The following is a 55,713-nucleotide window of genomic DNA, read 5'->3' on the forward strand; positions in this document are numbered from 1 at the left end:
ACTGATCTACAGTGTATTGTGTGACGTGTGATCTCTCTGCAAGCCGGACATATTCTTGAAAGTTTAGAGTTGAAACATTAACAAGGCCCCTGCTACGTGTGTCATTAAAACCGTGACAGAACGTTGAGGAAACAGAAACAAGTCCTAAGCACTTAAACCATAAACACAGTCCTCAGTATGTCTTTTGACAATCACCCTCCTTAATCAGCACTGCATCATATGAACTTTTTTTTCTTCTTTTTAGTGAATTAGTGACACTGTAACTCACTAATCACTAATGTTATGTACAGTGAGTGGATTGTGCGGTGAACTCAGGCTACTGTATGTAACCATCGCCAAACATGCATTAGAGGAGAGATCACCAACACAAAGCATTTCTTCAGTTAATTGCTCAGTCATATGCAGGAAAGGGCTCCCAATGAAGTCATTTTCCTTATGCCATGCCACTATGGCTATGGATATTTCATAACTTGGAATTGGGCTCCATAAGGTACAAACGGTATGGTGATCTGCAACAGCAGTAGCACCCCATGCAGTATGCATTTGCCATACGTGCTCTTACAGAGCAGCCCATAAGTATGAAAGATTTTACAGAAAAAGTAGTCATACTCATGATCATATCTATAAGACCATAGGGGATATTTGTTGTATAACTTCAGGCAATGGTAATGAATGATAAACTTGGTTGACTACACCATCTACACAAAACGTTACTGTACAACATTTGTTTCAGTCTGGAAAGCCATCACTGGTGAAGGTCAAACTTAGTGTATTCTATTCTAACTGTATTCTATTCTATTATACAATATTCTATTCTGTTATATCGGTTCTCCATTCTATTCTATTGTGTTCTAGAGTTCCCTTGATCAACTCTAGAGAAGCTAAACTAAGAAGTCCAATAAAGGTAGCTTGGATGTCTGAGTTATGGAATTAAACAGTAGGCCATGGCTACAGCCCATTACTGTTCTTCATTTAGATGTCATTCAATCAAGTTGAGCCAATTTGTTCATAGTAATAACGGACTACAACATGGTATAAAGAAACTTTGTACATCAATAATCTGCTTTGATTTGCATGGTTTCTTGCACAGGATTTACGAGCACAGATTATGTTTTATTTTGAACTGTAACGATAACGACGTTGATGCGTCAACCTAAACACAAAATTGAAAAATAGGATGATGGCGAAATTTAGGTTAAAGGATCGGTATTAAAACGTTTCTGGACGCTCTTTGTGCTATTTCGCAAGTCACCCCATTCCACTGTCGACAAGCAAACTGGGTTTTATTTTTAGTAACGTGGTATTCGTGTTATTTTATTCTAATCATCGCCTATCTCAGTCTCCAAACATCCACAGCGCATCCATAATCATTTGCTGATGGTTTTATGTCGATGACAAGGTTATGCGACAAATAATGGCTTACTCTATTACATATGTTGTTATTCAACCAGCTCAAACTTTCGATATTGGCATGATGTGTTTTACAGTCTAGCAGAGGCACCCACCGCAAGCACTCGCTCAGAGCCATGCTCATGCGCATTGACGGCTGCCTGGGCAATTTGTCAGTACTCGTGGGATAATTTGGGTAAGAAACAGACAAATTAAAACAAATGTACTTTAGCATAAAACAATTGACGGAGGAAATTATGTATTATAGTAATGAGTGATCTGGTATATAATACTTTCGCTAGAGGTTCATTGCGACGGAATTTGACCAAAACTTAGCAATAAGTACAAAACGACTGGACGTGTCATCAATAATATCAGCCAGGAAGAGGTTCAATGCGTAGAGCGTGAATATATTGCGTTCTAAAATTGTAACAAAAGTTGCGTCGAATATTACTGCAATGATAGAAAATATGTTGTGCTAGATTTCTTGTCTCCCAGAGACGTATATAATAATGGTATATTGTACTCTTTCAAGAATAATGTTTGCTTCAGTGTAATTCCCTGTTATGGCTGGGGAGAGGAAGACATTGCGCTTGACAAGCGAACTGGACTAAAATATTTATACCATAATTTCCTTCCAAAAAGCTTTCAAGGCAGTTAAAATAATATTTTTGTTGTAGAGCAACGAGTCTGCAGGCCTGCCGGTGAGAATTATATAGGACTATATTCCAGCTCCGCCATTTTGGGAAACTGGTTTTAAAACACATTAAATAGTATCAGAGCAAAGAAAAGTGTTAATATATGATACAATGCATGATTAGCGTCTTGCTAAGGGACATCACAAAATATCTGTAACACACCTAGTTGGAATACAAAGGAAATGCGAACTGGTTGCGCCCAACCGAATCATTTAATCCCACTCGTAATTAAAACTATTTGACTCAGAAAGCTCGAAATAAATATTAATAACGCTCATAACCGACAATGGACATCTGATGATAAAATCTAACACACAGGTTGAATAACATGTGCACAGTAAACACGCGGAATTTTCCTTTGTAATAATATTTGTTGATAATTCAAAAGTGTTCTCTGCATATGATGCAATTTTGACGCTTAGTAGAGAGAGGATCGATCTTTCAAATAGTTTGGGATGGAAATGCATTTTGCATGCATAAAATGTAAGTTACTTTCATATTGCAATTTCGTAAATGCCTGGCAACGATTTGCTGTTAATGTAGGCTACTGTCTTAATGCCTATACTTATTATTTTAGGCGCATACATAACACACAAATTATATACCCTACCGAAACGTCAGGAATTATATTTGAAAGACAGCAATATTGATAGATCATAGGCCTAATTGCATGAACGATCAATAATTCATCAATAAATCATCATCTACATTTTTTTGTTCAGTGATTTCATTGTTTGATAGGGTCTGAAAGTTTCAAACGCAGTCGTCTAAACCTAGTCAGCACTGACCTCTAGTGGTTGATGTATGTCACCGAGTTACAATGTCGTAGGCCTTCCGCTGTTACATTTCAACAATAATTGAAACATTGTTGCAAAGCGGCTTTGTGAAACATTATTGAGACACTGTTGCAAAGCCGCTCTGTGTGAAACGTTCATTTGTTTCTCTTCTTTTCATTTGACTTGCACTTTGCGCAGGACTACGGTTGCAATAACTTCACTAAGCTGATTTTTTAAAAGTCAGTTTATGTAGATTCAGTAGGCCTGTGCCATATTCATTCTGCACAGTGTTATTTATTGTCTGGTGTGGCTTCATCTTGTCTTTTTCAGATATCCCCATTTTTAACATGGATGAGTCTAAAAATGCTACAAATGCAGCTACAAATGCAGCAACCCCTGATTTTGATGTGTATGGTGCCATGGACTGGAAAGATGGTGTTGGAACCCTAACTGGGAGTGAGCTGAAGGTACACATTACCACAACAGCTGAAAAGGTTCAATGTTGCCATATATATATATATATATATATATATATATATAATCATTCTTTTTTAAACTTGTGTTATACCTATCAGAATAAGTAGAATGAAGTAGAATGATCTATTTGTGTAATGACAAAACCAATGATATATATATATAATTGTATAAATCATAAATTGTATAATTAGGATCAAGGACTTCGTCCTGACTAGGTCACATGGCGCTAATCACAGTATTCATCTGAATATACAGTATGTCCTCACTCCTCACATATAGAGTGTTTTCAGAAAGGATTCACACCCCTTGACTTTTTCCACATTTTGTTGTGTTACAGCCTGAATTCAAAATGGGATTAAATTGAGATGTTGTGTCACTAGCCTAGACACATTAACCCATAATGTCAAAGTGGAATTATGTTTTTAGAAAAGTTTATACATTTATTAAAAATTAAAAGCTGAAACGTCTTGAGTCAATATGTATTCAAGAGAGGGTTTCCAATGCCTTGCAAAGAAGGGCAACTATTGGTAGATGAGTAAATATATATATATTTTTAAACATACATTGAATATCCCTTTCAGCATTTCAGTTATTAATTACACTTTGGGTGGTGTATCAATACAACCAGTCACTACAAAGATACAGGTGTCCTTCCTAACTCAGGAACAAAATACAAATATTCCAAAACATACTTTCTGTTTGCAGTAAGGCACTGAAGTAAAACTGTATGAAATGTGGAAAGAAATGAACTTTATGTCCTGAATACAAAGCGTTATGTTTGGGGCAAATCCAACAGAACACATCACTGTGTACCACTCTTCACATGTTCAAGCATGTTTGTGGCTGCATCGTGTTATGGGTATGCTTGCCATAGGCAAGGATTAGGGAGTTTTTAAGATAAAAAAATAAACTGAATAGAGCTAAGCAGAAGCGCAATCCTAGAGGAAAACCTGGTTCAGTCTGCTTCCAACAGACATTGGGAGACAAATTCACATTTCAGCAGGACTGTAACCTAAAACACAAGGCCAAATATACTCTTGAGTTGCTTATCAGACAACATTGAATGTTCCTAAGTGGCCTACCTAAAGTTTTTACTTAAATCGGCTTAAAAAATCTGTGGCAAGACTTGAAAATGGCCTTCTAGCAATGATCAACAAACAACTTGACAGAGCTTGAAGAATTTAAAGAAGAAAAATGTACAAATATTGTATGATCCAGGTGTGCAAAGCTCTTGGAGACTTATCCGGAAAGACTCCCAGCTGTAATCACTGCCAAAGGTGATTCTAACATGTATTGACTCAGAGGTGTGAGTACCTATGTAAATGAGATATTTCTGTATTTCATTTTCAATACATTTGCAAACATTTCTAAAAACACATTTTCACTTTGTCATTCTGGGCTATTGTGCGTAGATGGGTGAGAGAAAAACATTGATTTAATCCATTTTGAAAGTTTGTGTTATGTTTATTAGTTTAAGGTGAATGAGTTTGGAGTCTTGGAGGCCCTAACGGAGGAGGGAGAAGATGAGAGTGTGAAGAAAGCTCATGCCACCATTACATGGGCAGTGCCGACTGCTCAGGAGGGTAAGGTGGCACGGTTCAATGTCCACAACTTTTAGATGCTCCCGGAGGGGAGATATTTGTGAGACGGTAGCATACACGTACGTGTACAATGTTTGTATCCCCATTGGGGTCTGAGATGCACCTGATCGGGTGGGATGTGCATATGTCTTCCCTTTCGTCTTTCAAATTAGCATATTTAACGGAAGGTTTTCACCAGCTTATCACATACCATGCATACAGTCTTTAAGAAGCTGCTGTAGAGTTGGCTTTGTTTTTACATTTCACAGCAAATCATTATATTGTCTATAACGGCTATTTCCAAACTAGATCATCATCCATCCTGTAACTTTGCTGTCTGAAATAGTATTTCATGTTCATACCTTTGATATACAAGACGTGTGCATTTTCAATAATTGTCATAATTGTGTCTAACCCTAGGCACGAGAGTCAGTCGAGTTGAGCTCAGCAAAACTAAGCACAAAATGGTGAATCGTGATCATTATAAGCAGTCAGCTATCAGCTATCTATTTGAGCATTTCTGATTATCTCCAAATAAGGCCTTCCATTTGAGTCTCAGTCTAGCTGGTGGCTATGTTGCTGTTGTTTATTAATGAAACAGGGAATGCACGGGAACCTTTTATGTTATCACATTGCCCTGTTGTTATTGACCCTGAGCTTCGAAATGATTCATTAGCCACACAGGATATGGGTGAGGATGACTTTGTGACTCTCTCTTTTCTTCGCCCTCTCTCCTTCCTTCCACAACCCTCTCAGACAGTGCTGCGGTAGCCGTGAAAGAGATAGAGGAGATGCAGGAGGGGCAGTGGGCCCAGAGAGGCCTGGTGTGCGTGCGCTGCCAAAGGAAGGGCTCCCCCGTGGACTTCATGTCTGATGGCCTCCACTGCAGTGAGCGCTGTCTGCAGCAGGACCAGCAGGAGTGAGTGGGCTGGGGAGTGGCCTGTGGAGTGGCCTGTGGAGCGGCCTGTGGAGCGGCCTGTGGAGCGGCCTGTGGAGCGGCCTGGGGAGCGGGCTGGGGAGCGGCCTGGGGAGCGGGCTGGGAAGCGGCCTGGGGAGCGGCCTGGGGAGCGGCCTGGGGAGCGGCCTGGGGAGCGGCCTGGGGAGTGGCCTGGGGAGTGGGGAGGACTAGTGTTTCATTAGTATCCAGGGCATCTAGTCTAGTCTGGTCTTAACTGCAGTTTCTGCATATGCTACTTTCCGGTAGTTGAGCTGGTGTTTATTGTGCTTATGAAGTTCTGTTCGTAATAACCTCCGCTTATGTACAGTCCACTGACATAATGGCCAGTACAGACTTTCACCCAGTCAATGAGAGACAAACATTGTGATATTATGCCAAATTATCATGGTTAAGTAAATGTTTAACGTCATTTTTTATTTTATTATTCATGTCTCGATGTGCTGATATAAGCAACTGTATATATTTAGTTTCCTACATTCATAACCACAACAACTATAAACATATTTCATATGCTTAACAAAATCGATAAGTCTACCTCCTAAACATTTCTTTGGCAAGCCATCCTATGCAAGGTGGAAGACAGACAGACAGACAGACAGACAGACAGACAGACAGACAGACAGACAGACAGACAGACAGACAGACAGACAGACAGACAGACAGACAGACAGACAGACAGACAGACAAGACAAGACAAGACAAGACAAGACAGGACAAGACAAGACAAGACAAGACAGGACAGGACAAGACAGGACAAGACAGGACAAGACAGGACAAGACAAGACAAGACAGGACAAGACAAGACAAGACAAGACAAGACAAGACAAGACAAGACAAGACAAGACAAGACAAGACAAGACAAGACAAGACAAGACAAGACAAGACAAGACAAGACAAGACAAGACAAGAAGAGCTGCGCCCCAAATATCCATTGTTTTAAATGGGAGAAACTGTGAACAGAACGTTGCACCTTAAAGTGGTATTCCTTCTGTGGATTTACTACTGCCATGGCAACAGAGAAGAGACAGACTGTACTATACATACTGTAATGAACAGTTAATCACATTTCATTTGGAAAAATTGGAGTTGGATTGTAATTTTTGTTAGATTTTGACCATATTTCTAGCTGCTGATGATGATAGGATTCTTCATAGGCAGCCCTTGAGTAAGTCAATGTAGGAGTAATGCGTTATGTATATGAAAGACAAGGTGTGGTCCCCCTTAAAATGTTAGACTTGAAAATCAATTTAGTTCTACAATCTAATAATATCCTAGTAACACAATCAGTTTGGTTTTCTGCCCCGCAGTGCATTTCTTTGTGTATTATTTTAGTCATTGCGCCTAGATTTCAGAAATTGCCATGAACAAAGACTATTTTGGCATTAATGTTTTATGCTGGCCAAGCTTGAGCTATTTTGCAGTTCAGCTATTACTGAAACTATAGTTTATTGGAAGGGTAATCCTTTTTTGCACAAACCTTTACTCTATATTTCCTTTCCACTGCAGTGAGCTGAAGCTAAAGAAGGAGGTTTCGAAGAGTAATGGGGAGGTGGTGGGGGTCAGCCGTAAGAGGTCTTTGCAGCAGTACAAGATGGACACCCCTGAGGTCCCGCCTGAGGACGATGATGAAGTCTATGTCAGTATTACTTTATTACGCCAAGGATTTAAAACTTTTTTTTTTTTTTTTTTTACAAATGTTGTCCTGAATTGTGTACCTACTGAATTACACCTAACTGTTGACAGCTTACTGATATTGCATCACATTTTGTAGATATATGCTTATTTGATTTTTATGGTATAGAACCTCAAGTCTGTAAATCTTTTGGCATCACTCCAAATGGCACAGGATTTTGAGGGGTGACGTGTTAGCCTTGCATGCCTTTCCTGCTGAGGTGTCATAACTCGTACTAAATGAATGCTTCACAGAACGTGCTGCGACCCGACTGGTGTAGATAACTCTTGGCTAATCTCTGATTTATCATTATTGTTTCAAAATGGAAACATTTCAATGTACAGTAAACACAAATTCCGAATGATTTCAATACTACCTCGTAAACACTGTCCTCATTGCCTGTGCCAAAATATCACATTGCTCTAGTCTATACTGTATGTGTGAGTACAGTGTGTTCGGAAAGTATTCAGACCCCTTGACTTTTTCCACATTTTGTTAGGTTATAGGCTTGTTCTAAAATTGATAAAATCGTTTATTTCCCTCATCAGTTACACACAATACCTCAGAATGACAAAGCAAAAACAGGTTTTTAGAAATGTTTGCAAGTGTATAAAAATGATAACTGAAATATCACATTTATATACAGTACCAGTCAAATTATGTAGTGACCAAAAAAGTGTTAAACAAATCAAAATATATGTTATATGTTAGATTCTTCAAAGTAGCCACCCTTTGCCTTTATGATAGCTTTGCACACTCTTGGCATTCTCTCAACCAGCTTCACCTGGAATGCTTTTCCAAAGGTCTTGAAGGAGTTCCCACATATGCTGAGAACTTGTTGGCTGCTTTTCCTTCACTCTGCAGTCCAACCTATCCCAAACCATCTCAATTGGGTTGAGGTCGGGTGATTGTAGAGGCCAGGTCATCTGATGCAGCACTACATCATTCTCCTTCTTGGTCAAATAGCCTGTATAAAGCCTGGAGGTGTGTTGGGTCATTGTCCTGTTGAAAAACAAATGATAGTCCCACTAAGCGCAAACCAGGTTGTATGGCGTATCGCTGCAGAATGCTGTGGTAGCCATGCTGGTTACGTGTGCCTTGAATTCTAAATAAATCACAGGCAGTGTTCCCAGCAAAGCACCCACACACCATCACACCTCCTTTTCCATGCTTCACAGTAGGAACTACACATACAGAGATCATCTGTTCACCTACTCAGCGTCTCACAAAGACACAGCAGTTTGGACTCATCAGACCAAAGGACAGATTTCCACCGGTCTAATGTCTATTGCTCATGTTTCTTGGCCCAAGCAAGTGTCTTCTTATTGGTGTCCTTTAGTAGTGGTTTCTTTGCAGCAATTCGACCATGAAGGCCTGATTCACGCAGTCTCCTCTGAACAGTTGATGTTGAGATGTGTCTGTTACTTGAACTTTGAAGAATGTATTTGGGTTTCAATTTCTGAGTCTGGTAACTCTAATGAACTTATCCTCTGCAGCAGAGGTAACTCTTGGTCTTCCTTTCCTGTGGCGGTCCTCATAAGAGCCAGTTCCATCATAGCGCTTGATGGTTGATTCCATATGTGTTATTTCCTAGTTTTGATGTCTTCACTATTATTCTACAATGTAGAAAATAGTAAAAAAGAAAGAAAAACCCTGGAATGAGTAGGTGTGTCCAAACTTTTGACTGGTACTGTTCTTAGAATTCTTAGTCTTAAAATGTTACTGCATATTCTAGTGTTCTAGTGTGTAAAGCCTCCTGTGTGCATCAAACAGGAGGAGAAAGACAGCCGGAAGACGACCCGTGGCGCGCCTCGAGGCAGGAGGAAACGGAGGGGGGACGCAGGCCTACTGAGACACAGTGAGTAGAAACATGCAGTGGGAGGGACACTTGTGAGGGGCCACTCAGGGCCCGGATACTCATTTTCAAAATCATCATATTGATATAATCACTGCCATTTGCACACACACACACACACACACACACACACACACACACACACACACACACACACACACACACACACACACACACACACACACACACACACACACACACACACACACACACACACACACACACACACACACACACACACTCTAACTGTATGTGTTTCAATTTAATGTTGTGTATTGCTTTTTACACAATCTAACCAATCATTGTCTCACTATGGAAAGCTGTTCCATACGGAGGGAAAAAGAAGTCTTGGTGTTGGGCCTCATATCTGGAGCAGGACAAAGCCATTGCTGCCCCCACTAAACTGTTCAAAGAGGTGAGCTGTCATACCATACCCCTCAGGCCTGTATAGAATGGGTTATAGAATCTTAAATACTTCAATCTAAACCCTTATCCTAGACCCTTTTCCTTCTCTGTTTCCTTCTAGTCATTCTGTTCCTTCATCTATTCCTCCTTTACAGCTTGTCATTCAGGGTTAAGATGATATTTCAGATCAAGTCCTACATTTTTTCCTACATGTTGAGAATAAATTAATTTCAACTCATTAATCACATGTATTAGTCTTTGCCTACAAAAACAGTGTTAAAGGTGCACTATGCAGAAATCGCTCCACCATTTCCTGGTTGCTAATATTCTAATAGTTTGCATAATTTCAGTTTGTGACAAAACAAGCAAGTATAGTGTAGAGAATCCTTTTACCATCTAAACTGCTGTGCAATATATTTTCCATAACCATAAATATTGTACTTTCCTCGGTTTGAAGCTGGTTTTCCAAACCCCAAAGTAAAAGATGCAGAAACTGAACCTTAGAACGTGAAGCATAGAAATTGCGCACATAGAACATATCTACCGCTTCTTACACTTGCTTTCAATGAGAATGGCAGATCTATAACTCTCATTTCTATGAGAATTTGGCCGGGTCGCCCAAAAAGTCCCATATTGCTGCTTTAAGTTCATTATTTTTCAAAAGCCCGGAAATATGTATTTTAAACTAATGATGTCCCATTTTCCATTCAGCACCAGGCCTTCCCCCAGAGTAAGAATGGATTCCGGGTGGGAATGAAGCTAGAGGGAGTGGATCCAGAGCACCCCTCCATGTACTGTGTGCTCACTGTAGCTGAGGTAACCTCTCACCTCGACTCATCATCGCTGCCCTCTCAGGGGAGTCGAAACTCATGTCATGGAAATCTTCAGCTTTGGGAAGATCTGAAGCAAAGTCTGCATTGTCGTTGTTCTTGTTCCAGTGTATAGCTGTGATAGTTGTGAGGACTTATGGGTAGCTATGCAATGGTATTAGCAAAATACAGTATTTATAAGACCATAAATGCGTTTTTGTACTTTGAATTATGTCCACTTCTCTATGTTGGCATCATGTGCGCGTCTAGTCAGTAGGTTATTACTTAATTCATTTCGTTTGAGTAGCAAACACAGGATAACCGTGTAATGTGTGAAAATGCTTAATGCTTCTTCCATGTTTAGGTTTCAGGACACAGAATACGGCTTCACTTTGACAAGTACTCCGACTACTATGACTTCTGGGTGAATTCCAACTCTGCAGACATTCACCCTGTGGGATGGTGTGAGAAAACAGGACACACGCTTCACCCCCCCAAAGGTAAGAGACATGCTACCTTTGACAGATATCCACCTGGAAAAGCTAATAACGTATACAGTATTGGTCATTTTGGATGGGACATTTTCAAACTGTTACTGTAGCACTCCCTCATCTTCTCATTAGTATTTCCTTACCACTGTATTGCTGGCCCGCTTTCTTTCCTATGTGAGACTGGTCATACAGGGATGGTTATAATTCATTTGTTTTGCTTCGTGCAAGCAGGTTACCTATGGCAACAGGAAAACAATACTCATGCATTTTTAGTAGCTATTTTCTGCATGATTACTAGCATACCTGAAATTGATCCAGGGATATTTGATAAAGTGTAAAATGATCCAAAATACACCCCCCCCCCTCTCTCTCTATGGATGGACAGGTTTAAAGGATGAGGAGTTCAGCTGGTTGTCGTATATCAAGCTGAGCAAAGCCCAGGCAGCTCCCAAGGCCCTGTTTGAGAATCAAAACACGGTAAGAGCAGCCTACAGATCTCATTTAGGCCGGGGACACACTCCGATGCATAAACTCGGATGAAATTGTATATGACATACGTCATTGTCAGTTTTTGTCCGTCAAAAGTTCAACTCAATTCAACTATTCTCGGACGAGTTTGGACAAGTTGCACCTATCAAAAGACAGACCGTTTGAGCGTTCTTTCCCCCCCCCCCCCGGACAATCCTCTCCGTTGGCGTTGTCATTCTATCAGCAACTGTTGACTTCCATTGGCTCCATCCGCAATTCTCTGACACAAACTCCGAGGGTGTCCAAGGCCTTATGGATCGCTTTCATATTGCTTTGATACCAGTGTTTTACCGCTTGGTGATACTGTTTAGTTTAGTTAGACTTCACGCCCAGTTTTACACCTCCTTCATTGAAGTACAATACTTGACATCAACCCGTTCAACATAGATATTGAGTAGTTTCATGAGCAGTTGAAAGGCTATAATATAACAAGATTCATGGCTGAGCCAAACGTGAGCTTTTTGTCTCTGAGTAACTGTCCTGTGTTTATTTTCCAGACTGTCACTCCTTTAGGATTCCGAATTGGGATGAAGCTGGAGGCCATTGACAAGAAGAACCCCTCCTTCATCTGTGTTGCCACAGTAACAGACATGGTGGACAGTCGATTCCTGGTGCACTTTGATGACTGGGACGAGAGCTACGACTTCTGGTAATGTCTAACTTTGTGATTTACATTTCCTAACATTTCCTTACGATATTCTCAGACTTCAAAATCAAAGCTGTGATTTGTGTTTACCGATGTCATATCTAAGTCACGTAGATTTATTTTTTCTTGTTGCAGAATTGGGCACTAGATGGTGCTAGATTTATTCCAACAGAATGTTTGTGTCTGGGAGGAGAAAATCATTGCCTCTTACCAGAGTGTTTGTTATTAATATTTTACACAAGCAAACAAGCTACATTACTTGTGTAATACATTTTAAGTACAGTATGAATCGGCTGTACCATGAATTATTCTTTTGACACCAGCACGCACATCACTTCCCTCAAAATTCTCTAGTCTTCTTTTCCCCCCTCAATTGCCATCCCTCCAACCCTTGTTGATTTTCGCCTTTGTTTGTCTTTTTCCGACTGAGAATTGCACGTGTCGTTACTGTCGTTTCGTGCCTGCTCTAAGCCCTCCCAGCTTGGGATTTGGACCGCCAGGAGGAAGTCCCAGTCTGCACGATACAAGAGCTTGTATTGGCTGAATTATGGATGATCGTCAAATAAATGTCAAGGAGGAGAGGAGTTAGAGAGAGAGAGAGAGAGAGAGAGAGAGAGAGAGAGAGAGAGAGAGAGAGAGAGAGAGAGAGAGAGAGAGAGAGAGAGAGAGAGAGAGAGAAGAGCCTGGAGCGGTTAAGGGACGAGCATATTCACCCAGGGAGATGACGCTCTCTCTCTCATGTGTTGTCGCTACAGCTCACGTCAGCCAGTCACAGGCCCTACAGCATCACACCTCTAGGCCAAAAGAGCAGGTTAACCACTCCACTGGGCTCTGCTTCACCCTAGCCTGGCCAGAGAGTTGGACACTGGGAGTCTATGTTGTCCCTCAGACAAGCTGGCTGTAACAACACTGACCACTGAGGTAGAAACAATGGCAATGCTCAAATGTAGATTACTACACAGCTGTGTCACACTGGCACAACACAAAAAGGGATTGGTTTCGATACGGTATGTTGAGTCCATGGTGAAATAGTAAACCGTTATGCAGTTATGCAAAGCCCCTTGCAATTTATCCTGCACTGCTGATGCAATGACAGCATCATAGGAGTATTACTGCCTACAATCTACTCGTCAGTGGTGTGCCGTCCATCATTCAGTGATATGTTGTCCTACCGATGGTTGACGTGGAGAGAGGGAGCAGTGGGAAGCTGTGAGGGAAGTATCCTTTCTCGCCCTGACACTTCCCGGTACGTCAAAGTGATTGTTGCATAACATGCCATCACGGTTAGCTGAACGGGTTAATCACGCAGTCATAAGGTGGCTGAAGCCACAGTGGCTCAGAGTCTGTCACAATGTCAGCTGACCTATTCTCCTATCCTTGTGCTTACTCCTAAACATTATCCCTATTCAATCCCCCGTAACAGTTTATGGGGAAGTTCATGTCATAACTGTTTATAGGGAAGAGGAGGAATATACATGTGTATATATACAAAGAAATGAGAAATCTGCTGAGCAGATGGCATTTTGTTACCACTGTCCTTCTGCTCCTCCTCCGTAGGTGTGATGCAACCAGTCCATACATCCACCCAGTGGGCTGGTGTCAAGACAACGACAGGATTCTCACCAAGCCTCCAGGTGAGATACTAACTCACTATGTATCCTGCAGATCCTGCCAGGATACCACACATGTGTAACGATGACTGAGCATACAGTTCTGAAAGTAAAGATCAACACATGGAACGTTTCCAAGCAGATCACCGCCCATGTAGCTCAGTTGGAAGGGCTGTGGGATGTGGGTTCAATTCCCATGGGGGACCAGTACGAATAAAAGTATGAAAATGTATGCACTCCCTACTGTAAGTCACTTGGGATAAGAGTGTCTGCTAAATGACTGAATTTTTTTGTTTGTTTTAATCTGATCTGTAAATGATGTTATTCCACTGTGGAGAAGACCGATGGTTTAGAATGACAGAAAGCACAAGGGACTTTACCCGCCCACACATGTACTACATGATACAGCATGTGTAGTCGTGCTCAATCTGGCTCAGTCTTTTTCATTACTCTTTCCTGTAGGTTACCCCAATGTCAAGAATTTCTCCTGGGCAAAGTATCTGGAGGAGACCCACTCGTCACCGGCTCCTGCCAGGGCTTTTAAAGGGGTACGGCTGTTTATCTCTCTATCTCTATATCCTCGGCACACAGGACGATGTGGCAGCCCCACGTCTACATTCCAACACAGTTTACTGGAGTAGCCTAGCTGGCCGTCTGCCGCAGAGTGTGACATATGATATGCTGCCTAAAGATGCACGCGAATGTGGGTCTGGCGTTCGTCTGCCGATCATCAGCGCGCTGTGTTTTAAGGACCACCCGCTGTAGAGGTCGGACTACCGGAATTATTCACGCGATTCTACATGTGAAATCAGAGCGCCCTCGGTTCGCAAATTATGTTCAGAAGTGCTAAGTACCCTTGGCCTGCAAGTGCTATTGGTGCCTCTGAGCCTTAACACCCCCCCCCCCCCCCCCCACTATCCCTCTACAGAAACCCCCCCACAGTTTCCAGCCACTCATGAAGTTGGAGACGGTGGACAAGAGGAACCCCATGCTTGTCAGAGTGGCCACCGTGGTGGACACTGATGACCACAGGGTCCAGGTGAGAACATCTCTTCAACTCTCTTATCTGTCTCTGTCTGACCACTGTGTCTACCAGTATCCATCTTCACTCCAGACTGGAGTCATTCAACATGATGCTGTGACTCAGCTGTAGCAACACTTGTGTCTATGTCAATAACTAAGAGGTCCCCCTTCCTCCCACCACTTGTTTTTAGGCTCAGATGTGTGTGTGTGTGTGTGTGTGTGTGTGTGTGTGTGTGTGTGTGTGTGTGTGTGTGTGTGTGTGTGTGTGTGTGTGTGTGTGTGTGTGTGTGTGTGTGTGTGTGTGTGTGTGTGTGTGTGTGTGTGTGTGTGTGTGTGTGTGTGTGTGTGTGGTTTAGTTGAGCTGTACATGACAGGAGGATTAGCCAATACGTCACTCATCTGCACTGTGAAGTGTGTAGCTATTAGACCCTAGATCTGAACTAGTATAATCCTTGACTATAATCTCTTGAGTTCTGGTTCACTACAGATTTCTCTGAAACATTTCAAAGAACAAAAAAAGGATGAAACTCCAGCTCTACGTGGAAAATTGGGAGATGAACTCTGTATGAAGGTGTCCTGTGGGAGAAATGTGCTGATTTACTGGGAATACATATACAAATTATTCAAGACCTCACCATTGTCCCTCTATTCCAGTTTACAGTACATCAAATTAACATCTCCTTGACTCTCTCCTTGAGACCATTTTCAGGAGAGCTCTGCTCTCCATGCTCTTTGAACTCTGAAGTGAACAGTAGGTCAGTGTTGGGAGTCGATGGACAGCTGGCTGCCTGAGGTGTATGTCAGTGCCTCTCCCTCTGTCCTACTTATGCCTATACTGTTCAGTCATCTCAGTCTAAACCCTTCTGCGCATGGAGCAAGAATATCCCTAGATAGCATAGCTCCAGTCTATACAGCTTTGGTTTCTCTACTGTCACTTGTCACTTTATATACAAGGCTTTCGATTTTGATCTTGACCTCCTACCTCGGAACCCTGTCTTCTCTCACTCATTCCAAGACTGTTTTCTGAAGCTCCATCCATACCCCCACCACCATCACTCTCACCACTCATACACGAACCAACACTACATGCGTCTCATGCTCTCATTGTCCTTCAAGCATCACATACATTCTCATGCAGTCTCCCCATCTTCAGTCCCTTTGTGCCAGCGCATGCTTCATATGTCATGTTGTCTTCAACTGAACTAATAACAATAGTTTTTTAGCAAGGCAGGGAAGCAGGCTGTGTACTAGGAGGGTCTGCCTTCCCACGACACCCTGGTGTGCTCCTGTCTCCTCTTGTTTGCCCCACACTGTGAAGCACACTATCATTGTCAGGAGTGTGGATAAGAACAGAGGATGAGCGATAGCTACCAACTATGCTGTGTGTCGGCCTCCCACTGATAGCCCGGGCTAGCCTCCTCCAGCTGCAAGGGCAGTGCCAGGGGCTTCAGTCAGAGACGGGGCTTGTCAGCTAGATTGACGCAATCAGTAGTTCAGCTTCTAATCTCCAAGATATGTCTTTATCATTCGACCATGATTTTGATTCAACCTCTTTTCCCCACATTTCTATATTTATCGTATGTGGTCGGACTCTACTGTGACTGTTTGTCCTTGGTGTGTGTTCCTCTAGATCCATTTTGATGGCTGGACGGATGAGTATGACTACTGGGTGGACACAGACAGTCCAGACATCCACCCTGCGGGCTGGTGTGCTAAGACAGGCCACCCCCTCCAGCCCCCGATCAGTGAGTGGTTTTATGACTCATCCTAATCTATTCATGTCCAGCTCCCTGCCTCAGTTCCATACCTACGGTTCCTAGCAGACACACTTAGAGCCAGGCCTCAATGGACACTGCTATTTCTTATCCCGTTCAATCGCAAATAGCTTGATATGCTTTTCCCTGAAAAGACAGTTCCGTCTCTGCGTCGATTTAATCGGATCTGCTGTTGTTATATTGAAGGAGTGGTGGGAAGAAGCCTTGTTGGTGGGGAAAAGAGCAAATTATTCAAAATGACTCTGATGGCTCATGAGTCCTGGCTCTCTGTGGTCAATATCCTGCATTTTACCCTGAGGATGCTGGGAGCTGAACAATGAACTTCTCTCTGCCTCCCTTTCCACTTACTACTAATTTCTCCCTGTGTAGTGGTGTCCATGGAAACGTGGAGTGAGGAGTTGTGATTAGAGTGCAGCTGATACTGCCGTCATGTTTCAGAGTACAGAGCTGCGTTCTCAGAGCGGGAGTTACTGCTCCACATGGCACCTCACTCGTGTCATATGGACACATCCAGGGACATATCTGCTTTCTCTCTACCTGTACTGACTGTCAGTAGTACCAGCTCCTTGGGATGTTGACACCAACTCCTTGTGACTGAGGCTATCCTAATATGGACACTGCACATTCGCATTACATTAATCAGCTAGATTAGATGAACATTATTTTAGGATGGTTCGACCTGAAGTCATGTAGTGAATAGGGTATCACTAGGTAGATCTGGATGTAATATCTCACTCCCCTCTCCTCTCCTCATCCCCAGGTCCACAGGAGCTGTTTGAGTCGTCTGAACAGGGCGGATGTCCCACCCCAGGGTGTAAAGGTGTGGGCCACATCAAAGGAGCCCGCTACTCTGGCCACCACAGGTACCCACACTCAGAGCAATCACTCTGTCTGGCTGGCCAGGCCATCAAAACTACCATCCAATAGAAATGTCCACTTGTAACCCCAACAGGCTTCATATCGCTACTTGCCGGTGAATGGTCACTTGTTGCTGGTCAAACTGGGCTTCAGGCTCATTGATCCACCAGTTACCAGTTATGTTTATTACTGTAGCATAGAGACTCATAATGCAAGAGACACCCAATGTATTCCTACTGAAAGTGAATGTTAGCCTACAGCAGCTGTGGTAGGTCCGGAGGTCAACAATATAGGTAGGTATTGTACATGATCCACACATACCCGAATGCCCCTGGGGTGAGGCTGTATAGAGGCTGTATAATTGGCTGTGTGGTGCTAGAGGCACAGCGGTGTAAGCACATGAGTGTCACTCTCTCCCATCAGTATTCATCACAATTCGTACCCTTTTCTCCTGAGAAACCGCGCCTCCACTCTCCATACACCCACCTCTGCCTCACCGGGCTTTCGTACAGCATGTACTCCTCCAGCTGGAGATCTACTAATGTGAGCAGAAACATATTTGCAGAAAAGGCAGAATGACTCTAGGTCTTTCTCCCGACGTCGCCGTGCTTTATTACGGAGTGACCGGAGGTCGTGCACACTGCGGTAGAGAGACTTTCTAATAGGGACACACTCCGTTGGTTCAGTGTCTGTAATGTAAGCTGATTAACTTGGAGCCCGAGTACAGAATGTAGTGTATTAAAATGTATCTATGGGATGAGAGGTGCTTTATCAGTGTTTGTTGGCAAACCTGGAATATTAAAGCGGTAGAGCGACAGCTAGCTACGCACAGACAGGATGTGAAAGAGCCCTCGTTATGCAAAGAAATGTGTGACAGCAGCCAAGAAAAATGAGAGGGGGATTAGCAGAGAGTGAGAGAAAGGGAGAAACGCGATCTCTCTTTCTCTCTCCCCTCGTCAGTCAGAGTGGTCGCAGTGTGACAGCGAGTCTTACCTAACCATTTCAGTGCAAATATGTTGTTTATATAGATCCATCCCCTTTTTAGTTGAGGTAAAGTATGTTTCCCCCTAAGATAATGAGAAATAGCATATTACACAGGTGGATGATGACAAGGCTGTTGTGAATGAAGTAGTCTCAGTCTACAGACTGCTATTGTCTGTAGCTTGAGTTAGAGCACGTTCAATGTTTCCAAATTGAGATTCATCACCCTGGAATGAATCACTTCAACCCCAGAAACTCTGGGGTTGGCTGTAGTGACTATTGAGTAGTACTACGAACGGTGTAAACTGTTTTATGCCAACATCAATGTTTCCCCGATTAGACAGGAAAGAGCGTTTGTGACACACACTCGGAGCGTGAGCGAGCTGCCTTACAAAATATATACGTATCTCTCTGCTGCTTGGCTTATATTAGCTTTTGATTCTGTCCCCAAGATCACTGATGTGTGAATGAATATCCTGTCTTGTTATTAACACCTTATTAAGTTGTAATTAAGGTCCATTATGAAGTTATTACACCAAGTATTTTTTCCTTAAATCAGTCATTTGTAATAATGTATATGCTCTGATTTGCAGTGCGGTGGGATGCCCATACTCTGACATCAACATCAACAAGGACTCAGTGCTTCCAGACCGTCTGAGCGGTGAGATGCCAGGGTCAGGAGGACTGGGGCGACCCCGACGGGCAGAACCCAACCCACATATCAACCCAGCTCCAGCTCCCACTGCAGAGTAAGGACCAATCAGTAACCAAAACACTGCTTTAACTAAAATATATTCTCAGGACAGTCTGAGACAGATATTGTAGGGGGGAATGTATGATTCCAGCGTAGGCGTATTAGAATGTAGAGTTTGGCCGAGACTATCATCGTGTAGCTTCGAATTTCCAAATTCCTTCGAGCATTTTAACACCCCCCCAAAAAAAGTGCGAACAGCTCTCATCTATTTCTGTCTGAAGTGACTCTCATGCTTAACCGTTCCACGCCAAACATGGCTCTCTTATTATTGTACTTAAAAATATATAAAAAAACATTTCTCTGCCAATTTCTTAGCAAGCACTTAAGCGCCAACCCAAATCAGCTGGACAAGCCTGGCAGGGGCGAGAAGGCTGGCATCGGGGTGGCGAGTGCCATGGAGCGGTCAATCAAGAAACCCGCCGGCACAGAGCCAAAAAGGAGGTGAGTGGCCCTTACAGTACACGTGAAAAGCCCTGCACTATCCGGAATGGCTGACAGAACCCGCACTCAATCTGATGGTTGAGCGGTGTGCGACTGTGTCCTTACTGCCGGCTGGTCCAGTGTTCAACTGATAGGATTGTGAGGACCTGATGTAGGGCTGTGGCAGTCACTACGTTTTGTCAGCCGGTAATTGTCATGCAAATGACTGGCGGTCTTGCGGTAATTGACTTGTTAATTAACATAAACACATTTTAGCATCTCCGGGCTTCCACTCATACGAGCTGCTGATGCGCGCCTTTGGAGCATCTACGTTTTAAGAAGTTGTATAAAACCATTTCGTATAGCCTTTGCCATCACAATAAGACCCATTATTTATTTAGTTTTGATAGGCCGATAAACCTGGGAATGTCTTAGAAATCAAAAACATATATGGGCTGCATGATGCGACTATATATTGATGATTTGGGGGAAAAAGTTGCTAAAAAAGGCGTGCGCTCTGGTCACTTCCCACAGAGGAGAGCGAGAGAGACCATTGCATTGCTGCTCTGCTTATGTGGCAAGCAAGTCAGGGGATATCTAATCAATGAAAGATGGGGTTAAAATGACAGAATTAAAAGTGAAATGAGAAAGAAAGGCTACAACAACCAAAAGCCAACAGGTAGGCTGCTATTTAGGCTATCATCTGAGTGGAGCCTCAATTAGCCTAATTAGCTAGCTTCTCTCAGTTTAGTCAAGACAGGTGCTATGCAATCGGATGAGACGATATATACAGTTGAAGTCGGAAGTTTACATACACCTTAGCCAAATACATTTAACTCAGTTTTTCACACTTCCTGACATTTAATCCAAGTAAAAATTCCCTGTTTTAGGATCACCACTTTATTTTAAGAATGTGAAATGTCAGAATAATAGTAGAGAGAATGATTTATTTCAGCTTTTATTTCTTTCATCACATTCCCAGTGAGTCAGAAGTTTACATGCACTCAATTAGTATTTTGTAGCATTGCCTTTAAATTGTTTAACTTGGATCAAATGTTTAGGGTAGCCTTCCATAACCTTCCCTAAATAAGTTGGGTGAATTTTGGCCCATTCCTCCTGACAGAGCTGGTGTAACTTAGTCAGGTTTGTAGGCCTCCTTGCTCGCACATGTTTTTTCAGTTCTGCCCACAAATTTTATATTGGATTGAGGTCACGGCTTTGTGACGGCCACTCAAATACCTTGACTTTGTTGTTCTTGAGCCATTTTGCCACAACTTTGTAAATATGCTTGGGGTCATTGTCCATTTGGGAGACCCATTTGCGACCAAGCTTTAACTTCCTGACTGATGTTTTGAGATGTTGCTTCAATATATCCAAATAATTTTCCTCTCTCATGATGCCATCTATTTTGTGAAGTGCACCAATCCCTCCTGCAGCAAAGCACCCCCACAACATGATGCTGCCACCCCCGTGCTTCACGGTTGGGATGGTGTTCTTCGGCTTGCAAGCCTCCCCCTTTTTCCTCCAAACATAACGATGGTCATTAAGGCCAAACAATTCTATTTTTGTTTCATCAGACCAGAGGACATTTTCTCCAAAAAGTACAATATTTGTCCCCATGTGCAGTTGCAAACCGTGGTCTGGCTTTTTTATGGCGGTTTTGGAGCAGTAGCTTCTTCCTTGCTGAGCGTCCTTTCAGGTTACGTCGATATTGGACTCGTTTTACTGTGGATATAGATACTTTTGTACCTGTTTCCTCCAGCATCTTCACGAGGTCCTTTGCTGTTTCTCTGGGATTTGCACTTTTTGCACCAAAGTACGTTCATCTCTACGAGACAGAATGCTTCTCCTTCCTGAGCGGCATGACGTCTGCGTGGTCCCATGTTGTTTATACTTGCATACTATTGTTTGTACAGATGAACGTGGTGTCTTCAGGCATTTGGAAAATGCTCCCAAGGATGAACCAGACTTGTGGAGGTCAACCTTTTTTTTCTGAGGTCTTGGCTGATTTCTTTAGATTTTCCAATGATGGAATTTTCCAAGCTGTTTTAAAGGCACAGTCAACATAGTGTATGTAAACTTCTGACCCACTGGAATTGTGATACAGTGAATTACAAGTGAAATAATCTGTCTGTAAACAACTGTTGGACAAATGACTTGTGTCATGCACAAAGTAGATGTCCTATCTGACTTTCCAAAACAATAGTTTGTTAACAAGAAATGTGTGGAGTGGTTGAAAAACGAGTTTTAATGACTCCAACCTAAGTGTATGTAAACTTCCGACTCCAACTATAACTAGCAAGAAGTCGTCATTCCCTCCGTTGCTGCTCTGGTACTCCGAGCCTCCTGTATCTATCTCACACATTCACACACGCTGCACGGCCTCCGCTCCCTAATAGCCAACAACTGTCCCTCTCTCTCTCGCTTTAAAAAAAAAAATATATATATATTTTCTGGACCACATTTATTACCACACAGAGAGAGCCACAGTCAGCGTAGTATAATTGAAGATTGCTGTAATTACCAAGCCTCTCCACAGCATCTTCCCTGAGCTTTGTCAAACTGTCATCTGACTCATGCCTGCCTAATCTTGTCCACCAGCCGGCTCTCTCTCTCGAAGGCTGGAGACGAGGTTAATGCCTGCCCTACAATGACCTTCCTTTCATTTATAGAAGTCCCTCCTTAGACATACTCTACCAAAACCATCATGCACTATTTTCATCAGATTTCAATGAGTCAAATATGACATCCTGCTGTTTCTCTCTTTTTTTATTTTTTATAATCAAACAATCAAATGTCATTACGAGCAGGTATTTCTAATATGTACTCAATCCCGTTTTACTAGACATTTCTACTCTACGTGGTGGCCTCAGAGACGTGTTGGTATTTCAGATAACTGATGGAATATGTGGGCAGCTTGATTTGTATAGGTTATTTAAATGCTAAAACTTATTTGCATAGAGTAATTGGTTGTCCAGGGACGGGGGGCTAAGTTTTATCTTTATTTTATTCAGGAGTTGGGACCTTCTTTCAGTCCAATGCACACAAAACTATTTCTGCGCACATGGAGAAGAGAGGCGACAGAATGCCTGAGCTAAGTTTAATTTAGAGAGAAACTCAAGTCATCACCCTGTTATTTAGGATTTATCAAGACTCAACCAGAGCAGCGTGTTGCTTGAGTTTGACGGAACAGCTCTTAGGATTTAAAAGTGATTACAAGCAATGACATTTTCATCCCAGGAGTAGTGACGGCTCGTATTGGAACATCTTGGAATGCACAGTGATAATCAATGAAGTAGTGACTCAATATGTCATGAAAAGTTTGTTCCAAATTGTGTGAGCTCAGTCCCTGCAGTACTGCTCTATCTGTGTGTCTCTATTGACCCCTTCTCTCTCCCAGGGTTGGGCGGCCATGCAAACAGAGGAAGGTCGAGGAGCCAGTGGAGGAGGAAATGGAGAGTGAGGTGTCAAGCATAATGGAAACCAAAGGTACTGTCTCTGTACAACATTCTATTCTTCCTATCGTTCAAATATCTTAAGGGTGTCACTGCACGGTGTCTCTCCCTAGTACAGTCTGATCTATGGCCTCCCACTCATTACCCAGTGCCTTCCTTCACAGTGTGACTCAGTAATGTAGATCCATCTCTCCCTCTGTCTTTTACTATGCTGAATGTGTTGACCTCTTGGGATATCTCCTCCCCTCACTCTGCGTCTTGCCAGAGCTAGGCACACGCTCTCAAAACAAAAGTTTCACACAGTGTTATTATGTGGATGTTCATGTCTTTGGCACGCGCCGAAAGGATTTGAATGTCTTTGTTTGTCGTCATTTGAGCCCTAGCTCCTTTTGTTTTTTAGTTCATTTACTGAGAATTCCAATATTCTCATCCTCTCCCAATGAAACCGAACAGCACTGAGTACCAAAACTGTCTTTTGCAGTGTAATTTAAACCGAACCCAAAGACAATAGGGAAAAGCTTAAAGCAATAGGGATGACTCACTCCTTCCACAGTACAGTACAGTGGATTCAGGGTCCCTTGTATGATGTTCCAGTGTCGGAACATCCAAGGCTCTGTGAGTTCTCACTCCTCTGAAGGGACAGAAGGTAACAGACAGTAATGAGAGTGAACCAGCATCAAGCAGCAAACTGGAGGAAAATACACTTTGAATACAGAGACACACAGAAGATGTTTTCCTGAAACAGACATCAAACGGCACTGGCCTGTCTGACAGTTGCGGGGTCTGCCACTGCTCTGTGTGTAGCAACTGTAAACAGCATGTACTTCATGTACAGCCGTGGAAGATATACTTCATTACAATAAGGGAATAGATGTTTCTGGGTGACGTTGAATGACTCGGTCGCTCTCCTCTAGCTCCGTTTAGGATGATGCTGGGTTAATTAGTCTGTATATCTGCCTTGGACAGTAAAGGCACTTTGGCTTTCATCACCTTCTGTAAGGAGTTTTCAAAGCTCCATCTCTCTCCGTGTCACGTTTATATGGGTCCCTTTCATGTGATTATACCGAGACCTATGCATCCTATACAGCAACAAATGCTCCTTATTCTGTTAATGTCTTCAGTTGTTCTTTTCATTCTGATGCCTTGCATAGTCAGTGGTGCCGCATGGAGCAGATAAACATGTACAAATCAACAACTTACAAAATATATTTTATCGTAGTCAAACTTAATGCACGATTTTGGTTTTAGGCCCTTACGTGAGGATTTAGAGAATTTTTTTTTAAGCATTCATATTAACATGGATCACAGTATTGTTAAAGCTAAATGTGATGGTGAGTGAGTCTGATCACGTTCTGGAGCTTTGCAAAATGCACTGGAGTGAAGTAAGATAAACAGATGAAACGAAGAAGGCAGTTGCTTCATCGACGCAGTAGAATTATAACATGGTCATGAGGGATTTTAGATCCGATTTAAAGGGGTTTACGATTAGAATTTGGGTTTAACCCCCCAGAGTCGATGCGTCAATCTAAATTACATAACAAGCCACTCTATCCGCCAGTGCCGCACTTCCCCATCTGTGATGAAAGGTGGCAGAGCTGGAGCGGTGTTTGTCCAATCATGAGACATCCTGAAAATCAGTCTTCTCACGTAAATGTCTGTAGCGTTCCAAACGTTTGACATACAAACTATTATGACCACTCTATGGAAAGGGGAGACTCTCAAGGAACACGACATTTTCCATTTTGCTCTACGACCGCCACAAGTGCCACAAAACAAGTGAAGTGTGAAGGTAGTTTCGTGCCTTCCCAAACAGATGCCTCACAAGTCCTCACTTCATTAAATTGTACCCGCAAAACATCAGTCTCAATGTCAACAGTGAAGAGGCGACTCCGGGATGCTGGCCTTCTAGGCAGAGTTCCTCTGTCCAGTGTCTGTATTCTTTTGCCCGTCTTAATCTTTTATTTTTATTGGCCAGTCTGAGATATGGCTTTTTCTTTGCAATTCTGACAAGAAGGCCAGCCTCCCGGAGTCACTTCTTCACTGCAGACGTTGAGACTGGTGTTTTGCGGGTACTATTTAATGAAGCTGCCAGTTGAGGACTTGTGAGGCATCTGTTTCTCAAACTAGACACTCTAATGTACTTGTCCTCTTGCTCAGTTGTGCACCGGGGCCTCTCACTACTCTTTCTATTCTGGTTAGAGACAGTTTGCGCTGTTCTCTGAAGGAAGTAGTACACAGCTTTGTACGAGATCTTCAGTTTCTTGGCAATTTCTCGCATGGAAGAGCCTTAATTTCTCAGAACAAGAATAGACTGACGAGTTTCAGAAGAAAGTTATTTGTTTCTGGACATTTTCAGCCTGTAATCGAACCCAAAAAATGCTGATGCTCCAGATACTCAACTAGTCTTGTGAAGAAGGCCAGTTTCATTGCTTCTTTAATCCGAACAACAGTTTTCAGCTCTGCTAGCATAATTGCAAAAGGGTTTTCTAATGATCAATTAGCCTTTTAAAATTATAAACTTGGATTAGCTAACACAACGTGCCATTGGAACACAGGAGTAATGGTTGCTGATAATGGGCCTATGTAGATATTCCATTAAAGCTACAATAGTCATTTACAACATTAACAATGTCTACACTGTATTTCTGATCAATTTGATGTTATTTTAATGAACAAAAATGTGCTTTTCTTTCAAAAACAAGGACATTTCTAAGTGACCCCAATCAAAAGTTTTAGAGTGTTTTAAAGTGTTGACCCTAACTGACCTAAGACAGGGTATTTTTACTAGGATTAAATGTATTTGGCTAAGGTGTATGTACATTTCTGACTTCAACTAAACATACAGTTTTTATTTCTTTCATCACATTCGCAATGGGTCAGACGTTTACATGCACTCGATTAGTATTTGGTAGCAATGCCTTTAAATTGTTTAACTTGGATCAAATGTTTAAGTTGGATGGATTTTGGCCCATTCCTCTTGACAGAGCAGGTGTAACTGAGTCAGGTTTATAGGCCTCCATGCTATTTCAGTTCGGCCCACACACTTTCTATAGGATTGAGGTCAGGGCTTTGTGATGGCCACACCAATACATTTACATTTAAGTCATTTAGCAGACGCTCTTATCCAGAGCGACTTACAAATTGAATGCAATACCTTGACTTTGTTGTACTTAAGCCATTTTGCCACAACTTTGCCACAACTTTGAAAGTATGCTTAGAGTCATTGTCCATTTGGAAGACCCATTTGCGACCAAGCTTTAACTTGCTGACTGATGTCTTAAGATGTTGCTTCAATATATCCACATAATTTTCCTCTCTCATGAAGCCATCTATTTTGTGAAGTGCACCAGTCCATCCTGCAGCAAAGCACGTGCTTCACAGTTGGGATGGTGTTATTCGGCTTGCAAGCCTACCCGTTTCTCCTCCAAACATAATGATGGTCATTATGGCCAAACAGTTCTATTTTCGTTTCATCAGACCAGAGGAAAGTATGATCTTCGTCCCCATGTGCAGTTGCAAACCGTAGTCTGGCTTTTTTATGGCGGTTTTGGAGCCGTGGCTTCTTCCTTGCTGAGCGACCTTCAGGTTATGTTGATATAGGATTCGTTCTTACTGTGGATATAGATACTTTTGTTCCTGTTTCCTCCAGCATCTACACAAGGTCCTTTGCTGTTGTTCTGGGATTGATTTGCACATTTGCACCAAGGTACGTTCATCTCTAGGAGACAGAACACGTCTCCTTACTGAGCGGTATGACGGCTGCATGGTCCCATGGTGTTTATACTTGCGTACTATTGTTTGTACAGATGAACGTGGTACCTTCAGACATTTGGAAATTGCTCCCAAGGATGAACCAGACTTGTGGAGGTCTACAATTATTTTTCCTGAGGTCTTGTCTGATTTCTTTTGATTTTCCCATGATGTCAAGCAAAGAGGCACTGTTTGAAGGTAGGCCTTGAAATACATCCACAGGTACACCTCCAATTGACTCAGATGATGTCAATTAGCCTATCAGAAGCTTCTAAAGCCATGATCATTTTTTTGGAATTTTCCAAGCTGTTTTAAAGGCACAGTCAAGTTAGTGTATATAAACGTCTGACCCACTGGAATTGCGATACAGTGAAATAATCTGTCTGTAAACAAATAAATCTGTCTGGAAAAATGACTTGTGTCACGCACAAAGTAGATGTCCTTACCAACTTGCCAAAACTATAGTTTGTTAACAAGAAATTTGTGCAGTGGTTGAAAAACAAGTTTTAATGACTCCAACCTAAGTGTATGTAAACTTTCGACTTCAACTGTGTGCGTGTGCGTGTGTGTCACCTCATTAAATTTGTCCTAATGAATTATGACCCATGAGTCTGTGACTGTGACCCTTGCTACCTCTCCAATTGGTCCATACTGTAATTGCTTCCCTCTCTTGCTACAGTAGATTAGTTCCTACATAAAGGAGGGGTTGGGTTAAAAGCGGAAGTCAAATTTTGGTTGGACCTTGTGTGCAATTAACCAATGAGGTGATCATAATGTGAATTTCTCTAGAATTGTTCCTCCCCAGGCAATATTTATCTTTGTGTTTCATCAAAACCTTAGAATGACTCTCAAAACACCACAATTGTCCGCTTCACTTGAATTGTCAATTTTAGGAGATAAACGTTGGAAGATGCTCAAAGCTGGGTTTATGACTGGATAAAGAAACAGGCAGCTTCCCAATATGGTTAGGAGTGAGCAGCAAGCATCTGCATTCTGTTTCTTCTAAACTTTCCAAAGACTTCCATCAGATCCCTTTAGTATCGAGCTGTTCATCTTCAGGTGATCACAGCAACAAATTCCTTGCTTTTCCAAATTTAAGTGAATTAATTTGAGGATTTTTGTATGTTTATTTCCTTCCCTTCCCTAAAGTAGAGCTGACACTACAGCAAGCCCTTCACCAGTCAGTGTTCATGCCATGCACCTCGCCATCCCCCAACAGCTCTCCTTTCTGCTGGGACCAGCACAGCAAGCTACTTCCCACTGTGGCTGGCATCACTTCAAGCAAAGTGGCTTCATGGACAGTGGAGGAGGTAATGGATGATTTGCATTGTCACTACAATGTTGCTTGCTGTGCAATGACTGTGCTGTTCATTTGGATAACTACACTAAGCATGATGTCCAATGTGTTACAGGTGATTGAGTTCATTCAAGGTCTTCCAGGCTGTAGGGAACACGTGCACACTTTCAGAGACGAGGTACAGTTTCAGTACAGAACGTGAATGAAAGTTGAATGAAAGTTTACAACATAAGTGCACAGATTGCGAGAAATTTGAGTAATCAAGGTGACAGACAAGCTACATTTGCTAGCTAAGTGAGTGAAAGTGAAAGAAATACAACAAAATATAAGTCTCTCCTTTTTCCATTTTTTAAAGAAATTAATTTGTTAAACAATTGTTTTCTCACTCTGAGACAATTTTCTCACCACATTTTATGCACTGCAGTGCTAGCTAGCTTTAGCTTATGCTTTCAATACTAGATTAATTCTCTGATCCTTTGATTGGGTGGGCATCTTCAAAAAGATCTACAGCTGCACCATCGTTCGCATCCTGACCTGGTATGCCAACTGCTCAGCATCTGACCGTAAGGCGCTACAGCCAAGCTTCCTGCCATCCAGGACCTACAGTGAGCACCATAATTCATTGGACAGTGACCATTTTCTAAATATTTTGGTTCTGTACTCAAGTACATTGAGTTTGAAAGGATACAATGAGGGTGAAGTGCAGACTGTCAGCTTTAATTTGAGGGTACTTTCATACATATCGGATGAACCGTTGTACATGGTCCCCCCATTTTCACACATTAAAAAACATTGGACAGTTTATCATAATGTAGAATAAAGTAGAATAAAGTCAAATAAAGTAATCAATCAATAAATAGGCCATAGTAGCGGAGTAATTACAATTGAGAAAATGAACACTGGAGTGATAGATGAGCAGATGATGATGTGCAAGTATAAATACTGGTGTACAAAAGAGCAGAAAAGTAAATAAAAACAATATGGGGATGAGGTTGGTAGATTGGGTAGGCTATTTACAGATGGGCTATGTACAGCTGCAGCGATCGGTTAGCTGCTCAGATAGCTGATGTTTAAAGTTAGTGAGGGAAATATAAGTCTCCAGCTTTAGCTATTTCTTTTGCAATTCATTTCAGTCATTGCCATCAGAGAATTGGAAGGAAAGGCAGCCAAAGGAGGTGTTGGCTTTGGGGATGACCAGTGAGATATACCTTCTGGAGCGTGTGCTACGGGTTGGTGTTGTTATCGTGACTTGGTAGAGCTGAGATAAGGCGGAGCTTTATCTAGCATAGACTTATAGATGACCTGGAGCCAGTGGATCTAGCAACGAATATGAAGCGAGGGCCAGCCTACTAGAGCATACAGGTCGCAGTAGTGGGTGGTATAAGGGGCTTTGGTGACAAAACGGATGGCACTGTGATAGACTGCATCCAGTTTGCTGAGTAGAGTATTGGAAGCTATTTTGTAAATGATATCACCGAAGTCGGGGATTGGTAGAATAGTCAGTTTTACGAGGGTATGTTTGGCAGCGTGCGTGAAGGAGGCTTTGTTGTGAAATAGGAAGCTGATTCTAGATTTAATTTTGGATTGGAGATGTTTAATATGAGTCTGGAAGGAGAGTTTACAGTCTAGCCAGACACCTAGGTATTTGTAGTTGTCCACGTATTCTAAGTCAAAACCGTCCAGAGTAGTGGTGCTATTCGGGCGGGCGGGTGCAGGCAGTGAACGGTTGAAAAGCATTCATTTGTTTTTACTATCATTTAAGAGCAATTGGAGCAAAATAGAAGGAGAGTTGTATGGCATTGAAGCCCGTCTGGAGGTTAGTTAACTCAGTGTCCAAAGAAAGGCCAGAGTATATGGTGTCGTCTGCGTAGAGGTGGATCAGAGAGTCACCAGCAGCAAGAGCGACATCGTTGATATATACAGAGAAAAGAGTCGGCCGGGAATTGAACCCCATAGAGACTGCCAGAGGTCTGCACAACAGGCCCTCCGATTTGACACACTGAACTCTTGAGAAGTAGTTGGTGAACCAGGCGAGGCAGTAATTTGAGAAGCCAAGGCTGTTGAGTCTGCTGAATACGGTGATTGACAGAGTCGAAAGCCTTGGCCAGGTCGATGAAGACGGCTGCACAGTACTGTCTTTTATCGATTGCGGTTATGATATCGTTTAGTACCTTGAGCGTGGCTGAGGTGCACTCGTGACCAGCTCGGAAACCGGAATGCACAATGGAGAAGGTACGGTGGGATTCAAAATGGTCAGTGATCTGTTTATTAACTTGGCTTTCGAAGACTTTAGAAAGGCAGGACAGGATGGATATAAGTCTATAACAGTTTTGGTCTAGAGTGTCACCCCCTTTGAAGAGGGGGATGACCGCGGCAGCTTTCCAATATTTAGGGATCTCGGACAATATGAAAGAGAGGTTGAACAGACTGGTAATAGGGGTTACAACAATGGTGGCGGATAATTTTAGAAAGAGAGGGTCCAGATTGTCTAGCCCAGCTGATTTGTACAGGTCCAGGTTTTGCAGCTCTTTCAGAACATCTGCTATCTGCATTTGGGTGAAGGAGAAGCTGGGGAGACTTGGGCAAGTAGCTGCGGGGGGTGCGGAGCTGTTGGCCGGGTTGGCGTAGCCAGGAGGAAGGCATGGCCAGCCGTAGAGAAGTGCTTATTGAAATTCTCGATTATCATAGATTTATCGGTGGGGACAGTGTTACCTATCCTCAGTGCAGTGGGCAGCTGGGAGGAGGAGGTGCTCTTATTCTCCATGGACTTTACAGTGTCCCAAAACTTTTTGGAGTTAGAGCTACAAGATGCAAATTTCTGTTTGGAAAAGCTTCTCTTTGCTTATATTGGTTCCTGACTTCCCTGAAAAGTTGCATATCGCGGGGACTATTCGATGCTAGTGCAGTCCGCCACAGGATGTTTTTGTGCTGGTCGAGGGCAGTCAGGTCTGGAGTGAACCAAGGGCTATATATGTTCTTAGTTCTACATTTTATGAACGGGCATGCTTATTTAAGATGGTGAGGAAATTACTTTTAAAGAACGACCAGGCATCCTCGACTGACGGGATGAGGTTAATATCCTTCCAGGATACCCGGGCCAGGTCGATTAGAAAGGCCTGCCCGCAGAAGTGATATAGGGAGCGTTTGACAGTGATGAGGGGTGGTCGTTTGACCGTGGACCCATAGCGGATGCAGGTAATGAGGCAGTGATCGCTGAGATCCTGATTGAAAACATCAGAGATGTATTTAGAGGGCAAGTTGGTCAGGATAATATCTATGTGGGTGCCCATGTTTACGGATTTAGTGTTATACCTGGTGGGTTCCTTGATCATTTGTGTGAGATTGAGGGCATCTAGCTTAGATTGTAGGATTGCTTGGGTGTTAAGCATATCCCAGTTTAGGTCACCTAACAGAACGAACTCTGAAGATAGATGGGGGGCAATCAATTCACATAGGGTGTCCAGGGCACAGCTGGGAGCTGAGGGGGGGTCTATGACAGGCGGCAACAGTGAGAGACTTATTTCTGGAGAGATTAATTTTTAAAATTAGAAGCTCGAACTGTTTGGGCATAGACCTGGAAAGTATGACAGAACTTTGCAGGCTATGTCTGGAGTAGATTGCAACTCCTCCCCCTTTGGCAGTTCTATCTTGACGGAAAATGTTGTAGTTTGGTATGGAAATCTCAGAATTTTTGGTGGCCTTCCTAAACCAGGATTCAGACACCACAAGGACATCAGGGTTGGCGGAGTGTGCTAAAGCAGTGAGTAAAACAAACTTAGGGAGGATGCTTCTGATGTTAACATGCATGAAACCAAGGCTTTTTCGGTTACAGAAGTCAACAAATGAGAGTGCCTGGGGACACGCAGGGCCTGGGTTAACCTCCACACCACCTGAGGAACAGAGGAGGAGTAGGATGAGGGTACGACTAAAGGCTATCAAAACTGGTTGTCTAGTGCGTTGGGGACAGAGAATAAAAGCGGCAGATTTTCTGGATGTGGTAGAATAGATTCAGGCCATAATGTACAGACAGGGGTATGGTGGGGTGCGGGTACAGTGGAGGTAAACCCAGGCACTGAGTGATGATAAGAGAGGTTGCATCTCTGGACCCGCTAGTTATGCTGGGTGAGGTCAGCACATGTATGGGAGATGGCCCTGCCCGCTCGACCCTATCCCCTCCTCTCTTCTCCAGACCATTTCCGGAGACCTTCTCCCTTACCTCACCTCGCTCATCAACTTATCCCTGACCGCTGGCTACGTCCCTTCCGTCTTCAAGAGAGCGAGAGTTGCACCCCTTCTGAAAAAACCTACACTCGATCCCTCCGATGTCAACAACTACAGACCAGTATCCCTTCTTTCTTTTCTCTCCAAAACTCTTGAACGTGCCGTCCTTGGTCAGCTCTCCCGCTATCTCTCTCAGAATGACCTTCTTGATCCAAATCAGTCAGGTTTCAAGACTAGTCATTCAACTGAGACTGCTCTTCTCTGTATCACGGAGGCGCTCCGCACCGCTAAAGCTAACTCTCTCTCCTCTGCTCTCATCCTTCTAGACCTATCGGCTGCCTTCGATACTGTGAACCATCAGATCCTCCTCTCCACCCTCTCCGAGTTGGGCATCTCCGGCGCGGCCCACGCTTGGATTGCGTCCTACCTGACAGGTCGCTCCTACCAGGTGGCGTGGCGAGAATCTGTCTCCTCACCACGCGCTCTCACCACTGGTGTCCCCCAGGGCTCTGTTCTAGGCCCTCTCCTATTCTCGCTATACACCAAGTCACTTGGCTCTGTCATAACCTCACATGGTCTCTCCTATCATTGCTATGCAGACGACACACAATTAATCTTCTCCTTCCCCCTTCTGATGACCAGGTGGCGAACCGCATCTCTGCATGTCTGGCAGACATATCAGTGTGGATGACGGATCACCACCTCAAGCTGAACTTCGGCAAGACGGAGCTGCTCTTCCTCCCGGGGAAGGACTGCCCGTTCCATGATCTCGCCATCACGGTTGACAACTCCATTGTGTCCTCCTCCCAGAGCGCTAAGAACCTTGGCGTGATCCTGGACAACAAACTGTCGTTCTCAACTAACATCAAGGCGGTGGCCCGTTCCTGTAGGTTCATGCTCTACAACATCCGCAGAGTACGACCCTGCCTCACACAGGAAGCGGCGCAGGTCCTAATCCAGGCACTTGTCATCTCCCGTCTGGATTACTGCAACTCGCTGTTGGCTGGGCTCCCTGCCTGTGCCATTAAACCCCTACAACTCATCCAGAACGCCGCAGCCCGTCTAGTGTTCAACCTTCCCAAGTTCTCTCACGTCACCCCGCTCCTCCGCTCTCTCCACTGGCTTCCAGTTGAAGCTCGCATCCGCTACAAGACCATGGTGCTTGCCTACGGAGCTGTGAGGGGAACGGCACCTCAGTACCTCCAGGCTCTGATCAGGCCCTACACCCAAATAAGGGCACTGCGTTCATCCACCTCTGGCCTGCTCGCCTCCCTACCACTGAGGAAGTACAGTTCCCGCTCAGCTCAGTCAAAACTGTTCGCTGCTCTGGCTCCCAATGGTGGAACAAACTCCCTCACGACGCCAGGACAGCGGAGTCAATCACCACCTTCCGGAGACACCTGAAACCCCACCTCTTTAAGGAATACCTAGGATAGGATAAAGTAATCCTTCTCACCCCCCTTAAAATATTTAGATGCACTATTGTAAAGTGGTCATAATATAATCGAGACAATAGATCTAGCTGGTCTGTCATAATATAATCGAGACAGTAGATCTACCTGGTCTGTCATAATATAATAGAGACAGTAGATCTAGCTGTCTGTCATAATATAATAGAGTGGGTGGATATAGCTGCTCTGTCATAATACAATAGAGAGTGTAGATATAGCTGGTCTGTCATAATATAATAGAGACAGTAGATCTAGCAGGTCTGTCATAATATAATAGAGTGGGTGGATATAGCTGGTCTGTCATAATATAATAGAGTGGGTGGATATAGCTGGTCTGTCATAATATAATAGAGACAGTAGATCTAGCTGGTCTGTCATAATATAATAGAGACAGTAGATCTAGCAGGTCTGTCATAATATAATAGAGTGGGTGGATATAGCTGGTCTGTCATAATATAATAGAGTGGGTGGATATAGCTGGTCTGTCATAATATAATAGAGACAGTAGATCTAGCTGGTCTGTCATAATATAATAGAGACAGTAGATCTAGCTGGTCTGTCATAATATAATAGAGAGTGTAGATATAGCTGGTCTGTCATAATATAATAGAGACAGTAGATCTAGCTGGTCTGTCATAATATAATAGAGACAGTAGATCTAGCTGGTCTGTCATAATATAATAGAGACAGTAGATCTAGCTGGTCTGTCATAATATAATAGAGTGGGTGGATATAGCTGGTCTGTCATAATACAATAGAGACCATTGATCTAGCTGGTCTGTCATAATATAATAGAGACTTAGAGACAGTAGATCTAGCTGGTCTGTCATAATATAATAGAGACAGTAGATCTAGCTGGTCTGTCATAATATAATAGAGACTTAGAGACAGTAGATCTAGCTGGTCTGTCATAATATAATAGAGACAGTAGATCTAGCTGGTCTGTCATAATATAATCGAGACAGTAGATCTAGCTGGTCTGTCATAATATAATAGAGTAGCTGGTCTGACATATAGATCTAGCTGGTCTGTCATAATATAATAGAGACAGTAGATCTAGCTGGTCTGTCATAATATAATAGAGACAGTAGATCTAGCTGGTCTGTCATAATATAATAGAGACAGTAGATCTAGCTGGTCTGTCATAATATAATAGAGACAGTAGATCTAGCTGGTCTGTCATAATATAATAGAGACAGTAGATCTAGCTGGTCTGTCATAATATAATAGAGACAGTAGATATAGCTGGTCTGTCATAATATAATAGAGACAGTAGATCTAGCTGGTCTGTCATAATATAATAATAGCTGGTCTGTCATAATATAATAGAGACAGTAGATCTAGCTGGTCTGTCATAATATAATAGAGACAGTAGATCTAGCTGGTCTGTCATAATGTAATAGAGTGGGTGGATATAGCTGGTCTGTCATAATGTAATAGAGTGGGTGCATATAGCTGGTCTGTCATAATATAATCGAGACAGTAGATAGCTGGTCTGTCATAATATAATAGAGACAGTAGATCTAGCTGGTCTGTCATAATATAATAGAAGCTGGTCTGTCATAATATAATAGAGACAGTAGATCTAGCTGGTCTGTCATAATATATAATAGAGACAGTAGCTGGTCTGTCATAATATAATAGAGACAGTGGATATAGCTGGTCTGTCATAATATAATAGAGTGGGTAGATATAGCTGGTCTGTCATAATATAATAGAGACAGTAGATCTAGTCTGTCTGGTCTGTCATAATATAATAGAGTGGGTAGATATAGCTGGTCTGTCATAATATAATATAGATCTAGCTGGTCTGTCATAATATAATATAGCTGGTCTGTCATAATATAATAGAGACAGTAGATCTAGCTGGTCTGTCATAATATAATAGAGTGGGTGGATATAGCTGGTCTGTCATAATATAATAGAGACAGTAGATCTAGCTGGTCTGTCATAATATAATAGAGACAGTAGATCTAGCTGGTCTGTCATAATATAATAGAGTGGGTAGATATAGCTGGTCTGTCATAATACAATAGATAGAGCAGTAGATCTAGCTGGTCTGTCATAATATAATAGAGCTGGTCTGATAATAGAGACAGTAGATCTAGCTGGTCTGTCATAATATAATAGAGACAGTAGATCTAGCTGGTCTGTCATAATATAATAGAGACAGTAGATCTAGCTGGTCTGTCATAATATAATAGAGTGGGTAGATCTAGCTGGTCTGTCATAATATAATAGAGACAGTAGATCTAGCTGGTCTGTCATAATATAATAGAGAGTGGATCTAGCTGGATATAGCTGGTCTGTCATAATATAATAGAGTAGATCTAGCTGGTCTGTCATAATATAATAGAGACAGTAGATCTAGCTGGTCTGTCATAATATAATAGAGACAGTAGATCTAGCTGGTCTGTCATAATATAATAGAGACAGTGGATATAGCTGGTCTGTCATAATATAATAATAGAGACAGTAGATCTAGCTGGTCTGTCATAATATAATAGAGACAGTGATCTAGTGGTCTGTCATAATATAATAGAGTGAGTGGATATAGCTGTCTGTCATAATATAATAGAGTGGGTGGATATAGCTGGTCTGTCATAATATAATAGAGACAGTAGATCTAGCTGGTCTGTCATAATATAATAGAGACAGTAGATCTAGCTGGTCTGTCATAATATAATAGAGACAGTAGATATAGCTGGTCTGTCATAATATAATAGAGACAGTAGATATAGCTGGTCTGTCATAATATAGAGATATAGATAGATACAGTAGATCTAGCTGGTCTGTCATAATATAATAGAGACAGTAGATCTAGCTGGTCTGTCATAATATAATAGAGTGGGTAGATATAGCTGGTCTGTCATAATATAATAGAGTGGGTGGATATAGCTGGTCTGTCATAATATAATAGAGACCATTGATCTAGCTGGTCTGTCATAATAATAATAGATCTAGCTGGTCTGTCATAATATAATAGAGACAGTAGATCTAGCTGGTCTGTCATAATATAATAGCTGGTCTGTCATAGATCTAGCTGGTCTGTCATAATATAATAGAGACATTAGAGACAGTAGATCTAGCTGGTCTGTCATAATATAATAGAGACAGTAGATCTAGCTGGTCTGTCATAATATAATCGAGACAGTAGATCTAGCTGGTCTGTCATAATATAATAGAGTGGGTGCATATAGCTGGTCTGTCATAATATAATCGAGACAGTAGATCTAGCTGGTCTGTCATAATATAATAGAGACAGTAGATCTAGCTGGTCTGTCATAATATAATAGAGACAGTAGATCTAGCTGGTCTGTCATAATATAATAGAGATCTAGCTGGTCTGTCATAATATAATAGAGACAGTAGATCTAGCTGGTCTGTCATAATATAATAGAGACAGTAGATCTAGCTGGTCTGTCATAATATAATAGAGACAGTAGATATAGCTGGTCTGTCATAATATAATAGAGACAGTAGATCTAGCTGGTCTGTCATAATATAATAGAGACAGTAGATCTAGCTGGTCTGTCATAATATAATAGAGTCAGTAGATCTAGCTGGTCTGTCATAATATAATAGAGTGGGTGGATATAGCTGGTCTGTCATAATATAATAGAGTGGGTGGATATAGCTGGTCTGTCATAATATAATAGAGACAGTAGATCTAGCTGGTCTGTCATAATATAATAGAGACTTAGAGACAGTAGATATAGCTGGTCTGTCATAATATAATAGAGACAGTAGATCTAGCTGGTCTGTCATAATATAATAGAGTGGGTGGATATAGCTGGTCTGTCATAATATAATAGAGACAGTAGATATAGCTGGTCTGTCATAATATAATAGAGACAGTAGATCTAGCTGGTCTGTCATAATATAATAGAGTGGGTAGATATAGCTGGTCTGTCATAATATAATAGAGTGGTGTAGATATAGCTGGTCTGTCATAATATAATAGAGACAGTAGATCTAGCAGGTCTGTCATAATATAATAGAGACAGTAGATCTAGCAGGTCTGTCATAATATAATAGAGTGGGTAGATATAGCTGGTCTGTCATAATGTAATAGAGTGGGTGGATATAGCTTGTCTGTCATAATACAATAGAGACCATTGATCTAGCTGGTCTGTCATAATATAATAGAGAGTTAGAGACAGTAGATCTAGCTGGTCTGTCATAATATAATAGAGACAGTAGATCTAGCTGGTCTGTCATAATATAAAAGAGACCTTCTGTAGCTCAGTTGGTAGAGCATGGCGCTTGTAACGCCAGGGTAGTGGGTTCGATCCCCGGGACCACCCATACGTAGAATGTATGCACACATGACTGTAAGTCGCTTTGGATAAAAGCGTCTGCTAAATGGCATATATTATTATTATTATTATATATATAGATGGGACAAAGGAGGTATCTGAGGCATGTTGAGTGGGACTAGGGTCTCCACAGTAAACTAAAACAACGCTAACTATCCTAAACAACCGTATACAAGGCATATTGACATTTGAGAGAGACATAAAGCGAGGCATAGCTAAGACAACAACGGGTAAGACAACAACAGCTATTCAGCTAAGACATCAACAACAGGTAAAATGGCGATGAATGGGCAGAGAGGGTTGGTTAACTACACATAGGGCCTGAGTTCGAGGCTGGGGCCGACAGGTAAACACAAAAATAAACAAAATTAAGTACCGTGATTAATGAACAGTCCAGCAGGCATCAGCTATGTAGCCAAGTGATCATAGGGTCCAGTGAACTGCAATAGATGGAACAGGGAAGCCGCAGGGTAGTCGTTACTATTATTTAGACTTTCTCTGAACTGAAGGCCATTAGGCCAATTTAAAGCTATCCCTAGACATTTGAAATATCTTCATGCCTAGAAGAGCCTCCATGCTTCCGTAATAACGGTCAATTGTGAATGAGGGAAAAAAATATAACAGAGGCAGTTTGGTAAAACTAATCCCATCCGAATCATCCACTGGAAAACGGACATGCTGGTGTAATAATTACATAACTGATGTTCTATATAAAATACTAGGCCCATGCAAATAGGGCTTATGGAAGGGGGTGAGAACCATGAGCCTCCTAGGTTTTGTATTGAATGTACCCAGAGGAGGAGGAAGGAAACTCGCTGTCCTCCGGCTACACCATGGTGCTACCCTACAGAGTGCTGTTGAGGCTACTGTGGGCTATAGTGTGTTTTAATCACTTATTTGGTAACATAAATGTATTTAGTATTGTTTTAAAAATGATTGACTTTTTTAATGTTTCACTATTAAATTTTTCTGAAATTCGCTGAGGAGGATGGTCCTCCCCTTCCTCCCTTGAGGAGCCTCCACTGACACGCACACTGGCTTCTGGGAAAAGGACTTCCCATTAATCTGTATGTTGTGGGATTATAAAGATCCCATTTTGGTTTCATCGGATGCATTACCTTCACATTATCTTTCATAATGGTGTGGTCTCATCTGAGTCTGCTTAAGAAGTTTTAAGTGCCTCTGCAAAACTCAACAATGGATGTCATTTTTAAATTGCAACTTTTATTAATGCAGTGTAGTAGAGGTGTAAGGGTTGTATAAGTTCAGTAGTTCAACTAACGGACCTTACAGATAAATGTTGGCATATTGATAATTGTTGTGTCCATGAACCTCTCTACTTGAGGCAGTGGGTCAATGGGGAAAATAATGAATATGCTGGCAGCTTGATTGACATTCATGAATGGAATCACTTTATAGAACTGTTAACGACTAAAGGATTACCCAGCTGTTCCAATGGCTAATAAAGGCAACTCAAGACATATTTCTCTGGAGCTAAATTGAGTGGTGGAAGCAGTAATACATAAGACATGCAGTGCTAGTCCCTGACTGACTGACTGATTGACTGACTGGGGACTGCAAACAGAGCAGCTGTCACTAGAAACAGCTGTCACACAGTCTGCTGGTGGACGCCTGATTCACTCTCATGGGTCCTCCATCATTTAATTCTCCCATCAAACCAGAGTATTTTCAGCTCCAGAAACAAAGACTTGGATTGGGGATAGGTATTCTTTGGTCATCTTTTCTACAAATGGGTGTATTGTATTAATCCTCAAATAATCTCTTAAAACTATTACTGATTGTATTGCTTTTGGGACGCAATGAAAACAATTGTTCACAAACAATTCTATAACTTAATTGTCCCCAGAGGTCTGTAATTTAAGGCAAAAAAAAGTGTACTTTGATTCGCCCACTCAATTAGGCCTATTTGGGTATTCTCTACAGATTATCCAAGTCATTAAACACAGGAAATTCTTCTCGTGGTTCTCGTGAATTTATGTTCATATTGTGCCATTCTGTCAGCGGTAACAGCGAGTGATTTTATGACAGGTTGTTAAAAGTAGAATATGACTCAACCTCTGAATAACACCCCCTCTAATGAGGCATGAACATTTGCATAACCCTCATGGTGGAGAATCCTTTAAAAAAACCTTGCTTTGAAGGGAATTATTTGAGCACCGCTATGTCTTAACTGCGTGCTATTGGATGTTGAATGTGAAACATATTCCTTCGGCAAAAATGGTCATTAGGAAAGTGCTTTGATGGTGCCCATTTTAAAATGTGAGACTTCTCTAACTCTTCCCTCCCTCCCATGTTCTTGTCCAGCAAATAGATGGCGAGGCCTTCTTGCTGTTGACCCAGGTTGACTTGGTGAGGATCATGAGCATCAAGCTGGGTCCAGCCATTAAGATCTACAACTCCATCTTGATGTTCAAGACGGCGGAGGAATCGGCATGTAATGAGCTCTGACGACGATGGGAGGCTACTATTTTTTTCTTTTTTCTCCCCTTAGGAGGTCTACAGACAAAGATGTGAAGCACAAAGAACCGTCCTTCCCAGCGGATGCATCTCATGCGAACCGAATTGCACAAGTTCTTCTTCTTCTTTTTTTTAAAGACAACCACATTGCATACTGAGAATCTCCAATAGGAATCTCCAATAGGATTGTCATTTTCATATTTTTTTTATATATTAGTGTTGGCGCGGTGCCACGAAGCTTTTCGATCTACTTAAAAACTGAAACTGGAAATACAGAGGACTATGAGTTTTTTTCACCCTTCAGATTTCCTTTAGTGCATCACAATCAAGCAACTTTTCATCATGTAGAAAGTGCCATCTTCACGGGGGGTCTCTGGTATTATAGAAGATGATTGGCTTTAGCTGTTCCAGTCTCTCTGGAATGCCGCCGTCATACAGGTCAGAGAAATGAATACATTCATGAGAAAGTAATCATGACTTTTGATCCTTGTCACTTCTGTCTGTCTGATGGGTTGGGGGTGCTGCAGGAGGTGGCTGTATATTTCAACCGAGAGGGGAAAGGGATTTTTATTCTCTCACCAAACCAACAGGGGCACCCTACTGTAATAATTCAACGCACCAGGCCCTGCATTTAATTTCCCCATGGTAAATGCACCCAACTCTTATGTTTTATGGATAGCAATACACAGTACCTGTATAAAGACCAACGTGGGTCATCTTGGTCTGGTTTCTTTCTCCTGTGTACTGTACAGTCACCTCATCAGTACTGCTCAGGCCCCCTGGAGCAGTGACACGTGTCTGTTTACAGTACTTTAATGTACCAAACCCAGGGAACCCAGGGGTTTGGTTGATTGAATCAAATATAAAACAAAAGGCTACCTATATGGACATGGGTGTTTCTTCACGTGGACAATTGTTCACTGTTCATTGTTGATTTATGTACTGCAATTTCAAGCCATTGTTAAATATAATTGAATAGGTACGTTGCTGATAATCTCAAATAGCATACTTAGTGTTCTTTAAATAACGTTGACTGTAAATGTGCTATTTCAATTTGCTTCGCCGACGCCTAAAGAGAACAAAATGCCGGTATATGTTTTGCTGTTATTTATTTATTTGAATCTCATACCGGTGGGTGAGACTGCTGTGTGCAGAATTATGCAAAATAATGTAAATGGGAAAAGAGCTTGCTATTTCTGGAGCTAATATAATGATGAAGCCTTTAATTCCACCTGTATTGATTCACAAATAAATACAACGAGAAGTACACTAAGGCGGCCTCTTGTGTTACTGTTAAGTTGACTTGTGTCCCAGGTGTTACCTCTGTCTCAAGTTCTCCTTCCAGGGTACACTAAAGCCACTTTGGCTTTGTTGAAGTGTTCAGTACAAGAATATTACTAATCTCACTAATCTCAAAGAATTTTCACATCCTGTCACAAAGTGCTATATTCTTCCTATTTGTCACCATGTCATATTTATTACCCTAAGAAGGGAAACATAACTCACTTGTTCTCGTTTCATGCAGTGAACCCTTTCGCATGGTTCAACACAATCTTTCATTTTCTATTATTCCATGTACAAATCATCTGACAACTGATGTTTGATCATTGTGTCAGTGCTCCATTCTTCTAAATCGCCTCCAACTAAGAATCTAAGCTGGAAAGTTTGTCAAGGGATCATTGTCTTTGCTGTGTTTTTGTCTTTCACAGGATTTCAGAATGGAAATGTATTATGTACTGCAAAACATAAAGATTTTCAACAGAATTTAGAAATAGGCAGTACCACAGATTCCTGATGTATCTATATGATTTGAACTTAATTCAATGTTTGGTGCGAAAGAAAGTGTTCAGTGCACACTCTATTATCGAATAGCCTTTTCCCATGGAGGACTCTAGATTAGGTTGGTTACTTACAGATGACTAGCTTCAGGGGGAATATTTCCTTTTACCCTAAAAAAGGCGGATAGCTGTAGAAAAACAGAATAAGAGTCAATTGCCTCCAATACCTCAGCAGCCAGAGCATGACAGTTGTTGGTATCTTCTGGAAATGTCAAGCTCATGCTGGTATATGCATCTATTTTTGCCTTGTAATGAATATTTATCATGACGTTGGGTGCTATTTTTCTCTCCAACAAAGGAGCAACTTATTTTTAGCTAACAAGCTCACAGACTTATGAGATTATGAATGCGTATGCACATGAATAAACAAACATACTGTAGCTAGGGCACAGTGCAGATTGAAGATAGACGAGGGCTATGTTCCAGATTGTTATTACACTGCTTGAATAATTCTACATGTGCCCTCAGACACAAAACAGTCCATGAACTTGGCTGATAATGAATTCAAATGTAAATTTATTACGTTTGGCCCTGACTGACATTTGGTAGAGAGGATCAGATGTGAAATGCAATTATGCTATTATTTCCGATTTCTGCTCCCAAGCAAAATTTCCTATGATTATTATGTTTCTAATGACAATGTAATCTCATGATTGCCTCTTTCAATTTTGAGTTGGAGTAGGGTGGCAGAGAGCCACCATCTTCTAGGCTTTTTTTTATTAGAAAATGAACTTCAGTGGAATATTGTTGTGACTGATAATGTTATCATTTAACAATGAATCCTGATTCATTATAATGGATAGTTCAACTGTCCATTGAAAATCTCACTTTTAAAAGTTCATATTCCGTTAACTTATACACAAATTATATTTTTGACTCATCCTATACTCATATTTCTGTCCTGCATAAATTATAGAAAAAAACACCTCAAACTTGTATCACAAATGCTGGCTATTTCCTCATAGAGGATGATATCCAATCAGCAGTCTACTCTCATGAATATTCTTTATGACCGGTATATGCCCACACTATCATTCGAAACATTAGAGTTATCCTTTTTAGATAAAACTATACTAAATATATGTACATGTCACATGTCAAATTACTACAATTTGTCTTATTACGTGTTCACCTACGTTATAAACATGAATTTGTAGGCTAGGTTGTAGCAGCCACATGATGGGTATAGTGCAAATTCGAATATCATGTTTGGAGGCTAAACCTATCGATGTTACATTGAGTTGGGAGAATGGAATATGAATGACAGTCATCCAATATGCTGCAATAGAAATAAGGCCAAGCTTATATAAAAAAATATTGTCCTCCCTTATCTCGAATGCCACTAACCGCCACCGGGGTACGCCCACACCATTTCAACACAGAAAATATGCTTTTTAACATACTTAATTAAAAAAAAATTGTAAGGAAAACTATTTCACTCATATTGTATTTCATTATTGGTCATATTTGATAGAAATTTGGAAACACTGGGCAGTTACTTTAATCATTCATGATCAACTTGTGTGCTGTACATTTTCTCACTTTTAGTGCTAGATTGGCAAGAAAAACTTAGTGTATACTTTAAAGACATTGGCATAGATTTTAAAGTCTGTTTCAAAAACAGCATCAGCTCATAGCCTACATTCTTAATAGTTTCCTACATGGGGCAATGACGCGCACAACATTGTAATTTCTAAAAACTGTGAGCTCCTCCTGGAATGTGAATGCCGTTGTGGGATTTCCTGTGGAGCACCCTGTGATCCAGCAGCTGGAGAAGCCCAATTATCCCACACACACACAGCTAATCCCCGGCCCTTCTCTCCCTCCTCCAGAAACACAGCAACTCTGGGAGACTTGGCCTTAAAGCTACAGGAAAAGAGGTCATATGCTCTCACACAGCAGACTGACAAAGCAAAAATGCATCAGCCATTATCTCTCTAATAGAGGAATGGTGTTGAGCCCAGCAGCAGTGTTTGATTAGCCAGGGAAAAGATCCTAACTTCAGTTTATTAATCCTCCATCACATGTGGAACATCCTCGTAATGTATGTCATGGTGGCATATGAGCAATATGCATATGACAAACCAATTTCACTGTCATTCCTGATTATTAGTAATACAGTGCAATCGGAAAGTATTCAAACCCCTTCCCTTTTTGCATATTAAATATTTTTTGGACCTCATCAATCTACACACAATAACCCATGATGTCAAAGTGAAATGTTTGCACATTTACTAAAAATAAAAAAACAGATACCTTATTTACATATGTATTCAGACCCTTTGCTATGAGACTCTAAATTGAGTTTAGGTGCATCTTGTTTCCATTGATCATCCTCGAGTTGTTTCTACAACTTGGTTGGAGTCTGCCTGTGGTAAATTCAATTGATTGGACATGATCTGAAAAAGCACATACTTACGATATAAGGTCCCACAATTGACGTCAGAACAATTGACTGTCCGTAGAGCTCCTAGACAGGATTGTTTTTGAGTCACAACATTTCTGCAGCATCGAAGGTACCTAAGAACCCAGTGGCTACGTCATCCTTAAATAGAAAAAGTTTGGAACCACCAAGACTCTTTCTAGAGCTGGCCACCCGACCAAACTGAAAAATCGGAGGAGAAAGGCCTTGGTCAGGGAGGTGACCAAGAACCCAATGGTCACTCTGACAGAGCTCCAGAACCTTCCAGAAGGACAATCATCTCTGCAGCATTCCACCGATCAGGCCTTTATGGTAGAGTGGCCAGACGGAAGCCACTCTCAGTAAAAGGCACATGACAGCCCACTTGGAGTTTGCCAAAAGGCACCTAAAGGACCCTCAGACTGTGAGAAACAGATTCTTTGGTCTGATGAAACCAAGATTGAACTGTAATCACTGCCATAGTTGCTTCAACAAAGAACAAAACAATCTAAAAACCTGGTTTTGCTTTGTCATTATAGCATATCGTGTGTAGATTGATGAGGGGAAATAACTATTCAATCCATTTTAGAATAAATCTGTAACGTAACAAAATGTGGAAAAGGTCAAGGGGTCTGAATACTTTCCAAATGCACTGTACATGCCACATAATGTTGCAGCTCATTTTACTGGAATATTGTGGAATGGATTGGAATGTTCTGCTTTGTGAAAACAGAGCTGTAACCCTTTTAAACCTGTTTGGGATAGGGGGCAGCATTTTCACGTTTGGATGAAGAGCTTGCCCAGAGTAAACTGCCTGCTACTCAGTCCCAGTTGCTAATATATGCATATTATTAGTAGATTTGGATAGAAAACACTCTGAAGTTCTAAAACTGTTTGAATGATGTCTGTGAGTATAACAGAACTCATATGACAGGTGAAAACCTGAGAAAAACCCACAAGGAAGTGGGAAATCTGAGGTTTGTAGTTATTCAACTTTTGGCATATCGAAAACAGTGTCTATGGGGTCAAATTGCACTTCCTAGTGCTTCCACTAGATGTCAACAGTCTTTAGAACCTTGTTTGATGCTTCTACTGTGAAGTAGGGCTCTTTGAGTCAGTGGTCTGGCAGAGTGCCACGAGCTCGTGACGCTCGTTCACGTGAGAGCAAGCTCTCTTCCATTGCATTTCTGAAGACAAAGGAATTCTCCGGCTGGAACATTATTGAAGATTTATGTTAAAACAACCTAAAGATTGATTTTATACTTTGTTTGACATGTTTCTACGGACTGTAACGGAACTTTTGGACGTTTTGTCTGCTCGTGCGTCATGAGCTATTTGGACATAAATGCTTGTGCGTCAACAAGGAGCTATTTGGACATAAATTATGAACTTTATCGAACAAATCAAACATTTATTGTGGAACTGGGATTCCTTGGAGTGCATTCTGATGAAGATCAAAGGTAAGTGAATATTTATAATGCTATTTCTGACTTCTGTTGACTCCAACATGGCGGATATCTCTTTGGCTTGATTTGTCGTCTGAGCGCCGTACTCAGATTATTGCATGGTTTGCTTTTTCGGTAAAGTTTTTTTGAAATCTGACACAGTGGTTGCATTAAGGAGAAGTATATCTTTAATTCTGTGAATAACACTTGTATCTTTTATCAATGTTTATTATGAGTATTTCTGTAAATTAATGTGGCTCTCTGCAAAATCACCGGATGTTTTGGAAGCAAAACATTACTGAACGTAACGCGCCAATGTAAACTGAGATTTTTGGATATAAATATGAACCTTATTGAACAAAACATACATGTATTGTGTAACATGATGTCCTATGAGTGTCATCTGATGAAGATCATCAAAGGTTAGTGATTAATTTTATCACTATTTCTGCTTTTTGTGACTCCTCTCTTTGGCTGGAAAAATGGTTGTGTGTGTTTTTGTGACCTGGCTCTGACCAAACATAATCATACTTTGTGCTTTCACTGTAAAGCCTTTTTGAAATCGGACATGATGGGTAGATTAACAAGAAATGTATCTTTCATTTGGTGTATTGCACTTGTTAATGTGTGAACGTTACATATTTCAAAAAAATATTTTTGAATTTCGCGCACTGCCTTTTCAGCGGGAATGTTGTCGAGGGGTGCCGCTAGCGGAACCCCTAGCCGTAAGAAGTATTAAAGTAAAATCAACCTCCGCTCCTTTTCTGCAAATGCAGGATTCTGTGGCATAATAGTCTGACAATCCAAGTTCAGCTTCAAATCCAAGCCAAATGGCAATGACCAGGGTAAAAGGGGAAAGAGAGGAGAATGATAAAACAATGGTCACAGCCAAGTGAGATTTGGCTGAAGTAGCCTGGCCCAGCCTGGCCTTATCACGTCATCAAAGTGCTCCAGAATTCTTCTCCCAATTATGCAAAACGGGAATCAGCAGCCAAATCTGATAACCTATCACTTTTCCAGTTGTACCAAGTCATCTACACTGATGTTAGTCCCTTGATAATAGAGCAGATGTTCCACACTATTACCTCACTCAGCCTGTAAGGCAATTTCTTGGGAAGCCCCTGACCAGTGCCAGTCTATGACCAGGATTATGCACATCCAGGATGATGACAGAGGCAGATGTAGCCTACACTACAAGGCAAATACGTATATTCTGACTGTTTGTAGTCTATCCAATTGAATAATTATCTTCTCTTTCAATGATGGTAATATCTTACACATAATAAGAGCCTATTGTTCCCACTAGCATGTAACTGAGTTTTAACCAGTCATAGTTTAATTCTAGATCAAAAAGAAAGATTATGGATAATGAGACCAGGAAGGCAGGAGAAAATCCATAATAGATGTATAAAGAAAAGTAAGTCGCTTTGGATAAAAGCGTCTGCTAAATGGCATATATTATTATTATTATTATTAAAAGATCAGCCTGCCAGAACAACAACACCTTAATATTTTCTAAACGGATCATACAGATTCTAAATGTTTGACTTTTATTTATTATGAATCAATAATTCCTGCTGAAATGGCTATCCATTGTCTGTTGCAGTGGCGGTCGTGCCGTTTAAGATTAGGGGGGACGATTATTCTTTTCATGAGCATGGCCTTATTTCTATTACAGGATATTGGATGAATGTCATTCATTGTCCATTCACCCAGCTCAATGTAACATCGATAGGTTAAGGTTACTACATAATACAAACATATTCCCTGTACCCATCATGAGGTTGCTACAACCTAGCCTATAAATAAAAGTTTACAATGAAGGTGCACAGGTCGAGAGAAGCATTTGAGTAATCAAGGTGGCAGACAGTGACACATTCAATTCCACCTTTCAAACTCTTGCCTGCATCTAGCTGATCTAGGTTGTAATTAGTCTAACAGTTGCAAATGAGAGTTTCTATTGGACAAATTCAGGTATGTTTGCTTTTGTTTAAGAAGCGTTTTTCAACAGAATCGGCAGAATGGATACACCCCTGATCACACACAAACACAGTTCACTTTCATAGCAGCCACATACAAACAGCATGATCACTTTGCTCGTTAATTCCTTCTCACATCTACGCGCTACCCTCCTCTCACCTTTTACCTTCGCCTGTGGACTTCAATGCACAACACATCAGCTGTCTGTGACCAGACGAAAAATCTTATATGTGATACAGTTGGGATATGTTTAGAAAACATTTTTGCAACCAACTGAACATCAACAAGACCTCATCACCTCATGATCGAAATAATATTACTCTATGGCACAGGATAACTTTGGACACTCACAATGTCTTCACATCAGCACAGGCTGAATGAAGATACACGGTACGGATGTCAATTTAACAAAAGGAGATAATAATTTCAGCCAGTAGTTTTGAAAGTAGTGGTCGCGAGCCAAAACTGGTCCCCATTTTCTTGTGTACTGCGTCATCCAATTGTGTACTACGCCATCCATTTTGCGTAATATGCTACGAATTTTGCAATTCGTATATCATACACATTTTGTAATTCGTGTGATATGTTACAAATACAATTTGTGCAATATGTTACGAATTTTTTGTGTTTTATATCCCAGAGTGCATCTTTATTGTCTTATTAAGACATCATATTATTCAATCTACTAAATGACTAAAGTAATTACAGGGGAAGATTATGCTGTTCAGCATCAGACCGTAAGTGTGTGTGAATCACTGCTTTTCTTTGTGTAATAGGTCTTCAACTAACTAAGGTTTTCCTGCCATGCTGCCACAGCAACCAGCATCCTCGTTACCATGGAGACACCATCTCTTGTTCTCTGTATTTTAGATGGGCGTCATTGCCATGTACGTGTGTGTGTGTTTGCCTGTAAAGGGGGGTGTGCGTACATGTCTATGCATGCTTTCCTCCCAATCATATTTCTATTTCAGAATGACGTCACAGAGATCTGCTGAAAGACACAGTTCAAAGATATAGACCATTGCTGAATAAATAAACGCTCTCTTTATGTTAAACACTTCACAATGTTCATTTGTGGGGGTGACACAATGGAGCTATGCAAAGAAAAATGTGAATGCCATGTCTCATTTCAGAGAAAGTGACATTAGAAGCTGGCACACTCTGGCAGTCCCTGCCACTGCAGCTGTATGGCAGTCTATTCTTCAAATGTCCTCCAGACTAAAATACAGCTGATGAGCACTAGAAGGGCTGTAAACTTTAGATTTGTTTTTATAGCCCCCATGTATAAGGGGTTCAGTATTTCATGACAATTAGCTTGTTCATGATTCAGCCAAGGTTTTTTGACCATTTAGCTCGAAGCTACATCTGCAAGCTACTACCTTCAGTCGAGTACAGAACGGACATGCCAGTAAACACTTTGAGAACAGTATGGAAAGTAGGACTTTTGAGGTTTGCGATTAACAATAGCCAAGTTTCCGTGGCTGATTTTCAGTTGGAGTTGAAGCTCTCCGTGTTTGGGGAAAGAGTGTGTCAGCATCAGTAGGGCCAACACTTCCCTGGGAGACAGGCTAATGCATCTGCTGTAACTAGAGATCTGTCTGTGATGGACCACGGCTTCTCCAATTAGGTATAGGCGGCTTCCCATCTTACTATATTACCCAGGTCAAAAACATGTAGGCTACACTGAAAGTACGTGTTGCCAGCTGTAGTACGATGAGAAGGTTCAGTAAAAACGATGCTCTGGGGGATATTTATTTAGTGAATACATCTACACCTGAATGCTTCTACACCTGATATAAATGGAACCATTGCAACTGAGGTTTGCACAACAGATGATTATATAGATTTCACATCCACCAACTGTAACAGGAATTATGGTGCCAAGGGTTTAGATCTTTTTTTGTCCTTTGCTAAGTGTATTCAGACCGTCTGTCCACCTTTCTAATTCAATAGCACCGTCCTCCAGGAATCTCCTTTATACCAGGCATTATTGAAGAAATTGGCCTTGAGCTTGACCCACTGTAAGAAGAGGAGCGAGTTCAGGAGAAGAGAGGAGAAGAGAGTGGAGGAGATGCACTCTAGGGGGATATGAGGCAGCTGTAGCTGGAGGAAAATACAATACAAAGGCTCGGTACGTCACTGATGTTTGCTCAAGCGAATCTTCCTCAAGGCATGATCCTCATACTGATCAGAACTCAGAGTAGTAAACAGGTTTATCAGAAATATCATACGCTTAATTAGAAAAATGGCCTGATTTAGTTTTTCATAATTAAAAGACTGTGAATAAAAGAAAACCATGAGGATAACATATTTAATGGTTAGAATTGGTTATAATATTATGTGGTATCTATACAGTTAATAACCTCCAAGGCCATGAACAGTATATAGTATCCTTCTCAGTAGGCATGCGACATGCTAAAGACCTAGATTTTTTAGTCTGGTTAGTCGGATTAACAGATCTGTTTCATGTCTTTTTGACTCCATGAAAAGTATGTCTTATTTTTGGTTGATTTATGGTTTATGGTTAAAATCTGATTGAACTACTGTCCAGTTATCTAAATGCTACTCAGTGAATCGAAACCAATCTATATAAACATGTACACAGTGTTTGGGGCCATGATCCATTGGATATAAGACACTAGAACCATTACAATTATTACAATTGGAGTAATGTTCTTTTTCAGCAGGGTTTGCATGATTCAGCTGGCAAACAACAGCTGTCAGAGACCCCCAAAGTGGGTTAATGGCTCATGGCACACTGTACCCAGTCAACACGCTGGGCTAAGGCCTATTCTGTTTGAGACTTGAGGGACTCTGCATGGACTCGGACTTGGGGGCCTTCATGTGGGCCAAGTTCTTCTCGAATCCAGCAGAATCATATTACTCTGGGCTCCGACTAATGGTACTCGGGCCGAGTCTACTTCAGTGTATCTAGCTCAATTAACTTTTTCAAGACTATGGCCATTTGAGGTTTTTATCCGGCAGGTGATGAAACCAATTTAAAAAAAAACAGGAAACATGATATATTTCACCTCCAAGTCATCCCATTTTGTTAGGTCATTAGCAAGCAAGAAATGTTGACAGTCTCTATGGTCCTATATCTATCAGAGATGGTCCCTAAGTTAGAGAATCTCTGACGCTATAAATGCTCTTGATTTTACAACAAGCTATGACAATGTTTTTCGTAGTTGCGGTCCACCCAATTGAAAAGTGAACCTTCTATCTATAATATTTGTTCTAGGGTATCAGCGTGTATGATAAACATGTACAATATACAGGAAACCCTTACAAAAATTGACCGCCGTTAAAACGCAGTACAATTAAATCATGTTTTTTTAAATGAATGATATCTGGTAGCTTGCTGTGTGTGTTGACTTCTAACGGTAATCTTTTGTCTGTGTTAGCTAATTGCACTGTTTATTGAGCTGCACATGTTCTTCTGTTCCACTGAATGCAATTTTGATGTTCTATTGACTAACTAAACTTGCTTTCAGAATTGAACAAATAACACATAGGCCTTTGCCTTTTATTTCAATATCTTACTACAATCTACCAGGATTTACAAAACCCCAATATTTATCCCATTTATTTCCGTCAATAATTAGTCAAAAATGATTGCCCCTGAAAATATGACCATTATATTTTCCCTTAACGCTTTTAAGCAATTAACATAATGTGTGCACTAGTTTTATTTACATTTCAGTAGCTAAATAAGGAGGTAGGCATATCAGTTCCAACTAAAACTTGGATTGGAATCTGTTTTATTTGGAATTGATTGGCTATTTACAGGCATATGTTTTTCTGTCCATCTCGCTGTCTGCCTGACTGCCAGATTTCTAAGGGGCAACATAGTCAATATACTTGCTAGGCTAAGTCTAACTTAGTGAAAATCTTCTGTAGTGGCTAGATTAATGAACTTAATGGTTAATAATGATTCGCTTCTGTCTTTACAGTTCATGAAACTTGTCAATGACCTGATGCAGGTCAGCAGTCCTTGGCCACCCACTCAGTTACCAGTAAAGTATTCTGCCACATCCCAGTTAAAGGGGCAAACAGAACCACCGTCCTTAAATCCGTAGTCATTAACAGTAAGTTTTGTGTGCAAAATGTTCATCTTCAATGTGTATTGAATCCTACTAACCCGTTTGGTAAGAGCTAGGTTTGTACTACCTGTGCTGATGATCAGTAATGTTTTTTCCTCTGCATCAGGTCTCACTGAGACTGGGTTCCCCAACAGACATGCTATTCAGCTGCCCATAAGTGCCTGATCTTATTGTAAGTAGATCCAATTGAAGTAGCACCGATTTTAATATAAGTTTGTAAAGCAAATCAAATCCTATTTCAAGGTGCAAAACCCTTGTGTCCTGATTCAACAGACCTCAATCGGTGAGACATTTCTCCCATTTCGCTCTTGCTCATTTCCCCGGTCGCTCACTCAAACTCACACACGTGTGCAGCTGCAGAGAAGAGGAAGAGATTTGCCAATTACACTAAGGTCCAGCAACGTTTGTTGCAGGAATGATATGACAGACACACAACTTTTAAAAAAGAGAATATTTTGTCTCTTTTTACATTCATTTTTTGCATTTACCTTTTTTTATTCTAAGACTGCAAAAGCTGTCCACAATTGGGGGGGAGGGGTTGAATATTACAACAAGTATTAGGATTAAGCAAAACTTTACCGTTTAGAGATTAGTAAAAAAAAAAAAGTAATTATCCAACTACTTTCTAGTTTTGATATCCTCTTTCTTAACTTATTGGTGATCAATCTGAAACAATTTAATGTCCCACTTCCATATGAAGGGACAGAGGAGCAAATATGCCTTTCATACCACTCGTGTGTGCTCTATTGTCTTCAATGCAGATCTGACCTATCACACCACTCTCCAAGAGGGCCACTACTCTTCAAATCGGACTCCTCGCACCACTCTTCAAGAGGGCCACTACTTTTCAAATCTGACCCATCACACCACTACTCTTCAAATCTGACCCATCACACCACTACTCTTCAAATCTGACCCATCACACAACTCTTCAAGAGGGCCACTACGCTCCAGTTCGCCTTCTCTGTTCAGAGGTCCTTGATGAGGATTTACCCCATCACACCACTCTTATGAATCATTCATTTTAAAAAACAATGGGCCTTTATATTCTCTGTCCCAGTCTTTCTATGCATGCAATGTCTGAATTATGAAACAATTAATGTACCTAGATGTGTATTTTTTTATGTATGATTCATTTTTGCCATTGCTTGATCTATTTGAAATGTAAAAATATGTTACAGATTGAAACTTTAATTTGTATATTCCTCTGCAATACATTTTACAGTAGGTAATAAGCTGTATTTAGGTGGTCATTACCAGGTTATGATGAGGTCTTAACTTTGACCAGTACATAATATAACACATAGTATAGTGGCCAGAATTATGGCCAGCTGGTCGTATGGTGGTCAGAAAAATACGTCATATTCTGGTCAGTAAAAATACTTTAAAAAAAAGTTATTTTTCAATCAGTTTGTGACCATAATTATAGTAATGTCTATTCCATCAGGTTTTGCCCACTGGGCTTCAATTTTTACAAATCACTCAACAGTTACTCAGTGACAACAGTGTACTCAAAGAAATTATCAGGGTAAAATAAGACCCAAAAATCACACTTTGAACCCCCGCCCCATTTTACACAAAAGATAGGAATGACGGCAAACTTCTGCGTCAATCAAATATTGACTGAATCCAGACCAGACCGTTGTCCTCACAAGATTTACCCAGTCTTTGTTAGTTTCAATGTCAGGATGATGAGTTTTCTTCATGTGAAATCCTAATTGCGAGAGGTAACCTATCTTTAGACCCGGGGGAGTTTTATGATCACACCTACACAGCCTGCAGAACGTTAGGAGATTAATCTGGGGAGACAGCATTTGGCCCTACCTCTGAAATAAGCTTTACTTCACTGTGTGTTTCTCCCGCAGCACAGCACCTACTCAGCTCTCTTCTATAGAAATACACTCCAAGGAAGGCTGGGCGCCTGAGAGCTGCTTAATACAAAGGTTGCTGAGAAGATCAGAAACAAACCCCTTTTGATTTTTCTTCAAAATACCTCAGATGTTCATTGTCTCTTCCGCAGGGTGATGCGATTTCCTCTCTCCTGAGCATAACCTCTGGGAAAAACACGGTGACCTTCTGTGACACTTGACCTGACCAATAGGTCTCCCTCCAGTTTTTTTGACTCCATGTGATTGATAAGATCACGTGACCTGTATTTAACCGTACTAGTTAAGGAAAGGTTAACTAAAAAACATGAATACTGTTTGGAAAGGTCACTAGAACTACACTTCTGTTCCACTAGGGTTCGTGTGAGTGGATTTTATCACAAGCTTAAGTTTGAGACCTGTGAGTATTTGATTGTATTTGGGACTGTGTTGAGTTGCGATGCTATAATCCAGAATATTGGTATTTAATAAAAATAAAAAACACATTTCATAAATGTATCCTAAATGAGTTTTGTTCAGCATCTAATGTCTTAAATGTACCATATTCAAGATGCCGCTATGTACGCCCTGATGTACTGTGCATGTGAAGCATGTACAAGGCGGATTCACTTTAACATGGTAATTGTAATGTATGACCAATATTCAGATGAAATGAATGACAAATGTATTCACACACCACAACAGTCACAAGGAAACAGTGGCAGCCTAAAGGATGCCATACATCGTTACTGATCTGGAAAAGACTGAGGGATTCACTGAAAGAGCTATATAAAAACAAATTAACACAACGAACATGATTCATCTCAGAAATCAACAGAAGGTAATGTATCCATCAAATTGAGTTGTATGACATCCTAGAAAAATAGACAGTGCCCTTTCACTGACATCCCTGACACAATTCAGCAGCTTTTCTGCATAAAACAGAAATACTCCTCACAATATGCTTAATTTAATAGGGTTTAAGATAGTGAATGTACACACAAAAAAAGAGACCACAATTATAGTGCTGTGTGTACACATTCGTCACGCATGTGTTATGCAGTACATTCAAATGTGTTACAGCTGGTGTGGATAACGATCTCAGGACATGCATGGATAAAAACCTGTCCCCTCACTGAGATTCACTAGTCTGTCTCTATTCACTCATGTTATTAGACAGTTATGCAGTGGGATGTGACCACATGCAGCTGAGATGCTCACACTCAGAAAATTGTCTTCAGATTGACAGCAGAGGGATACTCCAGTGTATCTATCATCACACCAAGGCTGCGTCTCAAATGTTACCCAGACTCATCCCAACTTGCCGCAGCACACAGACTCCTCCCTCTTAGAGCAATCGGAAAAGCCATAAATAACACACAAATAAACCACCAAGGTCCTCATA

The 55,713-nt window shown here is 41.4% G+C and overlaps 1 protein-coding gene across 4 annotated transcripts; it reads left to right on the top strand.

Moving 5' to 3' along the window:
- Positions 1-1,513: 1,513 nt before the first annotated feature.
- Positions 1,514-41,949, top strand: l3mbtl3 (L3MBTL histone methyl-lysine binding protein 3). 4 transcript variants are annotated; one of them, XM_046298287.1, is made up of 22 exons: positions 1,514-1,585; positions 3,194-3,330; positions 4,812-4,923; positions 5,677-5,839; positions 7,385-7,514; positions 9,324-9,408; positions 9,726-9,820; positions 10,522-10,626; positions 10,984-11,119; positions 11,496-11,587; positions 12,136-12,287; positions 13,842-13,918; positions 14,357-14,442; positions 14,823-14,933; positions 16,548-16,662; positions 17,453-17,555; positions 19,125-19,280; positions 19,601-19,726; positions 23,106-23,194; positions 28,060-28,220; positions 28,323-28,385; positions 40,524-41,949. In XM_046298287.1, exons 2-22 carry the CDS (start codon positions 3,211-3,213, stop codon positions 40,665-40,667), a joined length of 2,421 nt encoding a protein of 806 aa, XP_046154243.1. In that variant the 5' UTR covers positions 1,514-1,585; positions 3,194-3,210; the 3' UTR covers positions 40,668-41,949. The 4 variants fall into 4 exon arrangements, 3 of the variants coding, with proteins under 3 accessions (XP_046154243.1, XP_046154242.1, XP_046154244.1); XR_006831771.1 differs by lacking the exon at positions 1,514-1,585 and adding an exon at positions 1,943-2,093 and having other exon boundaries at positions 28,130-28,220; positions 40,524-40,603; XM_046298286.1 differs by lacking the exon at positions 1,514-1,585 and adding an exon at positions 1,944-2,093.
- The last annotated feature ends 13,764 nt before the right edge of the window (positions 41,950-55,713 follow it).

Source organism: Oncorhynchus gorbuscha, linkage group LG14 (genome assembly GCF_021184085.1).
Source record: "Oncorhynchus gorbuscha isolate QuinsamMale2020 ecotype Even-year linkage group LG14, OgorEven_v1.0, whole genome shotgun sequence".
NCBI lineage: Eukaryota > Metazoa > Chordata > Actinopteri > Salmoniformes > Salmonidae > Oncorhynchus > Oncorhynchus gorbuscha.

Bases quoted from the DNA above. Each gene is read 5' to 3' on its own strand.
- l3mbtl3 (XM_046298287.1), top strand. From the start codon at position 3,211: ATGGATGAGTCTAAAAATGCTACAAATGCAGCTACAAATGCAGCAACC. The intron at 9,409-9,725 runs GTGAGTAGAAAC...CACTATGGAAAG, and splicing joins CGCAGGCCTACTGAGACACA to CTGTTCCATACGGAGGGAAA. The intron at 19,727-23,105 runs GTGAGTGGCCCT...TCTCTCTCCCAG, and splicing joins GGCACAGAGCCAAAAAGGAG to GGTTGGGCGGCCATGCAAAC.